This window comes from Solanum stenotomum, chromosome 2, assembly GCF_019186545.1.
Source record: "Solanum stenotomum isolate F172 chromosome 2, ASM1918654v1, whole genome shotgun sequence".
Lineage (NCBI taxonomy): Eukaryota > Viridiplantae > Streptophyta > Magnoliopsida > Solanales > Solanaceae > Solanum > Solanum stenotomum.
The window spans coordinates 38,959,155-39,031,243 of NC_064283.1; the positions used below are offsets into that span (position 1 = coordinate 38,959,155).

General features: G+C 32.3%; 6 protein-coding genes and 3 pseudogenes across 7 annotated transcripts; 1 reads left to right on the forward strand and 8 right to left on the reverse strand.

Annotated features, from left to right (window-relative positions):
* Positions 1-127: 127 nt before the first annotated feature.
* On the reverse strand, positions 128-2,618 carry LOC125855969 (F-box protein At4g22390-like; annotated as a pseudogene).
* Positions 2,619-6,478: 3,860 nt separating this feature from the next.
* Positions 6,479-7,408, reverse strand: LOC125855970 (uncharacterized). Its single transcript, XM_049535598.1, has one exon. The coding sequence runs from the start codon at positions 7,406-7,408 to the stop codon at positions 6,479-6,481; it is 930 nt and encodes a 309-aa protein (XP_049391555.1).
* A 609-nt stretch (positions 7,409-8,017) lies between these two features.
* Positions 8,018-9,994, forward strand: LOC125854929 (F-box/kelch-repeat protein At3g23880-like; annotated as a pseudogene).
* Positions 9,995-32,677: 22,683 nt separating this feature from the next.
* LOC125855971 (receptor-like protein Cf-9 homolog) lies at positions 32,678-35,463 on the reverse strand. Its single transcript, XM_049535600.1, has 2 exons — positions 34,818-35,463; positions 32,678-34,617 (listed from the first exon to the last, which is right to left on the reverse strand). The coding sequence occupies exons 1-2, from the start codon at positions 35,461-35,463 to the stop codon at positions 32,678-32,680; spliced, it is 2,586 nt and encodes an 861-aa protein (XP_049391557.1).
* A 6,512-nt stretch (positions 35,464-41,975) lies between these two features.
* Positions 41,976-42,529, reverse strand: LOC125854941 (calmodulin-2/4-like). The gene has a single exon (XM_049534551.1). The coding sequence runs from the start codon at positions 42,491-42,493 to the stop codon at positions 42,152-42,154; it is 342 nt and encodes a 113-aa protein (XP_049390508.1). The 5' UTR covers positions 42,494-42,529; the 3' UTR covers positions 41,976-42,151.
* Positions 42,530-53,593: 11,064 nt separating this feature from the next.
* Positions 53,594-54,381, reverse strand: LOC125854937 (receptor-like protein Cf-9 homolog). The gene has a single exon (XM_049534546.1). It carries the CDS (start codon positions 54,324-54,326, stop codon positions 53,775-53,777), a length of 552 nt encoding a protein of 183 aa, XP_049390503.1. The 5' UTR covers positions 54,327-54,381; the 3' UTR covers positions 53,594-53,774.
* Positions 54,382-54,561: 180 nt separating this feature from the next.
* Positions 54,562-56,237, reverse strand: LOC125854922 (receptor-like protein Cf-9 homolog). The gene has a single exon (XM_049534529.1). It carries the CDS (start codon positions 56,141-56,143, stop codon positions 54,764-54,766), a length of 1,380 nt encoding a protein of 459 aa, XP_049390486.1. The 5' UTR covers positions 56,144-56,237; the 3' UTR covers positions 54,562-54,763.
* Positions 56,238-56,342: 105 nt separating this feature from the next.
* On the reverse strand, positions 56,343-57,556 carry LOC125855972 (receptor-like protein Cf-9). The gene is made up of 2 exons (XM_049535601.1): positions 56,467-57,556; positions 56,343-56,356 (listed from the first exon to the last, which is right to left on the reverse strand). The coding sequence occupies exons 1-2, from the start codon at positions 57,554-57,556 to the stop codon at positions 56,343-56,345; spliced, it is 1,104 nt and encodes a 367-aa protein (XP_049391558.1).
* A 13,199-nt stretch (positions 57,557-70,755) lies between these two features.
* LOC125854936 (short-chain dehydrogenase reductase 3b-like) lies at positions 70,756-71,710 on the reverse strand (annotated as a pseudogene). The gene is made up of 2 exons (XR_007445432.1): positions 71,694-71,710; positions 70,756-71,568 (listed from the first exon to the last, which is right to left on the reverse strand). The product of XR_007445432.1 is annotated as a short-chain dehydrogenase reductase 3b-like (transcript).
* Between the last annotated feature and the right edge of the window lie 379 nt (positions 71,711-72,089).

Sequence of the window (72,089 nt, forward strand, 5' to 3'; positions counted from 1 at the left end):
TTCAATGTGAGCAAGATCATTTCTTTTGATGTAGCAGACGAGGCATGGGGTAGCTTGAAGCTCCCATTTGTGGAGAAGTCAGTTCTAATTTAAAAATGGGAGCGGTGGGAAGTGATCTTTCTGTGATTTATACTTTTCGTCTAGGTGATACTACTTCTGATGTCTGGATTTTGAAAGATTGTGGATTTTGGACAATCCTCAAAATCCAAACACTAGAAGTAGTATCACCTAGACTACAAGTATTAAACATAGAAAGGTCACTTTCGACAACTCCAATTTTGAAATTAAAATCGACTTCTCCACAAAATGGGAAGCTCCAAGCTTCCCCACGTCTCATTTTCTACATCAAAAGAAATGATGTTGCACACATTTTGATTATGAAGACTAGTAGATGCAATCCAATAAATCTTCTCGTCGACAAATTTGCCATAAAGATTTACTAGATAGATGCCCTGAAGTTGGTCATGTATTGTTGTCCACAAATTGGTCCTCAAACTATAAATGTTGACCATAGTCTTAATGTTGGAGACATTGTCATGGTAAGAATTACCACAATAATCGATAGATAGAGATTTATAATTGTCATATGAGTTGTCATATCCAAAACCATATTTGGTATAGAAAGAAGTACCCTATGTGGATTTATGTGATTCATTTGACTTCCTAATGATGGGTTCCATATATATGTCTCCCCTGAGTGATTGCACATGCAAATCAAGTCATTGGCAGAACCCACAACGAAAGTTGATAATGTTGGAGGATCCATGTGAATAGTAACATGTTGTTTGTTAAACAAAGGAGGGAATGAACAAAACTTGAAATTTTCATTGGTGCTTGAAAATAGAACTCTATGATGTGTGTTTAATTTGAGATATGTGTTCACAAAATGAGGGATAGAGATTAGTTGATGTCATGATTTTGAAACCAGTGTACATTTCAAGAGTGACTTGGTGGGCAGCCTTAAGAGAGTATCTGTAGGATTTCATTTGTGATTATGGAATCAATTGTTGTAGAAATTGGAGTGAAGAAGAAATCATGCCCTGAGAAGAATTTGAGTAGAATGTCCTAAATCCAATTTTGAAAAGCAACAAATAAAATATCGCCGAGTATTTTTTGTCAAGTGAGGAAGTAGCAGAACATGCAACAAATTGCCAAAGCAGGAGGCAATGAAGTAGGGTCAAAATACAAGGACATAATGAAGAGTAATGCAACGTCCTCCATCTAGAATTATACCCAAAATAAAATACACAGAAAATGAGGGAAAGGAGAAGGAGAGAAAGGGAGGAAATAAGGAGAGGGAGCAGAAGAACAAAAAGGGAGGGAGTTGGAGAGTACAGGGTAGAGGGAGAATGCAGCAAATATGGAACTGAAAAAAAAATCAACAGGATAAGGTAGGGTTAGCACTAAAAATAAGTTTGGGGCTTTGAAGGATCAGGAAGATACAGGGTAATCGCAGGGAGAGAAACAAAAAAGGGAGGGGAAGTCAATACAAGAAAATGGGTAGAGGAAATGTTTAAGGGCAAAAACAACTTGACAAGGGGGAGTAGGTCAAAGAAAAAGGAGGGGAAAGAAGTAGGAAGAGAGAGAACATTGCTAGTCCGAGTGAATTGAATTCTATAGAAAAGGACAAGGTAATGGAGGGGGAAAATAGCATTAAGGGGAAGAGGAATCGGGTTCCAAACATGGGGACATATGGTTATCAAGTTCCAAATGGTTATCAGATCAATAACATTCATGATTTAGAGGAGATCACATACAAAGAGAAACAAAGGAGGACAGAGAGGGAGGAGGATGAATAAATTGAAGGAAATGTAGACAAGGCGGCATGATATAGAGGATTATTGCCAAGGTAGATCAGGCTTTAGAAGAGTGGAGCCAAGAGAGGTAACTCAAGTCAACCGTTACTTCCTTTGCAAGTGAAGACAAGATTAGACAGTGGCATAATTTTCAACAGTTATCAGTAGAGTGCAAAAGAATTTTCAACGCAGATAAGTCAAACATTCCAATACTAAGTATCAAGGTAAGAAAGATCATATTTCAAAAGCTATAAACATGAGAATGCATTACTTCTGAATCATTTTCAACAACAGACTTCACAGCTATGATATTTACAAAAAGTGATTTCCCATTTTAGGGCTTACATAGTTGTGACCATTAAGCTACCTTGTTTAGACTAGGACAACTTATAAAAAATTTCTCTAGCATTAAGTGATGGTCTTGGGGTCAAATGGGGAGTTAGAGATTTAGGGTTGGGTAGGAAGTTCACAATGAAGGAGGTCATGGGCATTTGAATATCTCCACTTATGCTTCAGCTAGATAAAGGAAATCAGAGAGGAAGAAACATGGAAAAGAGGTAGAGAAAAAAGAAGCCCACTTACAGAGAGTTACGAGCTCAACCACAAGACAAGGCGCCTCCATCGAAACCACTTCTTGGATCCATTGTTCCACTGGATTATACCTCTACAGGAGAAAAGGTGGAAGTTAGAAAACAAATGGAGAAGGGAAAGAGTAAGCTAAGAAAATCTTACCTTTGCGAGCTGAGAAACAGGGCTAACATGGCAAACAAGAGCAAGGTGTTGATGATGTACGACAAAAGGAATAGGAAGGTTGGATTTCATATAGCTCCTGGCGGCGATACGGAGAGAAAGAAAAAGAGCTCAAATTTGAAAACCCTATCTTCTAGGGTTTTGATATAGAAGTTGGTAGTTCCATTTAATGGACTGGGCTAATTTTTTTCTCATTGTTTTGGGCTGATCCAATTTTTTGATAGTTCTTGTTTCTTACAGATTTATTCGAAAAATGATAAAAGGAGCTACAAAGTCCATATTTAATTAAAAAATAAAATAAATCTTTAATAATATACACGTTTCAAAAGCATTTGTTTGAATTAATAATTGATCAAAAATGTAAAAAGATGATTTTTCATCGGAGATAGATCCAAATTTTGAAATATGTTGATGTGGTCTACTACTACACTTTTCACCAATTTTGTATGAGTGTGTATATAGCAACACCACCAAATTTATGCTTTTTTTAAGAGTTAATGACATACTAAACACGGAAGAAAGCATTTACAAACGACGAATACATTGGAATGGCTTCTTTAAAGAAGAGGGAATACTACTTACCCAAAAAAGTATTTTCCGACTTCAAACATATGAGGATGAGAACAACATAATGTCCATCAACATATATCCGCCCATTGTTCTAGCCACCGTAAGCTAGTTTAGAGAATTCATGGTCTTTTCTCTTCCTTTATTCCCAATTTTTTACCCCTTGGTTTCCTATTGTATTCATGTTAGTGTTTGGTTATAGATGATCATGATCTTGTATTGAGTATTTAATTGATACAACTTCTCAATATCTTCAGATTTTTTATGGCAAGGAAGATAATGTTGGTTAATGAGTAAATAACGGTTGACACATTTTTGGTGAATTGAGTGTAAAACATTGAAGTACTACGGTTGAACTTCTAATTCATCCTTTATGTAATTAAACTATTATTGTTTAATTAAATTTTGATTTGTTGTCGAGGCAAAATGGTAAACTAACTATTAGAATATTGACCCCCGATTTGCCTAAGGAACAAGTTATTCTATATGTTCCTTTGTCGAGTACTAACATTGTGTTAAGTAAAACAAGTAAACTAATGACACAATTCTTTATCGTGGAAAACTCCATCTCATAAAGAGTAAAAAATCACGGTCTACACATCTATAGGATTTAACTCAACTTCACTAAACTCCGAGTCTCAACCAAACATTACAAACCTATGTAATCTAAGGAATTATAAACACCAGTTCCTAAATGTCAACAATTAACGAGATTGTCGAACCTACTTCAGGTTATGAATTCAAATTATAACTCTTGCAATCCTATGAACTAATTCTAATTCCTAAACTCCAACACAAACCTCTCAAGGTTTATGTTCCCAGGTCTTCCCAACTTGAAGACTATGTTCCTACTTCAATTTACACCTCACTGGATCTAGAAAGCATTAAAGATACAACTCGATAAAACGCAATACAGGCAAAGTTGACTTAAGAACTATAAAGTATAAGCCTATGGAACAGATTCTTCAATCTATTTTTCTTGTGTTGGCTGAACTTGGATCTTCGGTCAGAACGCTCTCATAAATGAACTCCCTCTATTTGATTGTGTTCTACTTGTAAATCTCTGTGTACTTGCGCAAGTCAATCAGAAACCCTTGTTTTATATTTATAGATGTGAAACTTCTCCTTCTTCAAGAAGATGTCCTTCCTTCTAAGGATTCCTACTTTATAGATAGGAGCTTCCTACTTTTAGCATAGCATGATCATAGTTCATGAAGAAAAAAGTTATTATTGGAAGAGAGATCGTCAATTCAAAGGGGATAAAGCAAAGGGACCCTGTTTTTTTTTCTCCTTTTTCTAATTGGAATATAATAGAGACTGTCAATAGACTCGTAGAAGATAGTGGAACGAAAAGTGGAGTTGAGATTGGTCTTGGAAGAATAGGAAATATGGTCACATCCTATCTATTATTCACTAATGGTACCAACATAGGTCAAATTAATGAAATGTTACAGAAATTCATGGGGTGAGAACTGAGGTGAATGTATCCATAATAAAAAATAATGACATTTGTTATGGCTTGAAATATGTATCTTTGTATATATTGTTTTGTTTTGTTTCTGTTCAAAGTAGAATATTAGTCTGAGATGAATGTATCCACATGAATAAAAATGGAGAGAAATAAAATCTGTGTTTAAAGTTAGATTACAATTTTCCTCTTATATGTAATTAAAATAAAATACCTAATCTAATTGAAATAGTAGTAATAATTGTATTTAAATTTACATGAGATTTGTGAATCTGCAGATATTCAAAAGTCCAATTTAAATGTAGCCCTTAATGATTTACCCGTTAATCATATTTAAGTGTGCGCAATTCATTGCTAAATAGTTTGGAGAATAGGAAGAGTTGCATTGCATAATTAAATGTAGACTAATTAATTTGGAGAAATAAATAGTTTGGAGAATAGGAAGAGTTGCATTGAATAATTAAATGTAGACTAATGAAAGAAAAGGTTCAAGGAATGCCAATTGAAAAATAGCTATAAAAAGGCAAGAAAGGATTTTTGAATTCTTACTCACCATTTTTGTAGGCTCTTATATAGTTTTAATTTATTAATTAATGTCATCTTCTTTTTTGTTCTTGAAGAAAAAGCAACAATTTGAGAGGATGGGAAGTGCCTAGAGCTATTGGCGTCTAGAGTTCGATTAGCCAATAACATCAACTTCACAAAACAAAGTTCAACACAAATTTATCGTAATGCACAATGTTTATGTATCATTGTATATGAAAGTTTAGACACATATATTATTATTTCGACATGTAATATTTTAATTTTAGCATTCAAATATTCTTGTTATACTTTTAGCAGTTGTTTCTACTTTATATGTAAAGAGAGAATTGATATGTGTTTTAATTTCTTTATTTTAGTAAGATTAAGCTTGCATTTTTTAAAACCAATATATTTAACTATAATATACTCCCTCCATCTCAATGAAAAAGTTTGAACAAATTAACTTGGAAAACACGTGCAAAGCACATGTCTATATACTAGTATCTTTAAAAGCTTCAATAAGACCTTTTTTTTTCTTGGTCGGACATAGCCTCATCGTCAAGTATATCCAAATCGTCAGCCAAATAAATCAAGAACCAAGTCCATGTCTCGCTGCTTTCTTACTTGACGCTAGAGCTAATATTTGGATTGAATTAAGGATACTTATAGCTCTCAATATCACAACACACAAAATCTGCCTCTACAACTGCCATATTTCTCTTTACTTCAACACTAAGTAGCTCTGTTTCACCCATAAATACTCTGTTTTCCCTTACCATTACTCGTCATCACATAAATTAGCCTCCAAGTAACTAAAATAAAAAACAAATATTGTTGCCAGAATAAAGAAATTTAATGCTCAGAACCCTACAAAACTATTCAGAAAGTAATGCATCAAATCAGAAGTTTTAGAAATTCGATTTTCAGTTATATTTTGTAAAAAAAAAAAACAATCGAGCTGATAAAAGTCTTTATCTAGGTAGTGTAAAAATGTCATAGTAAGTCTTCCTATTAATTAATTTGTTGGGATGTTGGAGCGAATAGAAAGAAATAGTTGCAGAAGATTCATATAACTACTCAACTTCATTCGGACCAAGGTATAGTTGATTGATATGCCTACCATATTGCGAATAAGTAAAAGGTTGTGTTCCATAGTTAACATTATCAACAATCTAGGAGTAATAGTAAAGAAGTGTGCCAAGTCAAACATGGACAAATAAAGGTATGCGCGGAGAGAGTAGTAATTAAACTATAAAATTAATAGAGATGAAAATCCAATTAAACTAATTAAAGAATTTAATCGAAAGTATTTAACTAGCACCTAAAAACCTATTAAGATGACCAAAAAAAAAAGAGAAGGAAAAAATATGCTTCAGGCTTGATGATGACTGCAATAGTTCCTCACTTTGCGTAGGAAAAATGGTACCCTCTTGGAGTGCGTGAACTCTCTGTAAAAGCAATCATCTGAAATTGTTGAAAGTACTCGACAACATCGTGTGGATAATGAAATTCTACGATTGAAAATGGAAGTGATCAAATTGAATGCACAACCGTTCACCTTGATGCAAGAAGTGGTTGGAGCCGGGGCTGGCCCCCAAGTGGGAGCCATATGTGATGGAGAAACGACATCATCAACGGGGGATGGGGATGGAATATCCGCATGAGTTGGTGAAGCTGCATTATCAACTAGAGATGGAGATGGAACCGCATGAGTAGGTGAAGCCACATGAGTTGGTGAAGCCACATTATCAACGGGAGATGGAGATGGAGATGGAGACGCATGAGTTGGTAAACCCACATTATCAACTGGAGATGGAGATGGAGCCGCATTATCAACAACATGACTACAAAAGTTTCTCACATTTCCAAGGAAAAATGGTACCCTATTTGAGTGTGTGTACTCTCTGTAAAAGCAATCATCTGAAATTGTTAAAAGTTCTTGGCAACATTGAGTGGATAATGAAACTCTACGCTTGAAAACGGAAGTGATCAAATCTAATGCACAACCGACCACCTTGGTGCAAGAAGTGGATGGAGCCGGGGTCGTGTGTGGTGGCGAAACCACATCATCAACTGGGGATGGAGCCATATGCGTTGGTGAAGCCGCATTATCAATCGAAGATGGAGTTGGTAGTGATGGTATTTTTGGGTGAGTACGCCACCACCATCGGGGCCACAATCCAATTGAAGAAGTACCAAACGATTCTGTTTTGGGTTCGGTTGCAGTGACAGTAGCAATGCCTATGCAACCCAACAACAGAAACAAACATAACAATGTGGCACTTGTCGATGATGAAGACATGTTTCAGAAGAAAGAATGAGTAATTAGCTGAGATGGAAGGAGCAAATATATATAGCCAAATAATTACAGGCGATACTTCCGAAATCCTGTAAACTTGTATGAATAATACGGTGCAAAAGGAGTTGATATAAATAGGCAAAGAATCTAGGCGGTACTTCCCAATCCCTTTATACTTCAAATATCTAATTCTATCCAAATTTGGATTTCTGTTTATGTACAAACGCCAAAAACAATTTAAGGGATACTTAATCCCAATCCATTTATACTTCAAACATCTACTTCTATCCAAATTAGGATTTCTATATATGTCACGTCCAGTCGTCCAGTTTTAATAAAAAATTATAGTTCAAGAATGTGTTGCAATCAAACTATGACGACTTCTCCTAAATCAAGACAACCGCCAAAAACACTTTTCTAAAAAAAATAACAACATTGAAAATATTTAGACAATTACCCTTCAAAAGTTAAGTGACCTTGAAACCCCATACTATAAAATATCACATTTCACCTAGCATTTGTCCTGAAGTACAAAGACTTCCACATCATTATAATAATTATTTATGATATAAAATCCAGAAAACAATTAGAAAAAAGTGAAAGATGTTATCACAGACCATTTCCCTCCAAAAACATTGATCTCTTTTCCACGTAGCTTGGGGATCTCAGCCATGTCCAATAGGATATCATAAAGATAAGATCCATCATCCGTTTCACTTTCTCTATAAGTTTCTATTTTTGTTTCCTTGACCTTACAACATCATAAGTCTACGCAAACCTTACCCCTACCTCGACTATTTATGTTATTATACTAACAAAAAATACACACAAAAGCTGCACCATATGACTTATGGCTGAATCGATAATCTCTGTTCTTCCTCATGAAATCATCAAAGAGATCCTCTTAAATTTGCCACCAAAGTCTCTGTTGAAGTTCATGTGTGTTTCAAAATCATGGCTTGAACTAATCTCCAGCGCGAAGTTTATCAAAAACCATTTGAAACAAACAGCTAATGACAAAGAATACAGCCACCACAGGATTATTTTTCAAGAATCTGCACATAATTTAAGGTATGTTGTCTCCCTTCCATGCTTAACAAAGAACGAAGCACCAAGCTATTTGACATTGGTTCTCCCATGGAAAACCCCACTATTTATTCTTGGATTGACGGTTCTGTCAATGGATTGATTTGTCTGTATAGTAAGATATAGGAGACAGTTCTATGGAACCCCGCTATTAACAAGTCTAAGAAATTGCCTACACTTGGAGCTAAATTGAGGAACGGTTTCTCTTACTATCTCAAATATGGTTTTGGATATGACGAAACACGTGATGATTACAAAGTGGTAGTTATTCAATGTATTTATGCGGATAGTGGTTCGTGTGACACTGTAGTCAACATATACAGTTTGAAGGTTGATTCTTGGAGAACAATTAATAAGTTTCAGGGCAATTTTCTAGTAAATTCTCCGGGTAAATTTGTCAATGGAAAGCTTTATTGGGCTTTATCAGCTGATGTTGATACGTTCAATATGTGCAACATCATTTCTCTTGATTTAGCAGACGAGACATGGAGAAGGTTGGAGATTCCGGATAGTAATGGAAAAGGTAGTTATCCGTTGGCACTGGAAGTGGTGGGAAGTCATCTTTCTGTGCTTTGTCTTAATTATCTTGAAGGAACTAATTCCAATGTGTGGATTAGGAAGGATTGTGGAGTTGAAGTATCACGGACAAAGATTTTCACTGTCGATCATCCTAAAGACCTCGGGGAGTTTATATTCTTTACATCTATTTTCTCTGTACCTTATTATTAGTCAAATTAGGATTAAATTTTACTTTTACTTACCCCCTTTATCATGACATATAACGCTTCAACCAGACAAGTAGAGGTTGCTGATCAATTTGAGGAATGTGCTGCTGCAGGAATCTATGTAGAAAGCCTTGTTGATCCCCTATTGATATCATGAAACTTCACAATCATAATCATTTGACAATTATGTTGAAAACTTGCAAATGCATGTTCGGAGAGACTAGATTTTTTATAAATACAAGCATTGTGTCTCTGTTGGTATTACTAGTATATGAATCATCAATTTCTTCATTTAGACATGTTTGACTCAATATACAATTATTCTCTTCACGATCTAGCGATACTACGATACTTAAATATTTAATTAACAGGTCTAAAACTGCCTCCTCTGTTCTGCTCTGCTACTGCCTCACTTTACAGAAAAACATCCTTCCGCCTTTCACTACTCTGCTACCAATTTTTGTGATAGTTACCTCATATGACTAAAACATGTTTTCGTTTCTTTGTTTTTCAAGATTGGATTGAGACTGTTCTACTCAAATTCCTCTCATGGTATGATTTCTTCTTCATTCCAACTTCTACAAATACTGATTCCATAATCCCAAATGAAATCATAACAGATATCCTCTTAAGGCTTCCCCCCTGAGTCTCTCTTGAAATGTATGTCCGTTTCGAAATCATGGCATCAACTTATATCTAGCCCTGATTTTGTGAATACACATCTCATATCAAACGGACATCATAGAGTTCTATTCCCAGGCATCAATGGGAATTTCAACTTTAGTTCTGTTGGAATGTATGCGTCCACTTGTCTAGATGGGACCAGGTTCTCAGCACAGTTACAATAACAGAAAATAAACAAAGTGCTGAAAGTAAAGATTGCACAACAACTTTACGTGGAAACCTCCTTGCTCAAGGGAGTAAAACCACGACCTGGCCTGCCAGGACTTTTCAAACTTCTTTCACTAATCTTCTCCAAGCAAAAGTAAAAGCAAGTTTACAAACCGAGATTAGCCTACTAATCCCAACTCTAAGCAATACCTCCTATTACTTAGATGAGCCAGAGCAGATACAACACTACCCACTAAGCTATCACCCTTAGATAACTTAGACTTTGCTAAGCGGATACAACACCGCCCACTATACTAATCCTAACCGATTAATATAGACTTTTAGAGTAAGAACCTAAGTTACCCTTAACCTAGTTCTTACAATGATTCAAACAAGTTTGAAACGTTTCTTTCACAAAACGAATCCTACAATGTAAGCACTATTACAAGCAAACAAAGTAACAGCTGGTACAAGAAGCTCTTGAAGTAATCGATCAGATCCCTTGTTGTTCTTGAAGCTCTTGAAGTAATTGATCAAGTCCCTTGCTGTTCTTGAAGCTTGAAAGACTCTCTATTTTGAATGAATTAGTAATATTGTTGTATTTTGTTTAGTATATACCACAAAAAGTTATTACCAAACGTACAAGCAACCTCCTAGCTTCTGATTGGTGAAGTACTCTGCAACTCACCAACTTTCTGACACGCAGACAGCTTTCCAGCTGTCCAGCACTTTGACCCTGGACAAGTATACTCTGCAGAGGACCAGGTCCCTGCACTTGTGAGGAGATCATCAAAACACCAAAAGGCATAAGCTCTTATCAATTTCCCCCTTTTTGATGATGACAAACAACCTGCATAACTCCTCACGTGAGTGAACAGACATTTATTCAAATACATAACAACAACCACAGTTCATTCCCCCTTAGTTCAATGCCCCTAACAACCATAGTTCGTTCCCCCTTAGTTCAGTGCCCCCTATTCCACAACCAACTTTACAACAAAACTTCCCCCTTTTGACATCATTGAAAAGGTGAAGCAGTAAACATATTCAAGTTAAATGCAAGGCAATAAAGAATTCAGGGCCTTAGGCCACACAGAACATGTGTATGTAAGCATAAAGAGAATATTAAGCCACACATGAACAGGGGAGAAACATAAATAGCATTAGAGCACAAATACTGACCACTGTAGTCAAGCAAAACAAACACAAAGCCACAAGAGTTTTAATCAGGATTGTAAGGAAACAAGACACTTTTAGGACGAAATGGGAAAGGGATTGAGGGTGCACATAAGCAGAGACATATGCTCATTTGCATCCTCATGAGCCTTGATAAGCTGTATGTTGAGAGCCTTAACTTCTTCACTGAGTGATGCATTTGTCTTTAGCAGCCTTTCATTTTCATCCCTCAACATTTGCAACACCTGCTCATTTCCATCGCTGGTACCAGGTCCTCTCGAAACAGCCTTCTGTAATTCAGACCTCAATGAAGCGATTTCAATCTCCTTGTTATTCAGAATCTCAGTAAGATCAGTTAATTTCCGTTTAAGAGCAGTCTGCTACTCTAGAACATCTGTCATTTGAGATTGCCCATAGTTTTTCCTTCAACACACTACCATTCCAGCATAATGGCAGAGAGGTTGATCTCTTCAAGTTCATCAAGCTTCTCCATGAGAGACAGATCAGCAGCAGATGCCACTATTTTTTTTGGTTTGGGCACTAACACCTTATTGATGAACTCAAAAAGCAATTGATATTTCCCTTTGAGAAACCTTTTCGATAACCCTGCATTTTTTATATCTCCACGTTTTAATTTTCAGCCACCTGTTTTCTAGCTTTCTCCCTTTTCACAGGAGATTTCTTTACAACCTTCTGGAGTAGAAAATGAGAAGTTGAATGAACTAAGGTTTTCAACTTCTTGGGAGATAGGGATCTTTGAAGAAGAATTAGAGTTAGACATTTTGAGAAAGAGAGAAAAGCTTTGGAAAGGAGATTAGTGAATTTCAACAAGAATTGTTTGATGAGATTTTGTAATTTGATTCACTAAGAGAAGTAGTATATAAAACCAAAAAGACATCGGGTCCCTAACAGTAGCAACCTTTGATTTAAAAGCGAAAAGACATCTGAAACTGACGCGATGAATGGGCGAGGGACATGTGACAGTGATGTTGACATACAAACAGTGTAGTATAAGTGATACTAACCTCAGCAGGACCAGGTCCCCTTTTCAGTTTGCAACCCTGTCAGTATGATTTAATCTTCCCTTCAGCTAGACACACCATGAGTGTATACCTACATTAAGGTACCAAAAGTGAATTCTTAAATGACAAGCATTAAAACAAGTATAGATACCTGCCCTCCGTAACATAATCAAAATAGAAGATTTTTGTGCAAACTTGTCACGGAATCAGGTAATCTTGTGCATCCCCAGCCTCATCTTGCTTTTAATGAAACATTCTTTACTCAATGACTTTGTAAAGATATCAGTCAGCTGGTCCTCAGTCTTACAGAACTTCATCACCACATTTTAATTCTCAACATTGTCCCTCAGGAAATCAGCGATAATCCAAGAAAATGTGTCATGCCTGATGTACTCTTTCGATCTACAAGAAAGCCTGCATAGTCAGCATCTGCAAAACCAATTAAATCAAGTGAGTCACATGTTAGGTAGAGGAGGACCAGGTCCTGAGTTCCCTTCAAGTATCTCAGGATACGTTTAGCTGCCTTTATATGGGATTCCTTTGGTGCTGCTTGAAATCTTGCACTCATCCCTCAACTCCATCTTCATCTAAGTCAAGCTTCACACTTGTGCTCATGGGAGTGTCAAGAACTTTTGCCTCAATCGGATTGAACTTTCAAAGCAGTTCCTTGATGTATTTCTCTTGACATAAAGGCTGAATATGCAACTAGATTTCTTGTCCTGGATCTAGTTTGAATTCCAGAGTCAAGTGGAGAGATGAGATTGTCCCATGGATGTGAGAATTGATGTTTCCATCCGAACTTTCTGATCAACTCTTCTTCGATTTCAGCATCAGATTCAGCTTCATGATTTTGAGATGGAACCTTCTGGGTAGTATCAGAGGGACCAGGTGCTCCTGTGAGATCTGCAACAATTTCCTTCGCAGCCTGTTTGTTTCCAGGATTTAAGATATCCTTGTCTTCCCTTTCCTTGATTAGCTCCTTCATCTCATGGTCTCCCTTCATCACTCCTCCTCTGCTTTGAATTCTAAACAGGTTCACACAGATTCATGTGGAGAAGTTCTAAAGGTCTGGTAGTGCTCACACCCTTCTTTGCCTTGAAAGAAAATTTTGTTTGTTTGCCTTTTGCACAGGCGTCACAGACTTTGTCATTTGAGAACTTCAACTTTGGTAGTCCGTTGACCAGGTCCCCTGCAACAAGCTTGTTAAGAAAAGAGGTACTTACATGACCCAGTCGCCTATGCCAAAGATTTGCATCATCAGTTTGAGCACTCAGACATGACAAGTTGTTTCCCTTCAGACATGAACTTGACTTCATTTTTCCTTGTCGCAAATATGATACACACTTTAGAGATTAAACTTCAAACCGTCCACATAGTATACACTATCTATGGAATGATCTGGAGTTCCTCCTATCTTGCCAATACCAAGAATAAAAACTTTCTTTCCACCGCCAAATGACACACCACCACCTTGGTGTGCTTCCAAAGAGAGGAAGTTTAGAGTATTTCCAGTCATATGTCTTGAGCATCCACTATCCATGTACCAACATTGACTGCTCCCTCTCTTCTGCACAAGAATCACTTATTAGACTTGGGAACCCACTTCAGACGGAGTTCCCAATAACTATCAAAAGGCTTAATAAGAAACCTTCCTGTCCATGGGGGCAAAGTGTTCTTACGGAAACGATAACGGGGACCAGGTCCCTTGAGTTCCCTTTTATCATTGTTTTCAGATCTGACAAATTTCTCATGCTTTTCTTTTGCTTTTCTCAGAGTCTCACACTTTTCTTTTGGATGACCATTACGCCCACAGTGAGTGCACAACAGATTGTCAGATACAGACACATATTTGCTATGAGGATTATAAGGAGGTTCTATTGGTCTACGTCCCAACCCTTTCTTTCCATTGAAACTTTGATTGGACAGATTAGAGAGTATCTTAGAGGAGTCAATCCATTTTAGAGAGTGGCTTAACTCCTCCTTGACCCTACTGAGATCCTTTCTCAGTTGAGAATTTGTTTCAAGAGAAGCAACTAACTTGGACTCAAGGATTTTGAGCTTTTCTTCCAGTTCTTCCTCAAGGATACTAAGCTTTCTCTTTCCACCTACTAAGGTACCAGGTCCCTCACTGGGTTCCAGACTATCATTCTCGAGGATACCTATCCTGATACTCAGTTTAGACATGAGAGTAGAATTCTTATCTTCACACAAACTTAATTTTTTTATTCAACATTAAGTTTTCAGTGGTTCGTTTATCAACACAATCAATAAGCAGAGCAGCAAGTTTCCTCAAATTTTCAATAGGCAGATTATCTAGATCATCTTTAAGATCAAAAAGAGTTACCTCATCTGAATCCTCTTCATCATCAGAATTTGCCATTAATGAGAAGATGGAATTGAAGACATTTTCATCATCTTTAATAGCCATCATTGAAACATCTTCATAGCTTTCTGCATCTTCTTCTGACTCACTTGAATCATTTCCCCATACAGCAAGGGCTTTTCTCACCAACTGATCAGCATGAGCCTTTCTCCGAGCACTGTCTGGGACCAGGTCCCTCTTGCGAGGTTTGAAATCCTGAGTTTCCTGCATCTGGCTTGGACAGTCCCTCATAAAATGACCAGGTTTGCCACATTTATGACAAAGGTCATTTGCGTTTGCTGCTCTGCTGGTCGAAGCCTTCTTTTGAAAGACGTCATGTTTCTTGATGATTTTCTGAAACCTTTTAGTAACATAGGCCATTTCATCCTCCTCCTGAGTCGTATCATTTTGTGAGTTTTTTAGAGCAATAAATTTCTCCTTCTTTCCCTCCTTCATGTTTGTCCCCTGTTTTTTGTTCAGCTCGTAGGTCTGGAGATTTCCAATCAACTCATCCATGGAAAGTGTCTTCAGATCTTTTGCCTCTGTTATAGCATCAACTTTGCTTTCCCATGACTAGGGAAGAACCTTGAGAATCTTGCGAACTTGTTTGCTTAAGGGAATGGGCTCACCTAAGCATCTTAGTTCATTGGTGATGGAAGTGAATCTTGAGTTCATTTCAAAGATAGTTTCACCTTCCTTCATACAAAAATTCTCGTATTGAGTCGTAAGCATATCGACCTTAGACTCTTTTACTCGTTGTGTTCCCTCATGAGCTGTTTAGAGACAGTCCCATATCTCTTTGGCAAATTCACAGGCAGAAATTCTGTTGTACTCCTCCGCTCCAATCCCACACACTAGGATCTTCTTGGCTTTGTAATTTTTTTCAATATTCTTCCTATCAGCTTCATTGTATTCTTTTCTTGTTGCATACGATTTTTCCACCATCCATAATACTGACCATTGAATCGAGGTAGTCTGATCGAAGACTGTCCTTCCTCCATGTTAGGTGGAGCAACCATTCCGTCAGGATTTTTCCTTTTCTTGGTGTTAACCAGAGAGAAAAGACTTGCTCTGATACCACTTGTTTGAATGTATGCGTCCACTTGTTTAGATGGGACCAGGTCCTCAGCACAGTTACAATAACAGAAAATAAACAAAGTGCTGAAAGTAAAGATTGCACAACAACTTTACGTGGAAACCTCCTTGCTCAAGGGAGTAAAACCACGACCTGGCCTGCCAGGACTTTTCAAACTTCTTTCACTAATCTTCTCCAAGCAAAAGTAAAAGCAAGTTTACAAACCGAGATTAGCCTACTAATCCCAACTCTAAGCAATACCTCCTATTACTTAGATGAGCCAGAGCAGATACAACACTACCCACTAAGCTATCACCCTTAGATAACTTAGACTTTGCTAAGCGGATACAACACCGCCCACTATACTAATCCTAACCGATTAATATAGACTTTTAGAGTAAGAACCTAAGTTACCCTTAACCTAGTTCTTACAATGATTCAAACAAGTTTGAAACGTTTCTTTCACAAAACGAATCCTACAATGTAAGCACTATTACAAGCGAACAAAGTAACAGCTGGTACAAGAAGCTCTTGAAGTAATCGATCAGATCCCTTGTTGTTCTTGAAGCTCTTGAAGTAATTGATCAAGTCTCTTGCTGTTCTTGAAGCTTGAAAGACTCTCTATTTTGAATGAGTTAGTAATATTGTTGTATTTTGTTTAGTATATACCACAAAAAGTTATTACCAAACGTACAAGCAACCTCCTAGCTTGTGATTGGTGAAGTACTCTGCAGCTCACCAACTTTCTGACACGCAGACAGCTTTCCAGCTGTCCAGCACTTTGACCCTGGACAAGCATACTCTGCAGAGGACCAGGTCCCTGCACTTGTGAGGAGATCATCAAAACACCAAAAGGCATAAGCTCTTATCAAGTTCTCTCCTCCCACAACAAATGACTGTTCACATATATCCTCTCACTTTATCAACTTTCGTTGTGGGCTTTGCTAGAGCTCTGTTTAATGATTATTGTGCTGATGAGTCCGACCTTTTATTTCTGACTTGAGTAATGACATCAACATTTATAGTTTGAGGACGGATTCTTGGAAAACACTCCATGACCAGCTTTAGGGCATCTTTCTAATAAATTTTCAGGGTAAACATGTCAATGAGAAGCTTCATTGGATTGCATCAACTAGTTATTAATAATTTCAATGTGAGCAAGATCATTTCTTTTGATGTAGCAGACGAGGCATGGGGTAGCTTGAAGCTCCCATTTGTGGAGAAGTCAGTTCTAATTTAAAAATGGGAGCGGTGGGAAGTGATCTTTCTGTGATTTATACTTTTCGTCTAGGTGATACTACTTCTGATGTCTTGATTTTGAAAGATTGTGGATTTTGGACAATCCTCAAAATCCAAACACCAGAAGTAGTATCACCTAGACTACATGTATTAAACATAGAAAGGTCACTTTCGACAACTCCAATTTTGAAATTAAAATCGACTTCTCCACAAAATGGGAAGCTCCAAGCTTCCCCACGTCTCATTTTCTACATCAAAAGAAATGATGTTGCACACATTTTGATTATGAAGACTAGTAGATGCAATCCAATAAATCTTCTCGTCGATAAATTTGCCATAAAGATTTACTAGATAGATGCCTTGAAGTTGGTCATGTATTGTTGTCCACAAATCGGTACTCAAACTATAAATAATGACCACAGTCTTCATGTTGGATACATCGTCATGGTAAGAATTACCACAATAATCGATAGATAGAGCTTTATAATTGTCATATGAGTTGTTGTATCCAAAACCATATTTGGTATAGAAAGAAGTACCCTAAGTGGATTTATGTGATTCCTTTGACTTCCTAGTGATGGGTTCCATATATATGTCTCCCCTGAGTGATTGCACATGCAAATCAAGTCATTAGCAGAACCCACAACAAAAGTTGATAATGTTGGAGGATCCATGTAAATAGTAACATGTTGTTTGTTAAACAGAGGAGGGAATGAACAAAACTTGAAATTTTCGTTGATGCCTGAAAATAGAACTCTATGATATGTGTTTAATTTGAGATGTGTGTTCACAAAATGAGGGATAGAGATTAGTTGATGTCATGATTTTGAAACCAATGTACATTTCAAGAGCGACTTGGTGGGCAGCCTTAAGAGAATAACTGTAGGATTTCATTTGGGATTATGGAATCAGTTGTTGTAGAAATTGGAGTGAAGAAGAAATCATGCCCCGAGAAGAATTTGAGTAGAATGGCCTAAATCCAATTCCGAAAAGCAACAAATAAAATATTGCCGAGTATTTTTTGTCAAGTGAGGAAGTAGCAGAGCATGCAGTGAATTGCCAAAGCAGAAGGAGGCAATAAAGTAGGGTCAAAATACAAGGACATAAAGAAGAGGAATGCAACGTCATTCATCTAGAGTTATACCCAAAAAAATAGACAGAAATGAGGGAAAGGAGAAGGAGGGAAAGGGAGGAAATAAGGAGAGGAAGCAGAAGAACAAGAAGGGAGGGAGTTGGGGAGTACAAAGTAGAGGGAGAATGGAGCAAATATGGAATTGAAAAAAATATTCAACAGGATAAGGTAGGGGTTAGCACTGAAAATAAGTTTGGGGCTTTGAAGGATCATGAAGATACAGGGTAGTCGCAGGAAGAGCAACAAAAAAGGGAGGGGAAGTCAATACAAAAAAATGGGTAGAGAAAATGTTTAAGGGGAAAAACAACTTGGCAAGGGGGAGTAGGTCAAAGAACAATGAGGGTAAAGAAGTAAGAAGAGAGAGAGCATTGCTAGTCTGAGTGAATTGAATTCTATAGAAAAGGACAAGGTAATGGAGGGGGAAAATAGCATAAAGGGGAAGAGGAATTAGGTTCCAAACATGGGGAGAGATTGTTATCAAGTTCCAAATGGTTATCAGATCAATAACATTCCTGATTTAGAGGAGATCACATACAAAGAGAAACAAAGGAGGAGAGAGAGGGAGGAGGATGAAGAAATTGAAGGAAATATAGACAAAGCGGCAAGGTATAGAGGATTATTGCCAAAGTAGATCAGGCTTTAGGAGAGTGGAGCCAAGAGAGGTAACTTAAGTCAACTGTCACTTCCTTTGCAAGTGAAGACAATATTAAACGGTGGCATAATTTTCAACAGCTATTAGTAGAGTGCAAAAGGATTTTCAACCCAGATAAGTCAAACATTGTAATACTAAGTGTCAAGGCAAGAAAGATCAAATTTCAAAAGCTATAAACATGAGCATGCATTACTTCAAAATCATTTCAACAACAGACTTCACAACTATGATATCTACAAAAAGTGATTTTCCATTTTAGGGCTTACATAGTTGTGACCATTAAGCTACCTTGTCTAGACTACGACAACTTATAAAAAATTTCTCTAGCATTAAGCGATGGTCTTGGGGTCAAATGGGGAGTTAGAGATCTGGGGTTGGGTAGGAACTCCACAATGAAGAAGGTCAGGAGCATTTGAATATCTCCACTTATGCTTCATCTAGATGAAGGAAATCAGAGAGGAAGAAACAGGGAAAAGAGGTGGAGAAAAAAGAAGGCCACTTACAGAGAGTTACAACCTCAACCACAATCCTAGGCGTCTCTATCGAAACCACTTCTGGGATCCACTGTTCCACCGGATTATACCTATACAGGAGCAAAGGTGGAAGTTAGAAAACATATGGAGAAGGAAAAGAGCAAGTTAAAAAATCTTACCTTTGTGAGCTGAGAAACAGGGTTAACATGGCAAACAAGAGCAAGGTGTTGATGATCTATGGCAAAAGGGAGAGGAAGGTTGGATTCCATATAGCTCCTGGCGGCGATACGGGGAGAAAGAAAAAGAGCTCAAATTTGAAAACCCTATCTTTTAGGGTTTTGATATAGAAGTTGGTAGTTCCATTAAATGGAATGGGCCAAAAAATTTCTCATTGTTTTGGGCTGATCCAATTTTTTGATTGGTCTTGTTTTGTACAGATTTATTTGAAAAATGAATAAAAGGAGATACAAAGTACAATATTTAATTAAAAAATAAAATAAATCTTTAATATTATACACATTTCAAAAGCATTTGTTTGAATTAATAATTGCTCAAAAATGTAAAAAGATGAATTTTCATCGGAGAGATCCGAATTTTGAAATAAGTTGATGTGGCCTACTACACCTTTCACCAATTTTGTATGAGTGTGTGTATATAGAAAAACCACCAAATTTATGTTTTTTTAAGAGTTAATGACATACTAAACACGGAATAAAGCACTTCACGCACGACGAATACATTGGAATGGCTTCTTTTAAGAAGAGGGAAACATACTTACCCAAAAAAGTATTTCCGACTTCAAACATATGAGGATGAGAACAACATAATGTCCATCAACATATATCTGCCCATTGTTCTAGCCTCCGTAAGCTAGTTCAGAGAATTCGCAGTCTTTTCTCTTCCTGTCTTCCCAATTTTGTACCCCTTGGTTTCCTATTGTATTCATGTTAGTATTTGGTTATAAATGATCATGATCTTGTATTGAGTATTTAATTGATACAACTTCTCAATATCTTCAGATTTTTTATGGAAAAGAAGATAATGTTGGTTAATGAGTAAATAACGGTGGACACATTTTTGGTGAATTGAGTGTAAAACATTAAAGTACTATGGTTGAGCTTCTAATTCATCCTGTATGTAATTAAAATATTACTATTTAATTAGCTTTTGATTTGTTGTCGGGGAAAAATGGTAAACTAACTATTAGAATATTGACCCCCGATTTGCCTAAGGAACTAGTTATTCTATATGTTCCTTTGTCGAGTACTAACACTGTGTTAAGCAAAACAAGTAAATTAATGATACAATTCTTTATCGTGGAAAACTCCGGCTCATATAGAGTAAAAAATCATGGCCTACACCTCTATAGGATTTAACTCATGAAGCAAAAAGTTATTAGTGGAAGCGAGACTGTCAATTCAAAGGGGATAAAGCAAAGACCGCCAATAGACTCGTAGAAGACAGTGGAACGAAAAGTGGATTTGAGAATGGCCATGGAAGAATAGGAAATATGGTCACATCCTATCTATTATTCACAAATGATACTTGTTGACACCCAATTTTGGACCTCCACAATATGTATTAATCATCGAGCTTCTTCAATTTCAAATGATTTAAAAGAATTAGTTTTATTAAAAATCAAATATTTTTCTAGTTATTTTCAAGTAATTCTAGTCATTTTATAATTTCTAAATAATAAAAAATATGTTTATATAATTGTGTATATAATTAGTATATCTTATGAATATTCGAAAATCACCTAAAAAAAAAGATTTTGTTTTGTTTAACTATTTTATCAAATTAGTTTAGTTAAGTTACGATTATATTTTTGAAATATTCTAGTTTATAAGTAAGTTAATTATTTTATTTTGTTAAGATTGAGAAGCTCACTAATTAATTAATTTTAATTCATCTTATTTAAATTTTAATCAAATTCACCAATTAAATTCAATTTGACTAAGTTTTAAACTTCATTCTCTTGCCTTACCTTAAACCCATTTGAAACCAAACCTTGGGCCAAAATTCATTCCCAAAACTGGCCCAATACCACTTCTTCAACTTTCCAACTCCAGCAGCCATCTCAAATACCTGCAACCCGGCCCAATTTCCTTTTTCCAAAATAACCCAGAACTACTCCAACGTTACAGCAACAGTACCAGCCGACCCCATTCCCTTTCCCTTCCAAGTTCCAACAACAACAGCGTACAACAGTACGCATACAATTCCAGACGACCCCTGCGTCCTTTTTCTTCTTCTTCACGTGAAAATCCCAGCAAATCCGGCGAGAAATTTGCGAAGTCGCCCATAGCCTACAACAGTCGTCCCATTCCCTTTTTCCCGTTTCAGAAATTTCCCATCCCTTCACTGTTGCCCTGGGTAAGGAGGAAGAGAATTCAAATTTTGAATTTTCATCCTTATCCATCTTTTCAATTCGTTTTTCCCCCTTTCTCAATTCGAATCTCCCCTATATATACCCCTGTTCTGTTCACTGTAAGAGGCAGAGGAAGGAGATAAAAAAAGAGAACATATTTTTTATTAGATCACCTAATTTCACCTCGAAAAATATAGATATATTGGATATTAAGAACGACTCAAATAGCTTCATTGGAATCAAGGCTTTTGGTTTCGGGAACCCGAAGGATTCTCCAACAAAACTTTGTTGTGGTAGTGGGGGTTGCTTCATAATAAAGCTCGTCGTTTCTAGTTCGTTGCCCTAAGAAAGGTAACCTTAGTTCCCCTTGTATTCTGATCATATGATGTCTATTTGGAAATCTAGTATGAATCACACTTTTAAGTATTTGGTTCATCTTTCAGTGTTCTCTTAATTATCTCATGTTCATGGTAGAAACTTGTTCTAGCTTTTGTTTGGGTTAAAATCGTTTTACCACTGCTTGTTTAAAGTTTGATACTTTGGATTTCCATCTATCTTCGCTCCAGTTTCGATCTTGTTAACTAGGTGTTGATTGCCCATATAAATGAGATGTGTATGTGGTTGTCTGGATTTAGCGATTAAGTCCTTAATATCATTTACATATGGCTTACCAGATTATTTACAAAATGCATAGATGTTCTGTCTGGCTCACTACTTTGTTATAGGCTATTTGCTTGATGTTTTCTCTTAGTTTAAACTCATTCCAGCTGTGAGCATGCTTATTTTAAAAATATCATTCTAACCTTAATCTCTGGAGATAGTCATCTTAAGTTTGTAGGCGTTTTAAACAGTCCACTCGTCTAAGCTTTTGTGTATCTGGTCGTTTATTCTATTTGGTCCTCTTGCTTTGATATTGACATGAATTAATGTCGTAAAGGTCGATTCATGAAGGTTCAACCTCTCTAAAGAGATCAATTCGTACGATTAGGATAATTTAATGTGTGACATCGATCAACTTCTGTCTCTCAACAAGTGATGCCTATGTTTGTTCTCATGAGCTATTTAAATATGCATTGTTGAGGAGAGGTGTATATTCAGTGGTTTATCTTGTTCTCATTATGTTTTGATCTTGTATGCCATGATCTCTTTAATTTCCAGTCAATGTTCTGTTGGTCGGTTTGCGTTAGTGTCGCCTTAAGCCAACTAGTACTTATTCTGAAAATAAGCTCCTGTTTTGGCATCACTCTTTGATCACTGCTCCCTCTCTTGTTGTATAAATACATTCTCTTGCTATTGATTATTATGTTAAGTTTGAAGGTCAGTTGGTTGTCTCAAGTTTTGATTTAACCTAGCTTAACTCGTTTATTTAAAATCCTCACCGATTTAAATGGTTATGTGATCAAATTATGCTATGTTCATATTTTGGTGCAACTAGTTTGCACTTTGAGCTGCTGTAATTTTCAGATCTTAGTCATGAATGCTATCTAATTTATGCCTTCTGCATTTACTATTTCCTGCAAATAATCACTTTGATTGTGTGTTGATTCTTTGCATGAAATTTGATTCTTGTTTGTTTCCATTAAATTCTACGCAGCCACACAATGAATACATAGCTTCACTGGTAGAATTCCTATATCAATGACCCTCTTATACAGAACATATAATTTTAGGTTCAAAGTTTAACCGGGTCCCTTGAATGTAACTCAATTCTTCTCTGATTCTAGTGATTAAATGCTGACAACAACTTGTTATACAAAGGTAATTGCTTGAAGTTCTCTTTATCTGTAAATCAAAGAATTTGGTCCAAGCTCATTTACCCTCTTTTGTTCATTGGATTAGTAGAATACATTTTGTGATGCCTAAACTTGATTAACATGGGTCTATTAGCGTGGATGTGTTTGTAGTAGGAAATTGTTCAAAATTTATTGTTTAATTTTAATGAGGTTACCTTGAATGGATTTAGCTAGTATGTAAAAAAAAAATCATCCTTGAGCACTAAAGTTTCTGTAGATGTTTTATTTAGTTATTCATCCTTAAGCATACATAGATACTTTAGCATGTCCAATTTTGATTAGTTACTAACTCTTATTATTTCTTATTTTTTATGCATAACCTCGATTTGGGTTCATCGGACCCTCTTCTTCGCTCCTTGCATCTCGAGTTGGGTTGAAACCCAACATCCCTATTTATCGAGTTAGCCCCCCAGTATATTCGGAAGCTATTATAGGTCCCGGAGACCCAACACTGCTGGAAATTAGTTCATAAATGGTCAAAAGCCCAAGAAATGGGCTGCATACATATTGTATACAACAGTATACACTCATTATACAACGAATTACAGGTCAAGAATGTAAAAATACAGAGATGAGGTAAAATACAGGGGTTTGGAAGCAGGAGATACACGGAAAGAGCTGATATACATGACGATATACACTGATATACATCAGTTGTATTCCAAAAATGGGTTTTGGTTAAACCCCAAAAAAGTAGCAACGAATTTGGCCCAAGAAAGGCCCAAATTCAACTTCTCTTCGTTACTCTTAAATTATTTAATTATAATTATTTATTGTTTGTTGTTTATTAACTCTAACTTTAGAATTGTTAATTAACTTAATCGAATTCCCCAAAAGACAAAGTATTTCTCTGTGTTGTTTTATTTCTAACAAGTCTCATTTTATCAACTCTTGCATTATCATTTATAATCTTTAGTCAAATTTTTTTTTTATTTAGTTTAAAATAGTTTTTTCATAAACCAAAAAATGACTCAAATAGAAACCAATTAATTTAGTTTCGTTAAAATTATAATTACTTGTCTCTAATTCAAATGTTTCAATTAAGGTCCCATTTTCTTAAAAAATAAAAATTGCTATTTGTTTAACTATTTTCTCAAAGTTAATCTAATAATGTAAATTATTATTATAAAATACTTACTTAGTCATTTTCTCAAGAAGGTTAGCCAAAACTTTTATTCTTCAATTAATTTAAAATGATTTTCATGCTTTAATGTATTAAATTGGTTTAAGTTATTTTAAAATGAATTAAATAAATTCTAATTAAATAAATTCTAACTAATCTAGTTTTATTAATATTCTAATCACTTATATTTCAAGTCAAATATTTCATTTTGGATCCCTTTTCTCTAAAAATAAAATAAAATAAAATGTGTCATTTATTTAACTTTTTTTTTTAGTTAACCAAATATTGTAAGTTATTCTTCTTATGTTAAATCGCCTTTTCTAAAAATTAGTCAATAATATATTTTAGTCAAGTCGCAAGTCAACCGCATGTTAGCGGGCACTTCGAATACTTAAACCCTTCTCGAAGTGTAAATTGAATCCCGAACCTTCTTTGGTATTCTCAAATGATTTTTTTTCTGTTTAAATCTTTGAAAATCATAAGTTTTCTTAATTTCTTTAAAAAAATTAAGTGACGACTCTTTCTAAGTATTTTTCTTAAATTGTTTTATACTTAGAACATTTCAAAAAGTGATTTTTCTAAAGATAGGAAAATTACGACACAACAATACTAACATAGGTTAGACAGTTTCAATTATAGTTTAGCTTAAAATTATGTCTATGTGATGTACAAATATTCGCAACTTGGAGCCTGTTTGGGTAAGATATGCACTTTTTTTTAACCCAAAATAACAAAACTAAGTTACAAGTCATATGTTAGAAAACTAAAATAGGCTCTTAAACTTTGAGAGACTCTTAAATTGGTTTATTCTGCTCAACATGGCTTAGACGTATGAGAAGGGACTGCCTAGTTCTTTTAAAACAGATTTGAATCTTGATCTCCCATAGTTTCATTTTAACGGCTAAATTGTCGGTAATTTGTAATTTCCCCTCTCCTTCCAGAAGAATGTGGTGTGATGGGTCTATCTTGACATATGAAGAGTTCTGTTCATTTATACGTTTGGTGTAAAAGGAGAATATTTTTTTCTATAGGCTGCTTAGAGTTTCATTGCTAATATCCTTTTACATTGAGGAATGATGTTTCGCTCGTATCTATGGTGTTACTTTTGCTTAAACTAGGTGGTTATTTTGTAGTGTTATGCACTGTTTTGAAAGATGCAAGCTTAATTTGTTCAGGAAGTGGAAGCTAATGTTGAACACTCATCAATAGTTGTTGTTGTACTGAATTTCAGGAAGTGGATCGAAACAATGTAATAATCTGTTTTATTTCTCCATCTTGTCTGTTGTATTTAGTATCAGACTTTTGGTTCTTTCTTGTATAATGAGGATTCATAGAACTTGACTCTGACTTGTAACCAAAGAATGTTAAAAAGAAACTGTGTGAATTGTTCCCCTGCTTTTTAGCTACAGAGATCGGTTAAAATAGCTTACTTGATTATAGAACAGTTTACATTGATTTCTCTAATGAATAACATATGGTAATCATCATATCATCATATATTATTAAAAGTGTGAAGCTCCTAACCTCAAAGTTGGATTACCATTTTGTCCTTCACTTAAATATAGTATTTCTTTTTTTTTTAATGTACAAAATGTAAAAATATATTCTAATAACTAATTAAATAATCAATTTTAAAGTATTCAATTGAGTTTTAAATTATTGTAATAAAGATATAATGGAAGATAAAAAGTCATTCATATGAATGAAATAAGTTACATTAATTTGCTAGGTGGAAATTCAAGCATTTCAAATGAAAAGTTCTAAAAGAAACTGTTATATATTACAATCCCCAACAATTCATATTTCTTCATCCCACATGTGTATGTTTTCTCTTTCACGTTTTCTTTTACCGACTATATTGTGTAGTTGAATTTGGTTTAGACAACGTAAGGCTCTCATCTTTTTCTTCCTTTTTTACATTAAGTTCTTATTGTATGTTCTTTCAAGTATTTTGTATTCCGTCTAACGTTTTAATTTTTTGTTTATCATATAAATCATGCTCAATTCTTTAATTGATGTATAAGGATTTGATCTCTCACGTGACAATAAACTACTAAAATTTTGTTGCAACAACTTATGAGGTAAATTTTAAATTTCAGGGATAAAGAAGATGTGATGCTTTTGCAGGCAGTTGAATAAAAAAAAAATTTGGATTGTGCCAAGCCGCCAACACAAATGAAGTTATGCTACGTTTCTTTCTATATAACATGGTTTTTTTTCATAGAAGACTCTTACGTGGGTGAGTTAACAACTTCACGAAATAAATTCTAATCATGTATAGTTGTTGTTCTGATCGTTCTCATAGTAGCCTATGTGATAATTATAACAATTTTCTTAATGTAAATTGTGTTTTTTTGCATATTTCTTGAACAATTGAAGTCAATCCATCTGGGACATATTATACTAAAAGTGGGAAATTCCTAAAACCATTCATCTCTTAATTCTTTTTATTTACTGAATGTTTGGAATCAAGTATAGTTTTTATACGAATAGTATAGTATAGTTGCCAAATATTACTGTCATATGAAAATCATATATAATTGAATGATTGTCTTTGTTCCCTTTATAGTATAAACAGAAAATAGTGTTAGTTGTGTACGTNACCATTTTGTCCTTCACTTAAATATAGTATTTCTTTTTTTTTTAATGTACAAAATGTAAAAATATATTCTAATAACTAATTAAATAATCAATTTTAAAGTATTCAATTGAGTTTTAAATTATTGTAATAAAGATATAATGGAAGATAAAAAGTCATTCATATGAATGAAATAAGTTACATTAATTTGCTAGGTGGAAATTCAAGCATTTCAAATGAAAAGTTCTAAAAGAAACTGTTATATATTACAATCCCCAACAATTCATATTTCTTCATCCCACATGTGTATGTTTTCTCTTTCACGTTTTCTTTTACCGACAATATTGTGTAGTTGAATTTGGTTTAGACAACGTAAGGCACTCATCTTTTTCTTCCTTTTTTACATAAAGTTCTTATTGCATGTTCTTTCAAGTATTTTGTATTCCGTCTAACGTTTTAATTTTTTTGTTTATCATATAAATCATGCTCAATTCTTTAATTGATGTATAAGGATTTGATCTCTCACGTGACAATAAACTACTAAAATTTTGTTGCAACAACTTATGAGGTAAATTTTAAATTTCAGGGATAAAGAAGATGTGATGCTTTTGCAGGCAGTTGAATAAAAAAAAAATTGGATTGTGCCAAGCCTCCAACACAAATGAGGTTATGCTACGTTTCTTTCTATATAACATGGTTTTTTTTCATAGGAAAACTCTTACGTGGGTGAGTTAACAACTTCACGAAATAAATTCTAATCATGTATAGTTGTTGTTCTGATCGTTCTCATAGTAGCCTATGTGATAATTATAACAATTTTCTTACAATGTAAATTGTGTTTTTTTGCATATTTCTTGAACAATTGAAGTCAATCCATCTGGGACATATTATACTAAAAGTGGAAAATTCCTAAAACCATTCATCTCTTAATTCTTTTTATTTACTGAATGTTTGGAATCAAGTATAGTTTTTATACGAATAGTATAGTATAGTTGCCAAATATTACTGTCATATGAAAATCATACATAATTGAATGATTGTCTTTGTTCCCTTTATAGTATAAACAGAAAAAATGTTAGTTGTGTACGTATATTTGGTTATTTGTAAAGTCGAGAGTGTTAGTGCTAAGAGACAAAATATTTCCATTTTGTGAATTACTTGATTTATAAATTATTATTTTGCATATGCATAAAAAGAAATTATCTAATCCAAATATACTAATAAAGAGAAAAACCAAGTTATGATTTATATGACTACTAATAGCTGGATATCAACTTTGTTGCTTCTATTTTTCATGATAACTATTGGATATGGCTTCTTTGTTTGCTAAATAGATATTTAGTGTTTACCTTCATTACTTTAGGAACTTGAATTTATTCCTTCAACATTAAAGATTTTTTTATAATGTTTTTTGTGAATTTTAAGAAGTTTATAATCCTTCATAAGAGTAATATACGCTTAAAAGTGGAAAGGATATTAGACAAAAAATAGATAACCGTTTTATCCCTATATTAATTTAAAATGTTTAACTATTTAATAAATTAAATATTAAATAGTAACTCATCACATTAGTCATAAATCAACCACCATAATGTCATTGGAATATCTTTGTATTAATTTCATGTTGGAGTAAATTCATGAATATTTTGTTCTTTTCATATTCCAATTGGAAATATGAATGGTTGTGTTTGTGCTTCTCAAAAAGAAAAAAGTCGGATCTATATTATATATTTTTTTTGATAAATATTTGTATTAATGTAAAGTACATAACATAAATTTTATTTCCACTAACTCTCCTCTATGTAAATATAATAACTTTCACTAATTATGTTCATTATGATTTTTACTCCTACCTCTCATCCATGATCTCATATGAGTTAATGTCATATACATGAGTCATGACAACTCTTTGTGTTCCTCAATCCTATTCTATAAATAGTGACATTTGACACAAGATTATACACACTCAAAATAGTTGGAAAAAAATGTATAACTCTCGATGCTCTCTTCTCTTTATCTCTTTTTATTTGTTTTGTTTAGTGTCTCTATATATATATATATTACTAAACGTTGGAAGTTCCAAAATGAAAAGTTACATTAGTATTTTACCCCTAGACTTAATTAAAATATTAAAAAATGTAAAAAATTTAATCAATTTAATTATTTCTTTAAAATCCAAACATGATGAATTTGAGTAAATTAAATCAAGTATAGTCCAGGTTCATTTGACTAATAGTTCATTTACTTTTAATATGACAATGTTTTAGGCTTTTAGCATTCTCTTTGGATGCAGGTATAATGCATTAAATTAAGAAATTAAATCTTTGTTTAAAAAAAAAGAAGAAAAACATCTCATAATAATTTTGGTCTTTTCAACTGCTCCAAATATCTTATAATAATGTGAGTCTCTTCTACTTCTCCTAACATCTCACAATTAATTGAGTCTTTTCTACTACTCCTAACATCTCGTTATAAATAAGTCTTTTTTACTATTTCATTTGGTTAAAATATTCACAGTTTCTTGAGCCTTTTTCTCCACCATCTTCAATTTTAGGTACTTATCAATCCTATCCCCTACACGTACCCCATCTTTTTTTTCCCCTTACTTTCTTAATTTTCATATGCTTGAATCAATACAAGGTTCTAGGACTTCTAACCACATTTGGATTGACCATGATGTGATTCAATATATGCATCAATTTAGTTTTATTTTTCATGCATAATAGTTAGTTTCACAAGATAAATATTTTTTTATTACAATATGTATTTATCTTTAAATTAAAATACTATATATGTCACTAAAGTAATATCAAATTTGCAAGAATTTCTAATCTCAATTTATGAGTTTGTTATTTTTTTACTATTGTATTGCTTTGATTTTTATTTATAGCACATAAAGAGTCTAATAATATATATGTCATTTAAATTTAATCATTTGAAATATAAGATTTGTTTTAAGTATTTTGGGATAAACGTGCAATGCACGTTCTCAGAGACTAGTATTATTATATGTGGGAAGCCCCTATATTAAAAGTTAAATTACAAAAATGTCCTTATAAAGTCAAAATGTTTATGGACAAGATAAATATACACATTAATTATAATAAATACTATCACATTCCATTTAACACTATTGTTATATATTTATGAATAAAAATATAAATGCACACACACATATATATATATATTATTTTTATTTTTATTTTTTTAAAATTATTTTTTACTTCATTTAAATAATACTCTTACAATAATTTTATACAAGAAATGAAAATATACATTTTAGCAAATATATAAGAAACTAATTGAAAATAAATACAGAAAATATTTAATTTATTAATTATTAAATAAGCTTAAATTGATAAGTTAAATGAACGACCATTTTGCCCTTCAATCTAAAACTATTTCTATAATATTTTATGAAGTAAGAGTTAAGCTTATAATCTAATAAAAAATTAAAAAAAGGACAAAAAAATTAAGAATAAATAGTAAATTTAATCACTATGATAACGGTGTATGTTGAATTACTTGAACTACATGTCATTATTATGCACTTCAGAACCCAATCTAGAATTCAATTTAAAAATTAATATTTGTCCATTTGCATTCCTTATAAAACTTCAGAAATATATATATGTAACATCCCACTACAACTCCTTTAATTAGAGAAATTAATACCCAACTCCTGATCATTTTATTCTTCTTTTGCTTTTTATTTACCCTCATAATCTAATTTTGCTAACTATAATGTTCACTTATTGTTAAAATAAAATAAAGTAGGAGAATGAAGAGTTGTAAACATAATTATTTATAATGTTCTCATCAAAAGCTATTAGAGAAACTTTTCATTTCTCTATCAATTGCCAAAGATTATATATAAGAAACGAAAGGAAAAATCCTTTTGGCCAAAAAATTTGGTCAGAATGATATTTATCTATGTTATTTTACCTTTTTGAACATTTTTATCCATTTAACTTTAAGGGTAATGCAAAATGGCTAGAGAATTTGGCCAGAAAATTTAAAAAAATTATAATATCTTTTTTATTTTAAAATAAACTGATCTTTTTTTCATTTTTTAGTTAAAAAGTATAAAGGTTAAAAGGGTAAAAATATTTAAAAAGGTAAAATAACATATGTAAAACACCATTCTGGCCAAAAGGATTTTTCCTAACTTTAATACCTTTTAATTAAAATAAAAAGTCAACTTATTTTAAAATAAAAAAGATATCATGAATTTTTTAAATTTTTGGCCATTTAGCATTACCCGAAACGAAAGTATTAGATAATTGTTGTAAATATATCATTTAAATGTGGGTGTCTATCATTTTTAGGTGCAATTTTCATCATTGTGTGTATTAATACCACATGACTTTCAGTACTATTTCATAATTGATCTTCCACATTTTCATAATCTTTTCACATTCTCAAGAATCATAATCTTTTCACATTCTCAAGAAATTAATGGCATATTTTTTACACTCTTTGGTTTTACTCAATTATATCCTATAAGTACTGGCATTGGACACAACATTAGATACACTTTGAAGAGACTTGGGTACACGAAAGGAAATTAAAAAAAAACTTTCATCTTTTATCTCTATATTTCTATTGCTTTTATCCTTTAGTATTATCACTTCCCGATCGCAGATAGGTAATATGAATCCTCTATTTTCATTCCACTTCTATTAAGATTCATGCTATTCCTATATGAAATGCCTTTAGGAAAATGCTGGATGAGCTCTTTTTTCTGTTTAGTTGGAAGCTTGCATCTCATGGCCTGTCTATTTGTTGGGTAAAACAGACAACTAATTTATATTAGCAAGGTACATGAATAAACAAAAGGAAATTATGCGAGACGAGCAAGCTATAATGTTTCTGTATTAGAATATCTTACACTAATGACACCTACTGCATCCGGGAGCAGGCGGCGGGTGCAGAAATGTTATGCTGTAATCCTAGTAGGACTGGTGAAATCTTTTAGTCAATCTGTAGTCAAGTGAAAGTTGGAGTTCTCCTTTTGTGTGCGGGTTCTGCTCTGAATAATTCACTTTGGCTGATTTTTTTGCCACCTTATATATGGTGAATATTCTTCATGTTTTGTAATCAACATTATCACTCAAAATTTAGGCTTTTCTAAGTGGACAGAAGGGAATAATGTCCCTCTGAGGTTGGCCAATTACCAAAAGCAAGCACCTCTTAATTTTAGTTAACTTGGAGATAGACCAGAGTTGCTCTTGGTTTAACGCATAGATTCCAGTCCAAATATGTCACCGTTGTCCTCTACAAGCCACTGAAGAGGTGACCAACCCGTGTTCACAATCAAATCTTTCCATAGCTTTCTCCTTTAAGATTTCCACTGTTTATAGACCTGCTCAACGTTGAAACTTCCTTAACCTCTCTTCTCTGTTGTACAATAGTTTCAAGTTTTATCAGCAATGCATATTCTCCTTTCTTCACCTTCTTTTCAGTGATTTTATGTTCACAAAAGGATTAGTGTGCATATAACTTATCATTAAAGATTATCTCACCCTCAATTTTCATGGTCAAATGATGCTACACACTTTAAGCAAACAGGATTTAATGATAGCACGTCTACAACTTATTACATCTTTTCTTAAAGAAATAACAGTAATGATATTAGTGATTATTTCTTCTTCTGCAATTCCTTTTCCTTTGCTGCTTCTTTCTCCTTCTCATCATTATTTTGTGCTCCAGCTCTACAATGATTCTTGCAAACCATATCGGTTTTCCAGTTGACATCATGAAATATACTATGGATATTCCAATACATAGTCCACTTCCATACCCCATAAGAGCAGCTTTCCAAAAATCACTCAGAAATTCAGAATTGGTTTCTTCATCATCTAGCTGGCCAGATACGGCATAAGTTGTCCCTGATACATGATCATCACCACAATTTTTTGAAACAGGAAAACCACGTAATCCATCATTGCCTTCATATGAATTGTTCTCAAAGGTCAGAAATTGATTTCCTTGAGGAATGCACCCTTCGAGATGATTGTCGGAAAGATTTAAGACTTCAAGAGATGTAAGAGAAGCAAATTGTGCTGGTATCTCTCCTACAAGATGGTTACTTGACAGGTCCAGTGATTCAACCAAAGATAAACTTCCAAGTGATGACGGTATAGGACCTTCCAATCCATTATGAGATATATTCAGCACACGGAGTGCAATGAGATCTCCCATAATAGTTGGAATATGTCCTTCGAATTTGTTGTTTGAAAGATCGATAGTGGTGTACAAAAACAAGATTCTCACAATTTCACGCTCAAATCCCTTGGATACGACAGCTATTGAGTCTTGGTAATATTGATCTCCACCATATCTTGATGTACCCTTTGATAGATCAAGTGTCCTCATGGCTTTCAGATGTTGAAACAAACTCGAAGGTAAGTTTCCTGAGAAGGCATTGTAAGAGAGATCTATGATTCGGAGCTCTGGAAACATGTTCTCAATCCTTGATGTTCTGATGAGACCATGCAATTCATTGAATCGCAAGCCTAAAACTTTCAGATTTGGCAGAGTCCCCAACCACACGGGGAATGTGTCGTTGAGGTGATTGTCTCCTAAATCAAGAACTTCAAGTTGTTTGCAATTGGTCAAGGATTGTGGGATTTTCCCCTCCAGTTTATTGCCATGAAAGTTGAGACTGCTAAGTGAACTTCCATTTCTGAAAGTTGTTGGAATATTCCCAGAAAAATTGTTGTGGCGCATATCCAAAACCTTGAGGGAAGTGATATTTACCAAACATTGCGGAATTTCTCCACGTAAATTGTTTCTGGATAAATCTAGCATTACCAGTGATGTCAAGTTGCAAATAGATGAAGGAATTTCTTCAGTGATATTATTATTGGACATGAAGAAGTATTTTGTGGAAATTGATGGAATGGGTAGTGAACCTTGAAGCAAATTGGACCGCAAATCAATAGTATATAGAGATTGAAGAGGAATTGAATCCACACTGGACAGCATATTGTGAGACATAATAAGAGTGTCCAATGAAGACATCCAGTTAGACCATGCCCAATCAGGAATTCTTCCTTGAATCTTATTATTTGAAAGATCCAAGTTGTGAAGCTGGTTTGCGGATCTTAGAAACTTCAATTCTTTCACTTCACATGCGGCCAATTCTAACCTAGTAAGAGATTCGGGCAAAGTAACATTAACGCTGTTGTCATTGGTCAATGAGATATTATTATATGAAAGACTAAGATAATAAAGCTGTTTAAGGTTTGAAAAGAGGCTGACATCCACACAACCACTAAAATTATTGAAAGAAAGATCAAGTATTATTAGGTTCACTTGGTTTTGAATTGAGTGGGGAAGATGACCCTGCAGCTGATTGCTTCCTAAATCAATCCAGACTAGTGAATTGTCCTTGAAATCCTCAAGCTGACCAGATAATTTGTTAGAACCCAACACTAAATATGTTAGTGATGGAAGGGAAAACACCCCTGATGGTATTGTTCCGTTCAGGGAGTTATTGTAAAGGAACAAACACTCTATGCGGGTGAGATTAGAAATAGATTCAGGAATAGGCCCTCTAAGATTGCAATCTGAAAGATACAAAGATACAAATAGCGCACTGAAGTTAGATAGCCAATATACTCAGGCAAATTATTAGAAAAATTCACGCCACTGAGATCTAACTCTATGAGAGATGCACTACTGTTCCATTTGATCTTTGGAAAATGACCACTAAGCTGATCATTGTTTTCTAAATAAAGTTTTTCCAGGTTGGGTAGGTGAAAAATACTCTTAGGTATTATCCCATACAATCCTGTATCTCCCAGATTCAGAGTTGTTAAATGAGAAGGAAAATTCAGAGGAATGGTGGAAGAGATGTTCATGTCAGTAAGATCAAGCTCTCTTAATTGGGTCAAGTTCTGAAGAAGCGATTTAAAATCATGGGTTGTGAGTCTTAGCTTGTTTCTAAGATGAGACTGTAACTTGGAAAGATGAGAGATTTCAGAAGGAATTTGACCTGAGAAATTGGAGTAAGAAAGATCAAGATGCGTCAAGCTCGAAAACTTGCTGAATTCAGGAGAGATATGAGAATTGGAGAAGTTATTGAAAGAAAGATCAAGCCTTTGGAGATGCGAGAGTTGGAATAGGCTGCTATTGGAATCGATGGTTCCAGTGAGATTACTGCAACTGAGGTCAAGTTCAATGACATGTCCAGTGATGTCATCACATACGACTCCATCCCATGAGCAGCAATCTCTACTCGTGTTCCATGAACTCGTTTTTGGATATGACTCCTGACAAACGCCAGAGGCTGAGATAGTAAAGGAATGCTTGAATTTTAGAAGGGAAATGGTTTGATGTTTGTGAGGTAATATGGATATTGAAGAAACTTCATGACAGAGAAACACAAGTAAGAGCATAACTGCATACCCCATTTTTAGCTTCAAACACAATAAAAGTATGCAACTATATATATATATATATATATATATATATATATATATAGGCACATATTTGTTTAACCAAGTCCAAGTTGGATTGCAGTAGTAATAATTATCGATTTTGGCATTTTTATTTTTCATTTTGGGCTAATATATCATAAGTTCATTAGGTATTTTAATTGACATGTATTATTTCATTGTTGTATAAATATTTTTGTATAAAAATTATGCAATGTATGCTGTTTTTAATACACTAAATTAAATAATGCATAAGAAATAATATATGTATGGTTAATGCACGATAACTAATATAGGCATTACTAATACACTCTATTGAACATTATTCTTGTATACCAACCGTACTAATAGATGATTACTTATTGCATGCATTAGCATGATTAAAGGAACAACTGCCCCTCAAAATCTTTTCCATATTTTTCCACAATATTTGTAGATGGTACTTTTGTAAATAAATATTTTTTAAAAATTATCAATGAGTTTTATTTTAATACACCAAACCAAACAATGCATAACAACATAAGAAATAATCTCAGAATAGCTAATACAAACATTAATTAGTACATTATATATTCATCATCATTCTTATATATCCCTTCCAAATGCTTCCTATGGATTTGATGGTAGATTCAGAATCCATAAACTTTAAAACCTAACTCTATATCTTATGTTAATTATATAATAAAGGAAAAATGCTTAAATATGCCATTAAATTTTGAAAAAAAAAAGGGCTTATTTATGTCATCCGTTAAAAAATTGGCTCATTCATGCCATTTTCGTTTGAGAATTAAAAGCTCTTCCATGTCATTATTTGTTAACTGAAAATAGTTTCGGTTTTGCAAAATCATTTTTTGGCACGTGGTAAATTATCATTCGGTCATGTCATTAATTAAAAAAAAATAAAGGGAAAAAGCTCAAATATGCCATTGAACTTTGAATAAAGCTTCAGTTATATCATCCATTAAAAATTTGACTCATCTATGCTATTTCAGTTAACTAAATGGCATGAATGAGTTTTTTTCTCAAATGAAAATAGCATAGATGAGTCAAACTTTTAACAGATGACATTAATAAGTTTTATCTCAAAGTCCAATAGCATATTTAATTTGAGTCTTTTCATTACAATAAATTATATATGAGAGGGGTATTATTTGAATGGTAAAATCATATTCCAGTAAAAAAATGTCTCGACATAATTTTAATCGTTCTTAACAATAGCCTTCTGATATCTATTAGCAAGCTTTAGCATTAGTCTAAACTAATGGAAGCCAAGGAGCTGCCGAGCTGAGAGAAGATGAGGTATGTTGAAGGATGTTAATGATATAATCATTGAAACTTGTTATTTTCCCAAAGAAAGCGTAACAATGATTTTATTCCACAATGTAATTAGTTTCAAATTCCATCTTGACCCATAGTAAATTTGAGAGCAACTAAAATGAAATAGAGAAATCAGTGTTTGTTATTATTCTCAAGTCTATGTAGAAGTCTTGCTATAGAAATTTCAAAGAAAGCTATACCACACAATTTAATTTCAATTTAATGAAAAATTCCAAAGCTTGCCAAAGAAAAAATAGGAAAATAAATAAATTATGGAAATTGTTTTTTAGTTCAAGAACCAGCAAATCCTTACACTTGATTTAGACATTTATTTATGTGGATCTATTTCTTATTCTGAAGGGAGACTTATTTATAAAGAAAAAAAATAACTTTATTGGATCGATAAATGATTTAGTCAAGCATTTTTTAGTAGCGTGTTTGTTTTGGTATAACGGTAAGATATTGAATTGTTGAGGGACCTTATTGGACGTGATATTAGAATGAAACATGGCCTATTTTTATTTTTTTTAGTTTCATTCGATTTTAAATATCCACAATATGACGTTGATTAATCTATATTTTCGCCGTGTGAGATACATTAAAGGTGTAAGCACCAAGTTTTTGACGCAGTGTTCCTCCAAATAACTTTTTTATTGCACCTAAAAGTATTAATGTTGTGGAAATATTAATGAAAGTTACTTACACACAAATTTCTTTTACTTCGAATTTTCATATTGAAATAAATAAATTACGAATTTTATCATCAAAAGAATAAGGAAAAAGCAATAGTCGAGCAAGGCCTGTTGTTGCCTTAATTCGTATCAAAGGGAAAATCACCTAGGTATACTATATCATTAAAATATTTACCATCTATAGCAGTAACTTTTTTCTCTTGAAATATATCAATATTAGGAGAATGTAAGAGAAATCTTAGGAATGGGATCTATATTCATTAAAACTTTAGCTATCAATAACTTATATTTTAAATTAATATTCACATATTTTGAAACTATTTAGTCCTTACACGAGGTCGAGTTTTGGCATAGAAATTTCAAATGAAAGTTACTTAACAATATATGTATAGGCACATATTTGTTTGACTAACTCCAAATTGGATGCAGTTTATCAATTTATTTGTGAAACTTATATCAAATTAGGAGGAAAATAAAGAAAAATATATTTTGTGATTTGAAAGAAGATAATATTCCATATTGAAAGGAAGAATTTAAGGGAGGGGAAAAGGAAGAGATGAGGGAACCGAAATCAGTGGTGACGTTATTAATTTCTTTCCACTTTTTTGTTTTACTAATTCCTTTATTTTCCTTCTGCATTTTTAATAAGTTAATTGTTCTCAACTATAAGATATATAATTCCCTACCACCATTTCATTAAATTAAAAGAAACTTTCATTTTATTTCAATTTTTTTTTTAAAAAAAGAGGATATAATAATAAAATTATGCAAAAAAGGAGTACGCGGCATCTTTCTTTAACTTAGGATCGGTATTTTTCTTCTTTTTTTCAACTAAAAATATTGATTACAATTAAATACACACCCTATGTTAGTTTCTTCCCTTAAATTTCTTTTATTCATTTCTTTATGATTAGAATTAACAGTTTATACACAATATTAATTTCTCTCAACTTTTTTTTTTTAAAAATAATTCTAATTGTTTTTTATTTATATATAACAATTAGAAAATTCAAAAAAATATTTCTTAATTATTCATCTATTTTTCAAATTTAGAAAGTCCAAAAGTCATTATCATTAATTTAGTGATTTAATCATCATTTATTATGCAATAAATAATATTATATAATAATTTTTATTTATATATAGAGTAAGCATAAAAAAATTTCTGCAATATTACGATATCCAAAATATTTTGAAGATCAAAAGGTTGATAACAATATAATTACTAATACAAATATAATTACTATTCATGAAAAATTCACAAATAACTTGAAAACATGATTAACTGAAAATAATTGAAAGATCAATACAACGAAAGAAGACGCAAAAACTAAAAAAATAGAACAAGAAGATAAAGAGACAGAACAAAAAAAAATCAGATTTAGAAAACCAAATAAACTTGGTTAATTAAGACGATAACTATGAATTAATTTTAGTTAGGGAAGAAAGAGGACTCAACTTTCCTTTGCTATATTTTACTATAATTATAATTATATTTAAAAATATATCTATTAATTACTTAATTAAGTTATCATGTTTATCTTAAAAATTATTTGATGGTATAGAAAATCTTATACACTTATAACCCTGCACAAAACTTAAACTCTTATTTTAATAAATTATATAGCAAGTTTCAAACAGTTGGTTCTAATGTTTTCTTGAAACATCATATAAAGAAATTTATATTTTATGAAAATTAATTTATTTTAGAATTATTGTTATTGTCTTAAAAGGAGGTGTTTTGTTACTGTGCGAAGCGCGATCAAGTTAACTAGTTTCGAATAAAAGTGAAAAGTCTTTCAAATAAAATGAATAATTTACACAAATATAATACGTACTACTTATATAATTATAATATTAGAGAGGGCGGAAGCTAAGGAGTAGTCAATTCAAAGTTTGAATTATTGGAGCAGACTTGGCAGTGACTGAGAGTCCACTTTGCATGGACATGAGCCACCTTCCACAAAAAATGAACACTTTCTTTTCCGTGAAAATCTAGCTACGATTTTTAAGTCGTTTTTGTTTGATCATAAATTTTAAAAATTTGAATTTATGTTTAAAAATATATTTAATTTAGTCATGATTTTTAATAATAAAGTGAAAAGGAAATGATTGTTACTGTAAACTCAATAATAATGGTGATTCAAATATTATTAATCCACATATATATTTTACATATTATTATTACATCCATCCTCCGTATTATAAGTGGATTACATTTGAATGGTTAAATCAAATTTTGTACCAAATGTATTAACTTGATTTATAGTCACCTCCTTTCTTTACTTTAATCAGCCCACTTCAAACAACGATTGGTGCTATTGCTTTTTTGTTCCTTCTTTTTTGATTACTTAATTTTATAAATAACTATTTAAAGAAATTTCTTTAGAAGATAACGCAAAAACAAAAAAAAAACCTAAAATAATCTTATTTTTTTAATAAAAAAAATAAAATCATTCAGATCCGAATAGAGATGTTTTTCAAATAAAAATTTCACCTTGACCTATAGTAAATTTGATAGCAACTGAAAAGAAATATGGAAATTAATGTTTGTTAGGGGTGTTCATGGTTTGGTTTGGGTCGGTTATTGGTCAAAATCAAAATCAAATCAACTTAATCGGTTTTAAAATTATCAAAACCAAACCAAACCAAATATAATATACATTTATCGGTTTGGTTGTTTTCGGTTTTCGGTTTTGGTTTGGTTTGGTTCGGTTATTCGGTTATTAACCATACATAAAAATAAAATAAGCAATTCATTCAAAACGTGAAAAAGTGACAACAATCCGTTCAAACAAAAAAATAGTTAGAATGTCTGGCATTATAGAACTTTCGATCATTGAATTTACTAAATAAAACTTCAAAATTCACTATTTTGGCATAGAAGGAAGAGACAATGACAATTTTAGTCCCACAAAGAATTTTCATAGACACTCATATACATGAAACCAATAAGAAAAATGTTCTCACCTTGGACATTTTTTCTTTCATAAGTAAATTATAAAAATAAATTTTGATGAAACATATATAAAATCTTTAAAATTGTTTATGAATACAATATATTATGTATGTATAATAATAAAATTTATGTATATAACTTGTTGGTTCGGTTCGGTTATTTCTTCGATTTTTTTCAAACAAAACCATAACCAAACCAAATACTATCGGTTCTTAACAATCTAAAACCAAACCAAAACCCAAATTAAATCGGTTCATTTAATTGGTTTGGTTTGGTTTTTCGGTTTGGATTGGTTTTTATCCAAACCATGAACACCCCGAATGTTTGTTATCCCAAGTCAATGCACAAGTCTTGCTATAGAAATTTCAAAAGAAGCACTTAAAAAGTAGAGAAATATCATTCTCAAATATTAGACACGACTAAGTCATATGACAGAGTGTATTTTTGGTATAATTATAAGATATTGACTTGTTTACCTCATATTTAGAATGAGTAGTGACTTTTTCTATATTTAAATAAAATTGATTTCTCATTCGATTTTCGATATCCACGTTAGGGTGCCGATTAATTTGGATTCTCTCCAAAAGGGGGAAACAACACCAAGTTTTTGCACGGAGTGTCCCTCCAAATATCGCTTTTCTTGCACTGAGAAGTATTAATGCAGTTCTTTGAATTAACAAGTAATTGCAATGAGTCTTGCTGTGGAAATTTCAATGAAAACTACTTGACACACACATCCCTTTCACTTTGAATTTTCATATTGAAATTAATTACTTGCGAATTTTATTATAAAAAAGAGAGGAAAGGGGAAAAGTCAAGTATGGATTGCTGCCTCCATATCAAATCATCAATCAATTCCAAGTTCACGAAATGTTGTCATTCTCAAATCAATGCACAAAGTCTTTCCAGGAAAATGTCAATTTGATGAAAAAGTCAAAGTTTGCAAAAGAAAAAATAGATAAAAACAAAACAAAGCAAATTGCGTTTTGATTTAAGAACCAGCAAATCCTTATGATTGATTTAGATTTTAGACATTTATTTATGTGGATCTATTTCTTATTTTGAAGAGAGAAATCTTAGGAATATGATCTATTTTTCATTAAAATTTTGGATTTCTAAAACCTATATTTTAAAATTAATGTTCACATGTTTTGAAACTAAATAGTTAAACAAAATTTCCAATTCCTTGCACCATGAAAATTTCAAATGAAAAGTTACTTGACAATCATATCCTTTTCACTTTAATTTTTCATTTTGATGTGACTACAACTTATTCTTTACTCTAAATTCCATGGACTTAGAAAACTTGAGTTGTTTAGTATGAAGACTCTAGTAGAGGCAATTTGAACATTAATGTAAACAAAGATGTGACACATATTACTTCAAATTTACTAGCCAGTTTCAAAATAAGTTGTATTTTTAGTTTGATTACTTCATATTTACCTTCGATAGAATAAACACAATACAAAAACTAAATGTACCTTCACATGATGATCCTGCAGGCTTAAAAAACATGAACATTCTCAGAGAAAATTGGAAGGCGATCAACGTATATTAGAAGTCAAAAATAACAAGAACGAATACACAAGAATCTGAAATATCAACACAATTAGTCGCGCAAAATAAAAAACATAAAATCCTCAATTGTCACAAGGTTCAAAATAACCGAAGTTAGGTAAGTTGAGTTGATCAGTTCTCACTTGGCCATCATAACCTTGACGAACTCGTCATAGTTGATCTGTCCATCACCATCCACGTCAGCTTCACGAATCATCTCGTCAACCTCTTCATCTGTAAGCTTCTCGCCTAGGTTTGTCATGACATGGCGTAGCTCAGCTGCAGAAATGAATCGATTCTGATCCTTGTCAACCACTCTGAAAGCTTCCTTGAGCTCCTCCTCAAAATTAGTGTCTTTCATCTTCCGAGCCGTCAAGTTAAGGAACTCGGGGAAGTCAATGGTTCCATTTCCATCAGCATCAACTTCATTGATCATGTCTTGAAGCTCAACCTCAGTTGGATTTTGTCCCAACAACCGCATCACAGTTCCAAACTCGTCAGTAGTGATGCAACCTGTAGAAAGATTTGGCAATAATTACAAAAAATGTATTGCTATTGTGTTACAAATCTTACAATAGTACTTAAAAAGGAAAAACAGGGAAAATCTGTTATCTCCTGTATTCAGATTAGCAAACCAGAAATAATAAAAGATGAAAAGAAAAACACAAAGAACTATCCGAGTCCACAGAACCCACTGTGTGTCCTTAAGAAATTTAATCCTCTCAAGTACCCGATGTTGCAGATTAATTCCTCTCAAGATAAAATAGATTAACCATTAAAGAAGTAGCGGTACCTCAAACTTCGATAATTTCAACGAACTCAAAATGACAGCAACGAATCACACACACAGACACGATCGATCGATTTTATTTTGTAAGAAATGTATGCAAAAGAAGGGAAGAATTCAATTCAGAAAAATGAGAGAAAACCTCTCTATTTATAGCCAACAAAGGGTAAAAGTCACAACCCTTTGGAAATAAGACAACCTTTCAGAAAGGTCACAACACTTTGGAAAAGGCACAACCTTTCAAATGGTCACAACCCTTTAGAAAGGACACAACCTTTCATAAAGGTCACAACCCTTCGGCTTAGTCACAACCCTTCAGGAGAGTCACAACCCTTCATTTCCTGTTCACACCTTTAAAACCCAACAATCCCCCACATGAATAGGGAATGGCTATTGTTAAAACATATGCATGAAAAACTGTGTGATTCATAAGTAAGGATTGATTGCATCTGGATAAATGGGTTTCCCTTTAAACTTTCCGTAGTGAACATATATCGGATATACTCGGTCAATCGGTAGATTTGATATCTTTGAACCGTCGAGCTTTGGTGTATACCTAGATAACATAAGTCACACAATCAACCCTTGAACTGTTTTTGGTTCTCATTGTTTTGTTCGTTTCAGCCATGAACATATCTCGGTTTATAAGTGCGTAGAGAACTGGCCTTACCGGATTCTCCTTGAAGCGGCTTACACTTCACACTTACATAGGTGATTTCTAAATGTGTTATCCCGTAGATACACCATTTGATATACCATGTATCAAACTTAGAAATCATTCAAAAGTCCTAATGTCTTTATCCTTGTTACTGAACATTGCCTTATCATGAGAATGGACCATAAAAAATATTTTGACAATGTTGAACCGTTATCAATGACTTTGTTTGATCTCCTTGAACCTAGATCTTGGGATCTCCAGTCTTCTAGGTAGAGTTACCGCCACAATGACTTGTTCTCGGCCATAGTCCCATTCCCTTTGATAATCTATCAACTCCCTCTCTAGTTAGGCCTTTTATAAGTGGATCCAACACATTATCCTTTGACTTTACATAGTCAATAATGATAATTCCATTAGAGAGTAGTTCTCTAACGATATTATGTTTACGTCATATATGACGAGACTTTCCGTTATATATCATGCTCCATGCCCTACCTATTGCAAATTAACTCTCACAGTGTATGCATACTGGAGCTAAAAGGTTTGGGCCAAAAATCTTTCAAGAAATTTTGAAGTCATTTAACTTCTTCACTGGCCTTATCTAGAGTGATAAACTCCGATTTCATAGTAGAGCGAGCAATACATTTTTGTTTGGAAGATTTCCAAGAGAGTGCTCCTCCACCAAGAGTAAATACAAATCCACTCATGGATTTTACTTCATTTGACCTTGTGATTCAATTTGCATCACTATATTCTTCCAATACTCTTGAATATTAATTATAATGCAAAGCAATAGTTTTTAAGTATGTTTTAAATACTCCAAAACTCTTTTCATTGTCATCCAATGAGTTTAATTGAGATTACTCGTGAACCGACTCAGTTTACTAATAGCACATGTTATATCTGATCGCGTATACTTTATGATATATATCATACTTCTCAATACTCTAGCATAATCCAATTGTGAGTTGCTTTTGCCTTCATGCTTTTGAAGTACAAAACTCATATTTATTGGAGTCTTGACAATATTGAAATTCAAATACTTGAACTTGTCAAGTACCTTCTCAATCACATCAGTAACTTTAATGCCTTTCATATCGAAGTTACTTTCTAGCATATGCTTAGTAGCATTTACATCAGAAATGTCTCTTTTGATGATCAACATGTCATCAACATAAAAAAAAACAATGACCTTGTGATTTGGAGTATCTTTAATGTAAAAACATTTATCACATTCATTAATCTTGAATTCATTTGCCAACATAGTTTGGTCAAATTTTGAATGTCATTATTTGGGAGCTTGTTTTTAGTCCACAAAGTGACTTAACAAGTTTACAGACTTTCTTTTCTTTACTAGGAACCACAAACCCTCGGATTGTTCCATGTAAATTTCTTCCTCCAATTTTCCATTTTAAAAAATGTTTTCACATCCATTTTGATGAATTTGAAGGCCATATTTCACACCTAGCGCAATTAACATCTGAATTGATGCAATCCTAGTTAGTGCTATTATATGTCAAACAAGGCTTTCTTATTGCCTAAAGCCTATGACAACAAGTCTGTCTTTGTATTTGTCAATAGTTTCATCAACTTTGTTTTCCTTTTGTAGAACCACTTTGAATCCAAAAGTTTATTTCCTGGAAGAAGATCAACCAACTCTCAAGATGGTTGCTCAAGATTGAATCTATCTTACTATTGACAGACTTTTCTCAAAGAGAATGAGTCCACAAAGGACATAACTTTTAGAATAAATGAGACTCATTTTCAAGAAGAAATGTTACAAAATCAAACTCGTAGGAGGTAATTTGTCCATTGACATTTACTACGCCTCCGAATCTCTTTATTAAGTACATTTTCCTTTGGTTCTTTCCAAGGTCGTTTAGACCCTTCACTTGACTATTCGATAGTTCAGAGTTATAAACCATAAATCGACATGCTTTAGTATTTGTAGCATATCCAATGAATATACAATCCAAAGTCTTAGGTCCTATTTTGACCCGTTTGGGAATAGTTTCCTCATTTCCATTTCTCATATGAAATAGACTGTATTGGAAGTTGTTTGATCACTATCTTTCAAGAGTTATTGCTTGTATAAACTTTTAGGGACGACAAACAATTCTCTATCAGGATACAACAAAGCCTGAACAAACACAACTTTTTGTTGCTCTCTTTCTTAACAAACAAAAGTTTTTTTTTTTTATTTATTTGTTACTCCCTTTACTAACAAACAAAATTTTTTTGTTTCTCTCTTTCTGAACAAACAAATTTTTTTTTTGGTTGTTCTCTTTTGCTATAATGATAGCACCACCCACAAATTTTGTGGTAAACCTGAACTTATAAATAGGACATTCAACATTTCCTTCAAAGTTTGATTTTTTCCTGTCAACAATTTCATTAGATTGAGGTGAGAATGTGCAGTAATTTGATAGATGATTCCATTTTCCAAATATATTTCTGTAAAAGAAAATTCATATTCTCCACATCTACCACTTTTAATCATGACAATTTTTTTTATCCAATTGATTTTCAACTTCAGTTTTATATTGCCAATATGTTTCTATTGCTTCATCCTTACCATTCAACAAATAAACATAACAATATCTAGTGCAATTGTCAATAAAATTTATGAAACACTTTTTCCCACCACGAGATGGTGTTGACTTCATATCACAAATGTCAGTGTAAATCAATTCTAAGGTATTAAACTTCCTTTCAACAACACATATTTGACATTTTGATTTATTGCACTAGAAGTTAGGCAAAACTTCTAAGTTGATCAGTTTTTGCAAGGTTTTGTAATTGACATGTCCCAAGCATTTATGTCACAAACAATTTGATTCAAGCAAGTAAGAACAAACAGAAATACTAAGTTTGAAAAGACCTTCCGTGAGGTAACCTTTTTCCACAAATATTTTGTTCTTTACTTTTTATAATTTTCTCAAATACAGACATTGTTTTAGAGTCAATACCTTGTCATATGTCCTTTTCAGAAGGACCTTTCCATAACATTCAATTTGTTATAGAATTACCCATGATCATAGTCTCATCGGTCCAATAAGGGCAATATGACCCAAATGTTTGTTTTACAACACAAACATAACATATCACTTTTCACTAATGTTCATGTCTAAAAAAAAATTTAATAGACATATCTTTTCATGAAAAATCACAATATTTAAAGTGAAACTTTTTCATCAAAGAATACAATTTTTTTCAATGAGTAATATAATTTTGTGGTTTCATACTAGTCATATCATATACTAGTAAAGAGAGACTCAATGACCACAATATCAAATATACTCCAAGAATTTTGTGGGTCTAACATAATACAAGATTGTCATTAAATTTCATATCTTGTACTTTCAAATTTAAATTAGATAGTAAGTCTAATTTTGTCTTTATCACAAGTAAAGAACCCCCACATTTTAAATATGTTCTCAAAAATATTTTTCCAGTATTTGAAATTATTTTCCACATATTTTTTCCCATGCTTACACATTGGCAACACGAAGCCTTCTTTTGGAGATTTAATCCATATAAACACCCATTGCAGGCACAAAAACCACTAATTTTATGTCACTAGTGTTTTTTTTTCTTTCCTTTTTGTCACAACTAGACAAACCACTTAGTATTTAGAATACTAACAATAAAGATTCAATCTTTATACAACTTGTTTCTAGTTTAACGATGAAGTTTTTATATTCTTCTAATCGTTAACCGAATGAACCTTGAATTCTGATGAAGTTTTAATATTCTTCGAATCAGTTTCACATTCAGACAGAGTAGTAAACCAAAAAGGTTTTATCTCCAGAAACCTCAAATACAACATTGTTTCGAGCTAATGATGAAGATTTTATTTATTTTTCAATCATTTAGCCTTAATATTCCTAACGAAGATTTTGTACTCTTCAAGTCAAAATATTCATTCAAACAGAGTATTTAACAAATTGGTGAAGTTTCTATATTCCTCAAACCAATGCACAATCTGATTTGTTCGTGAAGTTCTTATATTCTTCAAAAGGAGAAAAAAAATCTCCAAAAGTCAAACACAATCAAATTTCACATGGAGTAGAAAACTACAAAAAAATTATTTTTCCTCCTCTAAACAGAATATATATTAATAATAATAAAGATATATTCTAAAATCATCACATAATGATCACCTATCCTAACATTTATGAAATAAATTTCATAACTTATAAAGGATAGAAAAAGAAAATAATAATCAAGGAAAATAAAGATAGAACCTGATTTTTATTTTCATTGAATCATATTCTATCTGTCAGCAATAATTCCATGCAAGTCACTTTTCTTGCTAATTTTTTTTTCTCAGTTTCCATCATATTCCTATTTTCCTCAAGAAGACATTTAATTTCAACAAGAAACTAAACTCATGTTCAAATATTGTTAGGAGACAACATTTATTCATTTACTTCTTCTCATAGTTATGTAAAACCAAGAATATAGGGAAAAAATTAAAGTGCTCATCTTAGCCTTTATGCACAAAATAACTTTTCTCATTGAAAAGAAAATTTAAGGGGTGCAATGCTTGAATGCACTTGGGAAGAAAATAAAAATAAGCTTACCTATCCAAGGAAAACTTACTACAAAAAATATACTCGAACATATTAAAGTAGTACTAATTCACCCAAATCTCTTTTATCATATGATAAAATAATTCTCTTTTTCTTCTTTTTCTTTCCCCATAAAAAGAACACAGAAAATAGAAGTAATTTTCTTACCACAGAAAATATCAACATTAGATTTCTTAAGCTTGTTATCTCCTGTATTCAGATTAGCAAACCAGAAATAATAAAAGATGAAAAGAAAAACACAAAGAACTATCCGAGTCCACAGAACCCACTGTGTGTCCTTAAGAAATTTAATCCCCTCAAGTACCCGAGGTTAAAGATTAATTCCTCCCAAGATAAAACGGATTAACCATTAAAAAGTAGCAGTACCTCAAACTTCGATAATTTCAACGAACTCAAAATGACAGCAACGAATCACACACACAGACACGATCGATCGATTTTGTTTTGTAAGAAATGTATGCAAAAGAAGGGAAGAATTCGATTCAGAAAAATGAGAGAAAACCTCTCTATTTATAGCCAACAAAGGGTAAAGGTCACAACCCTTTGGAAAGAAGACAACCTTTCAAAAAGGTCACAACACTTTGGAAAAGGCACAACCTTTCAAATGGTCACAACCCTTTAGAAAGGACACAACCTTTCATAAGGGTCACAACCCTTCAACTTAGTCACAACCCTTCAGGAGAGTCACAACCCTTCATTTCCTGTTCACACCTTTAAAACCCAACAAAATCTACCAGAAAAGTTCTAGACAAGCACGAAACAATGAGAATAGCTGAACAAAACTAACACATCATTAACCGCATCCATGACTTAAAATTATAAAATATATAGGAAAAAAGGGAAAATCTTTTCAATGGGAGGACAGACCAAATTTTATTTTCATCGAGCCCATGCGAAGGATTTGGTTAAGATATGCCAGATTTCACCAAGTATACAAATGGAACCTAACCATACATGTCCTCTAATTATATCTTCTAAATTGTCCCCACAATCAGTCCATCCTTCCCCCTCCAAAAGGGGATTTTAGTAGAAAACCAAATATGATACTCAAGCTAAGGGTCAAATTGGTAGTTTTTCTTACATCTCCCCCTCCTGGAAATCAGGTTCGTCTGTAATCTGTTTCAACCAAAAGATGTAGTCATTCCAACCAAAAGCGGTCAGGTTTAGGTGTTACAACTAAATTCGCTTATATAATACTACCAAGTCTGAAACTTTCTATGGACATATTTATCCGCTAGTTGGTAAGAAAAGCAAACATAAGTATATATATACTTTCTTCTGAGAAAAGGTAACTGTAACATAAGTAAATATACTCGATTGGTAGAAAAGCCTGAGTCTGCACCAGAATAATGAACTAACTGCTGTAGCACCCAATGATGTGGCTTAGTGGTCAATAACGTGGGTTGAGCACCATGAGTTCTTAGGTTGAATTCCCAACAGAGACAAAATACTAGGTGATTTCTTCCCATCTGTTCTAGCCTTGGTCGACAGGGGTACCCGATACTTGATGACGGTGGGAGGTGGCAAGTATGCTGTGGAATTAGTCAAGGTGCATGAAAGTTGGCCCAGAGGCTCCGGTCACCACGGTTATCAAAAAAATGAAAAAAGAACTAACTGTTGTATAGATATTAATATAGATAGGGAGCATCAGTAATGTCTCGGAAAAAGTGACTTGCCCAAAATGTCTGAAGATGGTTCTAGTCCGACCATATTTTCTTTACCATATGAGTAAAATTTTCCCAAAAAGACTAGCATAAACTTTCTTACAAGCTAAAGCATTGTAGGGGAATCATACAATCCCGTTACGAACGAGTTACCACATTGAACAAAATTGATTATATCCATCATTAAGCAAAACAAAGAGAAAATCAAGAATCGACGGTAGAAATCCTAGCCACGAAACACATAAGAGGGATTCAAGCTTTCTAAGAAATGTTAACTGATTTGGCCAAATACCATTTCAACAGCTTCATTCTGATGAAACCCTCAAATAAGTTCCCGATTTGTCAAAACCAAATCAACCCTCAAGTTCCCAGGTACAATCAATCAAACAAGTTAACAATATCAACAAATACTTAACCTGCTGACCAACTTCACATAGGTCAATTTAACATCTAATTCTACCACAACTTTTTTTATAATCCTGGTGTCCAGGCTAACTTTTACACACCACGACTAATTTCACAGGATACCTGTTACCTGCCACCTCCCACCACCAGCATGTACAGATAACTGTCCATCAAAGGCCTAGACGGATGGGAAAAAATCACCTAGTTTTTTTTTATCTCTGGTGGGATTTGAACATGAGACATCACTTGTTATACGTCTCCATATGATAAGTTTACACTCATTTTCAAGTAGAATAAACAATGGTTTCAAAGATATTCCAAACTCATTTACTCAACAATATTGGATCCACTTATCCTCATTCAACATCAAATCAATCATACATCAGAAATTAGTCAATAAATAGCAACACTAAATGTGGATCTAGCCCTTCGAATCGCGTTAAACCAAATCCACTTCTTTCAGCTCAAACAATTACAACTAAACTTATCATATCATCATATCATATATTATTTATTATTATAAGTGGGAAGCTCCAAAGTGAAACATTGAATTACCATTTTGCCCTTTTACTAAATTAAAATTTGATTAATTATTTAATTAAATACATATATTTTAATTACATAATGGTAGAATTTAAGTCCTTAAGCCCTTTAATAATTAAATTATTATTTTCTTGATAAATGAACACATTGATATTGCTTTTAATCATAATCATAATCATAATTTTCATAACGGAAGAATTTGAAAAGTTATGATTGATAAAACATTGTATATGTAATTATCATATCATATTATCATCATATATTATTAAAAGTAAGAAGCTCCAAAGGGCAAAGTTGAATTACCAATTTACTCCAAAACTAAATTAAAATATTATGAATTATCTAATTAATTAAATATCAATAGTAGATGAATATCTCGTATTAAATTAGTCAATAAATTAAATATAGGAATACTGGTAATGATATTAGGTGACTGAAGAATTTCTTCGTGGNATATCTAATTAAATAGTAATACTTGAATTACATAATTGAGGAGCAAAATGAGAAGTTCAGCAATCCTACTCAATTACTATGTGTGAAACAACGAACTATTAGTCTTTTTTAAATATTATTATACTCAATTGTTTTCTTTCTTTTGATGGTAATGGATGAACATTAATATAGTTTCAATTAATATAGAAGTTGAAATGTATTTTTGCTAATTATGAGAAGTTGAAAGGAATCAGGTTAAGTAATTGAGGAATATCAAAGAGTTTTTACCATCAAATCTTCAAAATTATACTATATAAACGTACTCAATATTAGTCATTCAGCATAAGCTTCCGTTGTTAAGCGGGTACAGAAGTATCTTCTAATTTTCAGGTACAATCTTATTAAGTCTAGATTTTTCCGTTTGATTTGCTAACTTCATTTGAATGATAATGTTCTAATTTTTTTAATACGTACAATAAATTAATTAGCTTGAAAGGTATAATCACACATAAAAAAAATGAGTTTTGTACACATGGTTTGATGCTGAATGATGATCAACTCTCTTTGAAACTCTGTAAGCATAGTTTCCCATAGAAAAGAAACTATGCTTTATAAAATTTTAAACTATTAATAATATATTGAAATTGCAGTTGTTTGCTACAAAATAATATCACATTTTCTTAAACAAATGTAGCAACTCCAAGTCTTCTCTAGCAGTGATGGATAGTAGTTGTAAGACTATAAATGTAAGTCTGGGTATATCTGAAAGTCTACAAGGAAGTAGTTGTATTTGTAACGAAACACACATTAAGAATACAAGAAAACTTTAAGTAACGTCGCATTTTCCCTTTTTACTTCTATAACTTGCGGTGCTTTTCCTGAAATATTTTACAAATGTTGATATCTAATCACCTTTTGATTCATCAAAATGTTACGTATTTTTTAAGTTGTTGTTGACTGTATGTACATTTAATTGCTTATAGATGGGTAAGCTTTTGAGACTTATCTATTGTGCAGTAGATCAAAATCACATATTGTCCTCCTAATAGTTTATTATATACTTTTTAATTTATTTTTTTATTGATTTTCATTCGAAATACACGTGCAACGCACGTGTTCGGAGACTAGTATATATTATTATAAGTGGAAGCTTTTAACTTCAAAGTTGGATTACCATTTTGCCCTTTCCTAAAAGGATCTCTTCATTTGAATTTATTTTTACAAAAAAAAAAAGACGAGACAAGAAAGACCAAAAGTCATTACTTTTATTTAATAAACAACCGTTTCTTTTCTGGCAATTCAATGATCACATTGACATATAACTATTTCCTCCTAAGAGATAACCCCTCATAAGTTTTTCAGAATTGAGAGATTTCTTTTTCTGCCATATTCAACTCTTGTATTTTCGTATTTTTTTAGAATGAAAGATTTTTTTTTCTTATCACGTGTATTTTATTTTTTTTGAAGGGCAACAAACATTCATATTTTATCAACAAAATCAATTACGAGACGATTGAAGATAGATATCAGCTTAATCTTCTGGGCAACATGAAAACAAAATTTTAATTTAGGGAAGGTAAGCTCTAAAATGACAAATATCATAAAGTCCGTTGTATCTTTCTAAATGTGGATTGATCAATTTTCTCTTCTTCTTTTTTTTTGTGTTCTTCATGAATATCGTGTGATTATATATATTGTTGTTTTATACAAGGTTTTTGGGATAATAGAATACCAACTTAACTTTGCAACACCAATTAATTATATATTTTTTGCTTTATGCAAATTTTATATGGTTGAATCAGTGAAAAGATATAATTTCTTTCTTTTCTGTTTGCATAGTAGGTAATTGTTCTTCTGAATATTTTAGCACTTCTTATGGACTATCAAACTATTTTTTTCCTATTTGCTTTTTATTGTTCTCATATTTTATATCAATTATTTGTACATTACAAAAGTCTATTTTTCTCATCAATTGAATGAGTTAATATCTCAGATAGCCACTCAACTATCTACTTTTCTCTTAGAAAGTCACTCAACTTTGTATTTTAACTTAAAATCACTCAACTATCTATTATTCTCTCAGAAAGACACTCAACTTTGAATTTTAACTCGAAAGTCACTCAACTATCAATTGTTTTCTCAGGAAGTCACTCAATCTATTTTATTGATATTTTAATTAAAATTTGCTGATATAACTTTTTTTATTTAAAATCCAAATAACCATTTAAAACATTTAGTGACCCGACCTGTTAAAAATATAATATTGACCCATTTTATTTTACCCATTCTCCTACCTTACCCGTTAAAAATTTTAATTAAAAGGATTAATGTGCAAAATGAAAAGAAAATATAGTTAGCTAGATTTTGAATCTCATTCACCACCAATGCATCTTTTGGAGGACAAGAATAAAATAATTTTCTGTCATGGAACAAAATATTTCTCATCTCTTTTCGAATAGATTCTTGTTTCTTGTGGTTTATTATTTTGGAATTTCAATGAACTAATTGTGGATGGTTCATAAGATTTTATATTGCATATAACTTATCATTAAAGATTATCTCACCCTCAATTTTCATGGTCAAATGATGCTACACACTTTAAGCAAACAGGATTTAACGATAGTATGTCTACAACTTATTACATCTTTTCATTAAAGAAATAATAGTAATATATATAATTAGTGATTATTTCTTCTTCTGCAATTCCTTTGCCTTCGCTGCTTCTTTCTCCTTCTCATCATTATTTTGTGCTCCAGCTCTACAATGATGCTTGCAAACCATATCGGTTTTCCAGTTGACATCATGAAATATACTATGGATATTCCAATACATAATCCACTTCCATACCCCATAAGAGTAGCTTTCCGAAAATCACTCAGAAATTCAGAATTGCTTTCTTCACCGTCTAGCTGTCCAGATACAGCATAAGTTGTCCCACAACTTTTTGAAACAGGAAAACCACGTAATCCATCATTGCCTTCATATGAATTGTTCTCAAAGGTATGCAATTGATTTCCTTGAGGAATGCACCCTTCGAGATGATTGTAGGAAAGATTGAAGACTTCAAGAGATGTAAGAGAAGCAAATTGTGCTGGTATCTCTCCTACGAGATGGTTACTTGACAAGTCCAGTGATTCAACCAAAGATAAACTTCCAAGTGATGACGGTATAGGACCTTCCAATCCATTATGAGATATATTTAGCACACGGAGTGCAATGAGATCTCCCATAATAGTTGGAATATGTCCTTCAAATTTGTTGTTTGAAAGATCGATAGTGGTGTACAAAAACAAGATTCTCACAATTTCACGCTNGATTAATGTGCAAAATGAAAAGAAAATATAGTTAGCTAGATTTTGAATCTCATTCACCACCAATGCATCTTTTGGAGGACAAGAATGAAATAATTTTTTGTCGTGGAACAAAATATTTCTCATCTCTTCCTCGAATAGATTCTTGTTTTTTGTGGTTTATTATTTTGGAATTTCAATGAACTAATTGTGGATGGTTCATAAGATTTTATAGTGCATATAACTTATCATTAAAGATTATGTCACCCTCAATTTTCATGGTCAAATGATGCTACACACTTTAAGCAAACAGGATTTAACGATAGTACGTCTACAACTTGATACATATTTTCCTTAAATAAATAACAGTAATATTATTAGTGATTATTTCTTCTTCTGCAATTCCTTTGCCTTCGCTGCTTCTTTCTCCTTCTCATCATTATTTTGTGCTCCAGCTCTACAATGATTCTTGCAAACCATATCGGTTTTCCAGTTGACATCATGAAATATACTATGGATATTCCAATACATAGTCCACTTCCATACCCCATAAGAGCAGCTTTCCAAAAATCACCTAGAAATTCAGAATTGCTTTCTTCATCATCTACGGCATAATTTTTCCCTGATACATGATCATTGCCACAACTTATTGAAACTGGAAAACCATGTAATCCATCATTGCCTTCATATGAATTGTTCTCAAAGGTCTGAAATTGATTTCCATGAGGAATGCACCCTTCGAGATGATTGTAGGAAAGATTTAAGACTGCCAGAGAAGTAAGAGAAGCAAATTGTGCTGGTATCTCTCCTACAAGATGGTTACTTGACAGGTCTAGTGATTCAACCAAAGATAAACTTCCAAGTGATGACGGTATAGGACCTTCCAATCCATTATGAGATATATTCAGCACACGGAGTGCAATGAGATCTCCCATAATAGTTGGAATATGTCCTTCGAATGTGTTGTTTGAAAGATCGATAGTGGTGTACAGAAACAAGATTCTCACAATTTCACGCTCAAATCCCTTGGATACAATAGCTATTGAGTCTTGGTAATAACGAACTCCACCATATCTTGATGTTCCCATTGATGGATCAATTGTCCTCATGGCTTTCAGATGTTGAAACAAACTCGAAGGTAAGTTTCCTGAGAAGGCATTGTAAGAGAGATCTATGATTCGAAGCTCTGGAAACATGTTCTCAATCCTTGATGTTCTGATGGGACCATGCAATTTGTTGAATCGCAAGCTTAGAACTTTCAGCTTTGGCAGAGTCCCCAACCACGCGGGGAATGTGTCGTTGAGGTGATTGTCTCCTAAATCAAGAACTTCAAGTTGTTTGCAATTGGTCAAGGATTGTGGGATTTTCCCCTCTAGTTTATTGCCATGCAAGTTGAGGCTGCTCAGTGAACTTCCATTGATGAAAGTTGTTGGAATATTCCCAGAAAGATTGTTGTGGCGCATATCCAAAACCTCGAGGGAAGTGATATTTCCGAAACACTGCGGAATTTCTCCACTCAAATTATTTGTCGCCAAATCCAGCATTATCAGTGATGTCAAGTTGCAAATAGATGAAGGAATTTCTCCAGTGAGATTATTATGGGATATGAAGAAGAGTGCTGTGGAATTTGATGGAATGGGTAGTGAACCTTGAAGCAAATTGGACCGCAAATCAATAGTATCTAGAGACTGAAGAGGAATTGAATCCACACTCGTCAGCATATTGTGGGATATATTAAGATGTTGCAGTGGAAACATCCAGTTAGACCATGCCCAATCAGGAATTCTTCCTTGAATCTTATTATGTGAAAGATCCAAATACCAAAGAAGCTTTGCGGATCTTAGAAACTCCAACTCTTTCACTTCACATGCGGCCAATTCTAACGTATTAAGAGATTCAGGCCAAGTAAAATCAACTTTGTTGTCATTGGTCAATGAGATATTATTATATGAAAGACTAAGATGTGAAAGCTGTTTAAAGTTTGAAAAGAGGCTGACATCCACACGACCACTAAAATTATTGAAAGAAAGATGAAGTACTTTTAGGTTCACTTGGTTTTGAATTGAGTTGGGAAGATGACCCTGCAGCTGGTTGCCCTCTAAATCTATCGAGATTAGTGAATTGGACTTGAAATCTTCAAGGGGACCAGATAAGTGATTAAAACTCAAGTCTATTGTATTTAGTGATGGAAGGGATAACATCCCTGGTGGTATTGTTCCATTCAGGGAGTTATATGAAAGGTACAAATACTCAATGCGGGTGAGATTTGAAAGAGATTCAGGAATATGCCCTCTAAGGTTGCAATCTTCAAGAGCCAAATAATGCAGCGAAGTTAGATCATAGCCAAGAGACTCTGGCAAATTATCAGAAAAATTCACGCTGCTGAGACTTAACACACTGAGATATGCACTGCTGTTCCATTTGGTCTTTGGAAAATAACCACTTAGCTCATAATTGATAGATAGCTCAAGTGTTTCCAGGTTGGGTAGGTGAAATATACTCTCAGGTATTATCCCATACAATCCTGTATATGTCAGACTCAGAGTTGTTAAATGAGAAGAAAAATTCAGAGGAATGGTGGAAGAGATGTTTACTTCACTAAGATGAAGCTCTCTTAATTGGGTCAAGTTCTGAAGAAGCGATTTAAAATCATGGGTTGTGAGTCTTAGCTTGTTACTATCAAAATATTTGGAGAGACGAAGAGAGTGTAACTTGGAAAGATGAGAGATTTCAGAAGGAATTTGACCTGAGAAATAGGAGTAGGAAAGATCAAGATGCGTCAAGCTCGAAAACTTGCCGAATTCAGGGGAGATATGGGAATTGGAGAAGTTATTATTAGTAAGATTAAGCCTTTGGAGATGCGAGAGTTGGAATAGGCTGCTATTGGAATCGATGGTTCCATTGAGATTACTGCAACTGAGGTCAAGTTCAATGACATGTCCAGTGATGTCATCACATACGACTCCATCCCATGAGCAGCAATCTCTACTCGTGTTCCATGAACTCGTTTTTGGATAAGGCTTCGGACAATAATTAGAGGCTGACGGATCTATAGTAAAGGACTGCTTGAATTTTAGAAGTGAAATGGTTTGATGTTTGTGAGGTAATATGGATATTGAAGAAACTTCATGACAGAGAAACACAATTAAGAGAATAACTGCATACCCCATTTTTTAGCTTCAAACACTTCCTAACTATGCAATAAAGGTATGCAACTATATATATGGGCACATATTTGCTTAACATAGTCCAAGTTGGATTGCAGTAGTAATAATTATCAATTTTGGCATTTTTATTTTTCATTCTGGGGCTAATATATCATAAGTTCATTAGGTATTTTAATTGACATGTATTATTTCATTATTGTATAAATATTTTTTTAAAATAATTATGCAATGTATGCTTTTCTAATACACTAAATTAAATAATGCATAAGAAATAAGATACGTATGGTTAATGCACGATAACTAATACAAGCATTATTAATACACTATATTGAACAGTATTCTTGTATACCAAACGTACTAATAGTTGATTACTTAATACATGCATTAGCATGATTAAAGGAACAACTGCCCCTCAAAATCTTTTCCATATTTTTCCACAATATTTGTAGATGGTATTTTTGTAAAAAAATATTTTTTAAAATTATCAATGCGTGTTATTTCTAATACACCAAATCAAACAATGCATAACAACATAAGAAATAATCTTAGAATAGCTAATACAAACATTATTAGTACATTATATATTCATCATCATTCTTATATATCCCTACCAAATGCTATGGATTTGATGGCAGATTTAGAATCCATAAACTTTAAAACCTAACTCTATCTCTTATGTTAATTATATAATAAAGGAAAAATGCTTAAATATGCCATCGAACTTTAAAAAAAAAGGCTTATTTATGTCATCCGTTAAAAAATTGGCACATCCATGCCATTTCCGTTTGAGAATTAAAAGCTCTTTCATATCATTATTTGTTAACTGAATATAGTTTCGGTTTTGCAAAATCATTTTTTGCACGTGGTAAATTATCATTCGGTCATGTCATTAATTAAAAAAAAAAAATAAAGGGAAAAAGCTCAAATATGCCATTGAACTTTGAATAAAGCTTCATTTATGTCATCCATTAAAAATTTGACTCATTTATGTCATTTCAGTTAACTAAATGACATGAATGAGTTTTTTTCTCAAATGAAAATAGCATAGATGAGTCAAACTTTTAATAGATGACATAAATAAGTTTTATCTCAAAGTCCAATAGCATATTTAATTTGAGTATTTTCCTTGCAATAAATTATATATGAGAGGGTTATTATTTGAATGGTAAAATCATATTCCAGTAAAAAAATGTCTCGACATAATTTTAATCGTTCTTAACAATAGCCTTCTGATATCTATTTTTCTTTTGTTTCCCATCCAGTGTCCGGTACCCACATTGGAGCCCGACTAAATCCGGATTCACTCCAGGAAGTCCCGCATTGGGGGGTAAAGCGCTCCCTAACAAAGGTGACTCCGTACCCAAGGGGAATCGAAGCTGAGACCTCTTGGTTAAGGATGAAGGATTACTTACCACTCCACCACAACCCTTGTTGGTAACCATCTGATATCTATTAGTAAACTTTAGCATTAGTCTAAACTAATGGAGGCCAAGGAGCTGCCGAGCTGGGAGAAGATGAGGTATGTTGAAGGATGTTAATGACATAATCATTGGAACTTGTTATTTTCCCGAAGAAAGCGTAACAATGATTTTATTCCACAATGTAATTAGTTCCAAATTCCATCTTGACCCATAGTAAATTTGATAGCAACTAAAAAGAAATAGAGAAATCAATGTTTGTTATTATTCTCAAGTCTATGTAGAAGTCTTGCTATAGAAATTTCAAAGAAAGCTATACCACACAATTTAATGAAAAATTTCAAAGCTTGCAAAAGAAAAAAAAGGAATAACTTTTTAAATATCCACAATATGATGTTGATTAATCTAGATTTTTATCGCGTGAGAAGCATTATATGCGTAAGCACCAAGTTCTTGACGTAGTGTGCCTCCAAATAACTTTTTTCTTCCACCTTAAAGTATTAATGTTGTGAAAAATCCAATGAAAGTTACTTAACACACAAATCCCTTTCACTTCAAATTTTCATATTTAAATAAATTAATTACGAATTTTATTACAAAAGAAAAAGGAAAGAGAAATAGTCAAGCCAGGCCTGTTGTTGCCTTCGTATCAAAGGGAAAATCACCTAGGTATACTATATCATTAAAATATATACCATCTATAGCAATACATTTTTTTCCCTTCAAATCTATATCTATATATAATATAAAGCCAAATGTAGACAAGGATGATGTGACACCTCTCTAAGGCCACCATTGCAATTTATCTTTTTTTTTAACATTTTTTTCTTTTCTAATTAAATAATTAATTATATTCTATCATATTTATTAAGTTTCATTAAATTTTATAACAACCATACTAATTTATTGTGGCACCTCTACGACCTAGAAAATTATTTATTTTAATCTTCTCTTTTTTTTAAAAAAAATAAAATCCTCTCATTATTAATTTGTTTAATTCTTAATTTTTTTAAGCATATATTTATTACATTACATCTAATTATATCTTATGAGTTAATAATAATAATAATTAAACAATTTTTTTAAAAAATAGGAAGGATAACGGAGAAATTGAAATTAAAGATGAAAAACTTCAGTTTCAAAACTTTTCATTTTCCAAATTAAGACTGTAATAAATTTTATGTAACTCATGCTCTTTCAATTTTCTATACTTAATGAAGAAAAAAGTATGGTTTTACAATCATATAAGAGAATGCCAAAATACTTGATTCAAATGACAATACATATACTGTTGTGAGTGGAATTTGTGTTTTGTAGAAACATGAAAAGGAATGAAGATGATCCGTTGATTGAAGCTATACATATAAACATTTTTATATGCATAGCTCATTCTTTAACCTTTTTATTTTTTGCATTTGCAATTAGAAGGAAGCTAACTTTTGTTGTTGTTGTCATTGTTGTTGTAACTAATGAAATGTCAATATAATCAGCAGAATGACATCAAAAAAGTACTCATCCAAAGATGAAGGCTTCCCATGCTCAGAAATATGGCCAATATTTGCAGAAAAGTATCATGAAGTACAGTTATATATGTTGAGTAAATCTTTTAATAGTTTATATGTTTAGAACTTCAAATGTTCCAGTTTCAAATGTATATATTGTATTTGAGCTGTTAATTAAGAGAATCATGTCGGAGGAATTCAATAAATTGTTTAAGTTATATGGATTCTTCACTTTCGATTATATATATAACTTTTGAAGAATACCCATTGACAATTTTGAAGAGTCCGAGCAACGACCACAACATACTTTTGGAAAAAAGGAAAAGGTGCTTTCTTATATATTTGTTGGTTAGAAAAATGGAACATATCCAAATTAAATATCTTGACTGATTATTAAAAATTAGGAATATTTTTCCTTATGGTGCTTCAAAATTAAAAAATGATTATTGATTATCATTATTCCGAGTGCGAAATAACGCGTTTTTCGAGAAAAAAAACGCGTCCGCTCCGCGCGACACCGTGTTTTTCTCGAAAAACGCATTGAATCTCATTTTTTCGAAAAACGCAAAACGCGTCGAATCTCGTATTCTCGAAAAACGCGTCCGCTCCGCGCGACACCATTTTTTCTCGAAAAACGCATTGAATCTCGTTTTTTGAGAAATAACACATTTTCCGAGAAAAAAAACGGTGTCGAACGTTCCCCCTCTTTGGTTCGAACATTACGCTCTAAGATTATGTATTCTGCTAGAATTTGCTCAAGAATGGTTTCTAATCAGAAAAGAGAGGTTGCTTAGTATCAGCTAAAGAAATGTATGTGTATTATCTTCTCTTTCTTTTCCTAAGCCTTATTTCCCTTTCCCTGCTTAATCTTAATTTTAGAGGTTTAATTTTTTTTCTAGATCGCTTATCAATTATAATTATGAGTTGCAGTATTCAATTTTAAAGGATAAAAACATTATAAAACATATATAAACTAAGTTGCATTGAACTTTTATAGTACTAAAAGTTGTTGAATTTATATATATATTCAAAAAATGTTATGTTTTAATTAGTTAACATTTTACCTTTCACTATAATTACTTTCTTAATTATATATTTTAATATGCATTTATGGGGGGTTTTCATCCTTTTCCCTTTAGAGGAAGTTTCTTTTGAAAAAAATTGAAGNAAATTTTATGGTTAACTCTTATCTTTATTTGAAATTTGTCTATGTTAACAATTCATATAATAATTGTTCGAATAAAAAGATGTTTTTCAACATTGAATTGATAAAATCTTATCTAAATTTAATAATTGAAAAGGAAATTGAATAAATCGTTTATAAAAAATATATTAAGTATACTTTGCATTTAAAAATGCAAGTTTAGATTTTAGGCCTCTAGTTGAAATTTTCGTTTTTTTTTATATAGAGAAGTGAAGAGTAGATAGAAGGGAAAATTGAATGAAATAATAAACTATTAATTCTAATTAAATGTTATAGTCATAGTTTGTTTTATTTGTAATTCGCAGCAGACATCCCATTTTTTTGCCATCTGGTTCGGTATACAATTAATCATTTTCGGTATACAAACCCATATGATATATAGATGTATAAAATGCATTTATACGCGTTTGTATTTGTATAAAGTGAGAGAAAAGTGCATATACAAATACAAATACATATACATATATTTTTGTCCTATACACTTATAATTATACAAATATAGATCTTATTATACAAATTACAATGTATAAATGAATTTATACAAAACTGAATAATTTGTATAAAATTGGATATATCTAGCGAATTATACAAATTAAAAATTCATAGCAAACATAAAATTTGTTATGAAGCGCAATCATGTAAACTATAGTAACATACAAATATGATACAAATATAATTTTTATGTTTGTTAGTACGTGTCAAAGTTGCTCTAGATAGAAAGAGACAAGATTGTGGAGGATATGACAATTATTTGGGCCCACAGAAAGTGAGGATACGGAAAGAGAAATTCCGCTGCTATACTCCGTCAATCATTAGTTTTGCCGTTAGAACTATTATGTAAACCTAAAAAATATAGTCTAAAAAATATTGTACTATATTTTTTTTATTTACCGTAAATAGTATATTTTTTTGTCTCAATTTATGTGATATGTTTTATTTTTTGAGAGTCAAATAGTTTAATTTTGATCAGAAATTTACGCATAAAATCTTTAAATTTTTTGAAATGAAATTTATATATATTTGTAAGTCACAATAATTAATAAGTCATCTGTGAAAAATCTATATATAATATAAAGCCAAATGTAGACAAGGATGATGTGGCACCTCTCTAAGGCCACCATTGCAATTTATCTTTTTTTTTTAACATTTTTTTTCTTTTCTAATTAAAATAATTAATTATATTCTATCATATTTATTAAGTTTCATTAAATTTTATAACAACCATATTAATTTATTGTGCCACCTCTATGACCTAGAAAATTATTTATTTTAATCTTCTCTTTTTTTAAAAAAAAATCCTCTCATTATTTTCATTATTAATTTGTTTAAACATATATTTATTACATTACACCTAATTATATCTCATGATTTAATAATAATAATAATAATAATAATAATAATAATAATAATAATAATAATAATTAAACAAATTTAAAAAAAATAGGAAGGATAACGGAGAAATTGAAATTAAAGATGAAAAACTTCAGTTTCAAAACTTTTCATTTTCCAAATTAAAACTGTAATAAATTTTATGTAACTCATGCTCTTTCAATCTTCTATACTTAATGAAGAAAAAAGTATGGTTTTGACAATCATATAAGCGAATGCCAAAATACTTGATTCAAATGACAATACATATACTGTTGTGAGTGGAATTTGTGTTTTGTAGAAACATGAAAAGGAAGGAAGATGATTCGCTGATTGAAGCTATACATATAAACATTTTTATGTGCATAGCTCATTCTTTGACCTTTTTATTTTTTGCATTTGTAATTAGAAGGAAGCTAACTTTTGTTGTTGCTGTAACTAATGAAATGTCAATATCAGCAGAATGACATCAAAAAAGTACTCATCCAAAGATGAAGGCTTCCCATGCTCAGAAATATGGCCAATATTTGCAGAAAAGTATCATGAAGTACAGTTATATATGTTGAGTAAATCTTTTAATAGTTTATATGTTTAGAACTTCAAATGTTCCAGTTTCAAATGTATATATTGTATTTGAGCTGTTAATTAAGAGAATCATGTCGGAGGAATTCAATAAATTGTTTAAGTTATATGGATTCTTCACTTTCGATTATATATATATAACTTTTGAAGAATACCCATTGAAAATTTTAAAGAGTCCGAGCAACGACCACAACATACTTTTGGAAAAAAGGAAAAGGTGCTTTCTTATATATTTGTTGGTTAGAAAAATGGAACATATCCAAATTAAATATCTTGACTGATTATTAAAAATTAGGAATATTTTTCCTTATGGTGCTTCAAAATTAAAAAATGATTATTGATTATCATTATTCCGAGTGCGAAATAACGCGTTTTTCGAGAAAAAAAACGCGTCCGCTCCGCGCGACACCGTGTTTTTCTCGAAAAACGCATTGAATCTCATTTTTTCGAAAAACGCAAAACGCGTCGAATCTCGTATTCTCGAAAAACGCGTCCGCTCCGCGCGACACCATTTTTTCTCGAAAAACGCATTGAATCTCGTTTTTTGAGAAATAACACATTTTCCGAGAAAAAAAACGGTGTCGAACGTTCCCCCTCTTTGGTTCGAACATTACGCTCTAAGATTATGTATTCTGCTAGAATTTGCTCAAGAATGGTTTCTAATCAGAAAAGAGAGGTTGCTTAGTATCAGCTAAAGAAATGTATGTGTATTATCTTCTCTTTCTTTTCCTAAGCCTTATTTCCCTTTCCCTGCTTAATCTTAATTTTAGAGGTTTAATTTTTTTTCTAGATCGCTTATCAATTATAATTATGAGTTGCAGTATTCAATTTTAAAGGATAAAAACATTATAAAACATATATAAACTAAGTTGCATTGAACTTTTATAGTACTAAAAGTTGTTGAATTTATATATATATTCAAAAAATGTTATGTTTTAATTAGTTAACATTTTACCTTTCACTATAATTACTTTCTTAATTATATATTTTAATATGCATTTATGGGGGGTTTTCATCCTTTTCCCTTTAGAGGAAGTTTCTTTTGAAAAAAATTGAAGATAAAATGAGGTTTATTTTATATATTACGAGAGAAGAAAAAGATAAAAACAAAGAAGGCATGTGTATCTTTTTTCAAAAGAGTACTTCTCTCCATTTAGATGAAGTGATGGGGTGTTGAAATAATAAAATTAATTGGAAAAAAAAAGAGAATGAAACAATAAAAGCTAAAAATGTTCTCTTTAATAAAATTGATTGTGAGGAATTTGGTTTTACTTGAAAATTAATAATGTTTAACACAATCACTATAATAAATATCTATTTTTACCAAAGTTTTTACTGTTTATACTCTCTATGCTTCATTTGCTTTTACGTATACTACATGATCAAGAGGGTCACTTGGTTCCCATTTTAAGAATAATGCTAAATAGAAATTTTAAGTATTATTAAGAAATTAATAAATCAAAAATTACAAAAAGCAAATTATTGTGTAATAGTTGATCTTTTGAGATATATCCTATTAGTTGTTAATGGGTGGAGAATTATTTTTTATATATATTTTCTTTCTCTTTTTAACTTTCACACATCTTCCCTCTTATTTTTTTGAATAGGAGAAACTCTCAAAACTATTTTGAAAATACCACTTAAATATGCATAAAGCATATTAAAGAAATGTATTTTATTTATTACAAAAAAGAAATATTAATATTTTTTTTGAAAGTCTTTTTTTTAAGAAACAAAAGAGCTTCTTTAGTTTAGAAATACATAGCATCTTTGCATATGCATATTAACTGATTTAAAAGTTTGAGAATTTTACATGCCATCAAAATCACTTTGTAACCAAATGTAGTCTGCTTGAAGTATAAAAACACACATATATGAATATCACTGAAAATATATTTTTGGTAACTTAAAAAACTTATAATTATAGTACTTTTTTGTGTATACATAAGAAATTACTTAGGAAATTTAATTTCGCCTATATTATTAGAAGAAATTATTTTAATTTATTTTTAATTATTATGACTACGCGAAGCGCGGCTTAATTCACTAGTATATCAATATTAGGAGAATCTAAGAAATCTTAGGAATAGGATCTATATTCATTAAAACTTTGCATATCAGTAACTTATATTTTAAATTAATATTCACATATTTTAAAACTATGTAGTCCTTACACGAGGTCGAGTCTTGCCATAGAAATTTCAAATGGAAGTTACTTAACAATACATGTATAGGCACATATTTGTTTGACTAACTCCAAATTGGATGCAGTAGTATTAATTTAGTCATGATTTTTTTTTTCTAATAAAGTGAAAAGGAAATAATTGTTACAGTAAACTCAGCAATAATGGTGATTCAAATATTATTAATCTACATATATATTTTACATATCATTATTACATCCATCTTCCGTATTATAAGTGGATTACATCCGAATGGTTAAATCAAATTTTGTACCAAATGTATTAACGTGATTTATAGTAACCTTCTTTTTTTACTTTAATCATCTCATTTCAAACAACAATTGGTGCTATTTGTCATGTCCCGCCACTTTGCACAGAACATTAGTGAAACTCTAAGTCCGTGACATATTTTTTTTTGGTTCCTTCTCTTTTGATTACTTAATTTTATGAATAACTATTTAAAGAAATTTCTTTAAAAGATAAAGAAAAAAAAAACGAACATAGAATAATCTAATTTTTTTTATAAAAAAAATCATTCAGACCCGAATAGAGATTTTTTTTTCAAATAAAAATTCCACCTTGACCTATAGTAAATTTGATAGCAACTGGAAAGAAATATGGAAATTAATGTTTGTCATCCTCAAGTCAATGCACAAGTTTTGCTATAGAATTTCAAAGAAAGCCACATCACACAAATTGATTCAATTTAATGAAAAATTCCAAAGTTTGCAAAAGAAAAAAATAGATCAAAACAAAGTGTGTTTTGGTTCAAGAAGGATTTATGCTTGATTTAGACATTTATTGGAATAATACATTAATATGCTTTTCAACTTGGTCTTAGCTCATATTCATGCCCTCCAACTTTTGGTGTGCATAAATAGACACTTAAGCTTGTATAAAGTTGAACAAATAGATACACACATCCTATGTGGCATTGACAATTTTCATCTTATGTGATGTCTGATGTGTATTATGTCACGTAAGGATGCATATGTCTACTTGTTCAACTTCATACAAGTTGAAGTGCTTACTTGTGCACATCTAAAATTTTAAATTAATATTCACATATTTTAAAACTATTTAGTCCTTACATGAGGTCGAGTCTTGCCATAGAAATTTCAAATGGAAGTTGCTTAACAATACATGTATAGGCACATATTTGTTTGACTAACTCCAAATTGCAGTAGTATTAATTTAGTCATGATTTTTTTTCTAATAAAGTGAAAAGGAAATGATTATTACTGTAAACTCAATAATAATGGTGATTCAAATATTATTAATCTACATATATATTTTACATATCATTATTACATCCATCTTCCGTATTATAAGTGGATTACATTTGAATGGTTAAATTAAATTTTGTACCAAATGTATTAACTTGATTTATAGTCACCTCCTTTCTTTACTTTAATCAGCCCACTTCAAACAACGATTGGTGCTATTGCTTTTTTGTTCCTTCTTTTTTGATTACTTAATTTTATAAATAACTATTTAAAGAAATTTCTTTAGAAGATAAAGCAAAAAAAAAAAAAACCTAAAATAATCTAATTTTTTTTATAAAAAAATAATAATCATTCAGACCCGAATAGAGATTTTTTTCAAATAAAAATTCCACCTTGACCTATAGTAAATTTGATAGCAATTGAAAAGAACTATGGAAATTAATGTTTGTTATCCCAAGTCAATGCACAAGTCTTGCTATAGAAATTTCAAAGAAAACACTTAAAAAGTAGAGAAATATCATTCTCAAATATTAGACACGACTAAGTCATATGACAGAGTGTATTTTTGGTATAATTATAAGATATTGACTTGTTTACCTCATATTTAGAATGAGAAGTGACTTTTGTTGTGTCGTAATTTTTCTATCTTGAGAAAAATCACTTTTTTGAAATGTTCTAAGTATAAAATAATTTGAGAAAAATACTTACAAAAGAGTCGCCACTTAATTTTTTTAAGAAATTAAGAAAAATTATAATTTTCAAAGATCTAAACAGAAAAAATCATTTAAAAATATCAAAGAGGGTTCGGGGTTCAATTTACATTTCGAGAAGGGTTTAAGCATTCGAAGTGCCCGCTAACATGCGGTTGACCTGCGACTTGACTAAAATATATTTGACTATTTTTAGGAAAATAATGATTTAACATAAAAATAATAATTTATAATATTTGATTAACTTTTAGAAAATAATTAAATAAATGACACATTTTATATTATTATTATTTTATTTTATTTTTGGAAAATGGGACCTTAATTGAACCATTTGAATTAAAGACAAGTAATTAAAATATTAATAAAACTAGATTAATTGATTTTTGTTTGAATCATTTTAAAAATAATAATTTAGATCAAATTGGTTAATTTAAGCATAAAAATTATTTTGTTATTAATTGAAGAATAAAAGCAAAGTTTTGACTAACTTTTTGAGAAAAAGTGACAAAGTAAAAGAAAGCCATTTTTTAAAGTTTATTGAAGAAAAATATTTAACTTAAAATAATTTAGAATGAGCAAAAATGTGTGAAGAAGCGTAACACATTTTTCAAGAACAAACGATTTAACTTAATTGAGGGTGGAAAATTTGACCAATGTTTAATTAATAAAATAAATGAACTCAACACAAAAAAAAAGTATTCAAAGCAAACCAACACAAAGAAAATAACTTGTCTTTTGGGGAATCTAATTAAGTTAATTAAAAATTATAAAGTTAGAGTTAAACAACAAATAATAAATGATCACAATTAAATAATTAAAGAGTAAGGGAGAAATTGAATTCGGGCCCCCTTTTAGGCCAATTTCGTTGGTATTTTTTGGGGTTTAACCAGAACCCGTTTTTGGTATACAGCTGATGTATATCAGTGTATATCGGATGTATACAACCCATTTTTCTGCTTTCCGAGACCTATTTCAGCTTCCAATTGCTTCGGACATTGACGGGGCTGACTCAAATACGGGTGTTGTTGGACTTGATCCAACGAAATAATGCAAGGAAAACAGCGCCTTATTGGACTCACCCCGAAATAGAGTTCATGCAAAACGAAAGGACAACACGAATTAGGAAAAGAACTCAATTCATTAAATGGACAATTAAACAGTAGGCATGACTAACTAAACAATCAGTTTGACTAAAAAAAAAGCATATAAAATAGTTAAAGGGAATACAAATCATGGCAAACCAAAACTATCATAAAGAAACTGGGCAGTTAACAAATTATAGATGACTAACAAATTGATAGATTACATGACAAAGAGCTTCATTTAGCTCAATCATAGGAAGCCAATCTCTTAGGATGGAAGCATTAGTTTAGAACAGATCAAAACAAACTAACCACCCAAATTATCATGGTAAACAAAGCACTTGTACAATTCTAAAATTTAAGTAAAAGAAAAGAACACGTAACACCATCATACCAAGGAACTTGATTATTACAATAACACTATCATAATTTCTTAACCATTTACGTAAAACAAGGAAAGTGGGTAAAGATTTGAAAAAAAAAAGAAAAAGAAAAAAAAAAAGAAACCATAGACATAACCTTCCAGCAAACAAACTAAATGCAGGTTTAGCTACTAACTCTAGGATTACTACTACAAACAAATAAAAATATAGAAATAGAACGAATACACCATTGTGAGAACTGTTTATTGCAATCTATCAACATAGTCTTTTAAAGATTAAAAATGATTTGTAGAACAAGAAAAACACAATTATCTTAACAAAATCAATTATGTTAGAGAGTTACTGACTTAATGAAACCCAAAATAGTCAAACACCACATGACGCCTAACCATTATACTCAAGCCACGATAAATATATTACACAAGCGCTCGATCAATTTTATGTAAAACCGAACTACATTTGACAAGGTTGAACTTCAGCAAAGCCATGAATGATACACAAAGAATATGAATTAAGAGGGATCGAGCTAGAACTAAACAAATACTAAATCGAAGCTTAATCATATACCAAATGAAATTTAAACCTCCATGAATCTTTATGAACGAACCACCACATATCTAAACCATGTCACTCTTAAAACAAACAGTAAACGACCTGAAACCTAGAATGGATCAAAATAACTAACTACGAGAAATCAAATTTAAGAAGACAAACGTAAAGGTTAACAGATGCATTGAATTCAAATGACATGTGAAGGAATTTACTCATATAATATTAGTAAAAATAAACTGAATTGAGGCAGTAATTAATATGAAACCAAGCCACAAATAAGCACTTTTTGATCAAGTATAAAAGAGAAGAGGAGATTTGATCAGTAGCTACACACATTAAACAACCAAGATGTCTGTTCAATAAGACCTATATTTGATGGCAAAGACATATTAACATAAGAAAATAGCAAAAATCCATAAGGAAACATCAAACAATTGAAACAAATTTAATAGAGATTGAAACAAACATAATACAAAATGGAATGGATATTACCTTGGTCGGGGCAGCGAATGGGACGAACAAGCTTAAAGGAGCTTTCCACGACCACAAGTGTGATTCCAACGAAAACTCTAATTTCGAACAGTATACCCAGAAATTTTAATTATATGAATACTATCACTCCAAATTTTCCTTCTCTTTCTACTTGTAATTCCCGTTTCTAATGGTAGAACTCTCTTTCCCTCCCTTTTTTCCACTCTTCCTCCCTCTTTTACCAACTCGATTTTTTTCTTTTTTTAACACTAAAAAAGATGGAGGTTTATATAGAGGGGTTTGGGGTTGATTTCGGGGGAAAACGATCGAAATTTCGAATTTGAAATTCGAATTCATATGCCTTTTCGAGGCAACAGTGAAAGGAGATGGGCAAAATCCCTAAAGAGGGGGGAAGGGAATTTGAGGTGATGGCTGCTGCAGGCGCCGTTTGGAGCTGCTGCGGATGTTGACGATTATTGGTTTCTCCGCGATTTCTGCTAGTTTATTATAAATTTGAAAATAGAACTAAGGCCCACATCACAGCATACCAACACAATAGAGTGACAAAATCTATTGTAGCTTCAAAATAGAACTAAGTCCACCATCAACAGCTAAATTTTGACCACTTGTGTAAGCAGATTCATCAGACGCAAAGAAAAGTGCTGATTGTGCTACATGCATCGTGCTCAACCTAACACCTTTCAAGTTTCCGTTTCCATATATTGCTGCTTCCAATGGACCCGCATCCAACCCATACGCTTTGCACACCAGGGGCGTTGCTATTCCATATGGCGACACCCCATTCACCCTTATCCCGTGTCCACCTAGTTCACGTGCGGCCGCTTTCACAATGCCTACAACTGCGTGCTTTGACGCAATGTAGGCAAGCGAAGCGGCCCCAGCTACGATACTCTCTAAACTCGCGTTACATATAATGGATCCCCGAATTTTCTTATCAACCATAAATCTAGCCGCGTGCTTAACAGCTAGCGCGGAGCCTCGTACATTGATGGCCATCGTCTCATCGAAGGCCATCACGTCCATGTCGAGGACGCTGCAGAAATTCAGCGTCCAACATTACTAAACATGATGTCAAGAGTACCGTATTTCTCTACCGCGTAAGCTACGGTATCCTCAACTTGCTTCTCGTCTGTAACGTCTCAGTGTCGGTAGCTGGCTGTCAGCTCCGATAGACTCAACTACTTTCAGACCAAGTTCATCTTGAATATCGGCGACGACAATACGAGCACCATGTTCGGCGAACAATCTAGCTAGCACTTGCTTCTCCAATGCCACTTGCAGCACCTGTAATTATAGCCACTTTGCCCTCCAACCTACACGATGCATATAATATACCACAAAAACATTTGATTAAAGCTAAAAATACACATTTAATTCTCCGTAATGACATATACAATTTGAGAAAAGAAAGAAAGAAATTAATGTACTAATTAAGTACCTGAGCTTATTTGCCATTATATGAGTAGGTGGCTTCCTTTGCAGCAACTGTATGTTAAATTTACTACGTATTAACAAATACTTAATAAAGTGTCTAATAGGTACTAGTCTTAGGAAAAATTTTAATATGGTTGAGATCCAATCAACAATAGTTGTGTGAGGCTCCATTCAATTTTTGACACTTGGATTTGTGGGCCTCATTTTAACACCACACACTCTCTCACCTTATTTTTTCCCAAATTCTCCCTTTTCCCTCCAAAATATTTTAGTTCCTTGTTTAATATTCCTCTCTTTTTCACAGTTTTTTTTTTAATGGAGCCTCACACAATTATTGTTGGTTGGACCTCAACCATATTAAAAATTTTCTATGAAACCCCACTCTTAATTATGATAATTT

What these genes read in the sequence shown, in the direction of transcription:
- LOC125855970 (XM_049535598.1), bottom strand. Translation starts at nt 7,408, where the DNA reads ATGTCTTCATCATCGACAAGTGCCACATTGTTATGTTTGTTTCTGTTG.
- LOC125855971 (XM_049535600.1), bottom strand. Translation starts at nt 35,463, where the DNA reads ATGGGGTATGCAGTTATGCTCTTACTTGTGTTTCTCTGTCATGAAGTT. An exon ending in GTATGGGATAATACCTAAGA is followed by an intron (nt 34,618 to 34,817) that starts GTATTTTTCACC and finishes TGTATCTTTCAG; the next exon opens with ATTGCAATCTTAGAGGGCCT.
- LOC125854941 (XM_049534551.1), bottom strand. Translation starts at nt 42,493, where the DNA reads ATGCGGTTGTTGGGACAAAATCCAACTGAGGTTGAGCTTCAAGACATG.
- LOC125854937 (XM_049534546.1), bottom strand. Translation starts at nt 54,326, where the DNA reads ATGGGAGATCTCATTGCACTCCGTGTGCTAAATATATCTCATAATGGA.
- LOC125854922 (XM_049534529.1), bottom strand. Translation starts at nt 56,143, where the DNA reads ATGTTTCCACTGCAACATCTTAATATATCCCACAATATGCTGACGAGT.
- LOC125855972 (XM_049535601.1), bottom strand. Translation starts at nt 57,556, where the DNA reads ATGGGGTATGCAGTTATTCTCTTAATTGTGTTTCTCTGTCATGAAGTT.